The 72,089-nt window shown below is 33.6% G+C and overlaps 6 protein-coding genes across 7 annotated transcripts in view; 4 read left to right on the top strand and 2 right to left on the bottom strand.

Annotated features, from left to right (window-relative positions):
• The window catches only part of LOC115998006 (transcription factor-like protein DPB), a 3,305-nt gene extending 2,338 nt beyond the window's left edge, over nucleotides 1-967 (bottom strand). Inside the window, exons 1-3 of one of the 2 annotated variants that reach the window (XM_031237459.1) lie at nucleotides 771-967; nucleotides 161-286; nucleotides 1-51 (exon numbers count right to left, since the gene is read on the bottom strand). The exon at nucleotides 1-51 is cut by the window's left edge and continues 14 nt beyond it. In XM_031237459.1, coding sequence (XP_031093319.1) covers nucleotides 1-51; nucleotides 161-267 — 158 coding nt within the window. In that variant the 5' untranslated portion in view covers nucleotides 268-286; nucleotides 771-967. The remainder of the gene's footprint in view (nucleotides 52-160; nucleotides 287-770) is intronic. The other variant, XM_031237458.1, reaches the window with a different exon arrangement.
• A 4,924-nt stretch (nucleotides 968-5,891) lies between these two features.
• Nucleotides 5,892-6,679, top strand: LOC115998012 (RING-H2 finger protein ATL33-like). The gene has a single exon (XM_031237464.1). The coding sequence runs from the start codon at nucleotides 5,931-5,933 to the stop codon at nucleotides 6,450-6,452; it is 522 nt and encodes a 173-aa protein (XP_031093324.1). The 5' UTR covers nucleotides 5,892-5,930; the 3' UTR covers nucleotides 6,453-6,679.
• Nucleotides 6,680-23,180: 16,501 nt separating this feature from the next.
• Nucleotides 23,181-25,989, top strand: LOC115997990. The gene has a single exon (XM_031237434.1). The coding sequence runs from the start codon at nucleotides 24,208-24,210 to the stop codon at nucleotides 25,687-25,689; it is 1,482 nt and encodes a 493-aa protein (XP_031093294.1). The 5' UTR covers nucleotides 23,181-24,207; the 3' UTR covers nucleotides 25,690-25,989.
• A 1,829-nt stretch (nucleotides 25,990-27,818) lies between these two features.
• On the top strand, nucleotides 27,819-29,198 carry LOC115999296 (zinc finger BED domain-containing protein RICESLEEPER 2-like). The gene is made up of 4 exons (XM_031239152.1): nucleotides 27,819-27,979; nucleotides 28,083-28,638; nucleotides 28,725-28,866; nucleotides 29,137-29,198. Exons 1-4 carry the CDS (start codon nucleotides 27,819-27,821, stop codon nucleotides 29,196-29,198), a joined length of 921 nt encoding a protein of 306 aa, XP_031095012.1.
• Nucleotides 29,199-34,847: 5,649 nt separating this feature from the next.
• On the bottom strand, nucleotides 34,848-38,144 carry LOC115997983 (heat shock cognate 70 kDa protein 2). Its single transcript, XM_031237425.1, has 2 exons — nucleotides 37,843-38,144; nucleotides 34,848-36,808 (listed from the first exon to the last, which is right to left on the bottom strand). Exons 1-2 carry the CDS (start codon nucleotides 38,054-38,056, stop codon nucleotides 35,064-35,066), a joined length of 1,959 nt encoding a protein of 652 aa, XP_031093285.1. The 5' UTR covers nucleotides 38,057-38,144; the 3' UTR covers nucleotides 34,848-35,063.
• A 27,539-nt stretch (nucleotides 38,145-65,683) lies between these two features.
• On the top strand, nucleotides 65,684-69,185 carry LOC115997981. Its single transcript, XM_031237420.1, has 2 exons — nucleotides 65,684-66,299; nucleotides 67,295-69,185. Exons 1-2 carry the CDS (start codon nucleotides 65,724-65,726, stop codon nucleotides 69,071-69,073), a joined length of 2,355 nt encoding a protein of 784 aa, XP_031093280.1. The 5' UTR covers nucleotides 65,684-65,723; the 3' UTR covers nucleotides 69,074-69,185.
• The last annotated feature ends 2,904 nt before the right edge of the window (nucleotides 69,186-72,089 follow it).

Genomic DNA, 72,089 nt, shown 5'->3' with positions numbered 1-72,089 from the left:
TGCCGCAGGCCTCCACCAACAACTTTTGATCCCCTCTTCGTCTTTTCGACACTTTTAGCCAGAGAATACAAACTTTCAGAATGTAGGTAGAACAGAAGACTAAGACAATGATTTACACAAAGAAAAAATGAGAAAGAATTGAAGATGCATTTCAGAGAACCTGTTCGGACCAGACGGATCAATATCCTCATTGTTATCAGCATAACATACTGCATCCAGGAAAGGATACTGCCCTTTGGAATGTTGCATAAGAATCTTACCATCCATCACTTCGTACTAAATTTTTCTGAAGAAAAAAAAAAAAAAGGCAACAATTAATCTTTATTCATCAGTTGTACAATTAATTGCTCTGGATACTAGCACTTATAAGCAGCAAACAATTTGAATCAAAGCATAACACCAAATAAACGAAATATAAGGACCTAGAAAGGACTAGTCATTAATAATCACGCAAGCAGAAGTGATACATATGCAATAATTCAACTACAACAGATAAGAAAATTACAACCTAATAAACAGATTTAAATTCAAAGAACACAATTTTGAGAAACATAAAGCAATTATACTGCTACAACAAAAAATTAATGCAAAAAATCCTAAAAAATCAATTCGAATCTCATATAAACCCTAGAAATCAGTGATTCGGTTCAAAATAAGTTATCTCGTTCTGAAAAGTAAAGTCAGTAGTTTCTTTCGAAAAATAAAACATAAAAAAGATGAAATTTGCTGCGACTAATGGACGGTTATTGGATGTAAATGAAGAACGGAACCTGGAATTCACTGATCGGCGACGTAGAATTCTTCCAGGATCGATCGATACAGGACGGAAAGGCGTTCTTGACTGGGATGAGAATCAAGTCAAAGCAACAACATAAATACAAATTGTGTTCCCGCGATCTCTTTGGTGCGAAACTATGAAAAATTGCATCTTTTGGTATATATATTGCCAACGTAGTCCCCAAAGTTCAGATAGCGCACATAAATAGCCCCTGAACTTTTCTTCGTTCAAAAGATTATTTTCTTCCTTTCAAATTTAGGGTGTGTTTGGTTCAAACATTAGAACCGAAATGATAATGGAAATTAAATACTTGATTATAAGTTTAACTGAATGGAATTTAAGTTTAGGAATTGAAATAAAAATAAATAATTAATTAATTAAAATCAAAATAAATAAATAAATATAATATATATATATATATATATATATATATATATATATATAGACATAAATATATGTCTATGTATATTAAAATCTAAAAAAAACTTGTGTGAGACTATCTCACGGATCTCAATCGGTGAGACGGGTCGAATTTTTTTTATTATACAGGTCAACCACATCCACATGTCATCCACAATCTCACGCTCCTTTCTGTTTCTCTCTCTATTTTGCGATTTCTTCACCACAGAGCTATTTAACAGTAGTGGAAGACAAAGAAACATGGGCATCCAAACGCTACAAACAAAGTAATCGCACATAACCTCCATTTCTGTCGTTGCCTTCAACTCAAATCCCTATTTCTCTACCCAAATATTATTTCTGTCAATATAAAAACAGCATCCCTACCTAAAAAATTTTCCAATGATCATTTATAAGTTTCTGAATTTTGGAGAATAATACTTCAATCTAGTACAAAAGTATTATCAATTTTTAATAAAATCTAGGATTTCTAATTTTATATTTCATTATTATATTTTTTAGAAAATATTATTAATACGGAGTGTGAAAACCTGTGTTGTGAATTGTGATGGAAACGATAAAGCTGATGAAGCTACCATTGATGAGCATTTCACCTATCTTGTACAAAAATGGTTGGCTACTTCAAATCTTTGGCAACAATGGCAACTTAAGCTCCCTCCCATGCATTATGGAAATTCGACAGAGACAAAGCACAAGAATATATTTAATAACTTAATGCTCATATATAATACTTTATAACATAAATGTAATACTTCAAAGCACAAATATATAATCGATACTTTAAGCATTAAATATAAGGAAAAATTGCATCTTTGGTCCCTGAGCTTTAAGCAAGTTCCAACTCAGTCCCTGAGTTATGGCCGTATCCGAGTTTAGTCCCTCAGTTATGAACGAAGTGGCGCATTTGGTCCCTGAGTTATAAGCACGATTGTCGTTTTTTGAAGTTACAAAAGTTTTTAAAATTTTCATAATTGCTTCTTAGGTTCCTTTTTCATTACTCTGGTTTTAAGAAAACAGAATTTTGTATCTCAAAAGTTCTAGTTTGATTACCTTTGTTGCTTAGTAAAGAAAATCGAAAATTATTAGGATAGTGTTTTCAGATGCCTAAACACAATGATCAAGTGTTTCTTTGTTTGTACTAGGTTTTAAGTTTGTTATACGAGAGTCAGGCTCCTAACAAGTCATACTAAAATTATTGAAATGCTTTCAGAATTGAAAAATATTGAAAATAAGAGGCTAAGAAGTGAAAAATAATGTTATAAAAGTGATTTTGATATAAGAAGAAGAATAAAATGTGAATTTCATATTTTACCCCTCAAATTTTAATTATTTTTTAATTTTTCCGTTAGTTTTAACGGCCAGGGACCAAATGTGCCACTTTGTTCATAACTGAGGGACTAAACTCGGATACGGCCATAACTCAGGGACTGAGTCGGAACTTGGTTAAAGCTCAGGGACCAAAGATGCAATTTTCCCTAAATATAATACATTATAGCATAAATATAATACTTCAAAGCACATATCTATTGGCAGATAGATATATTTAATAATATTTTAAGCATTAAATATAATAATTTATAGCATAAATGTAATACTTCAAAGCACAAATATAATAATCAATATAATACTTCCATTGTTAAATGCTATTAAATCCTTCTTTTCCTATAAAAAAAAACCTTGGTGTTGCCGTGTTTGGCAGATGGTTTCCAGTTAGTTTTAACTTGAAAATTCATTTTTTTTCTCTCTTCCTCTCTCAACCTTTTTCTTACAAAAAATCTGCCAACACTTCTGAAAACAATCGAAGTACTTGCTTGTTGTTCTAGTTGTTGGGTGTCAGTCCGGTTGGCCGAGTTCAGTTCCTACTCAATTCGAGAACGTGGGCACGTGACATTGTGGCTTACCATGGAGGGATATGGTTAAATGGTTAATGTCCACCTACTTATCACCAATTCATTTTAAGTAGGAAATGGCAACCATATAGCCAAAGAACTATGTGGTTAAGTGTATGTGCTTGACTTACAACAATCACACCATGGGTGACCCCATGGGAAGTAAGCATAATACATACTACTTTTAAACACAAATGAATACTCAACACTTTGACATTAAATTTAATACTTTATAGCCTAAAACTAGTATTTTATAACACAAATGAATACTCAACACTTTAACTATTAAATTTAATACTTTATAGCCTAAAACTAGTACTTTTAAACACAAATGAATACTCATCAACACTTTAACCATTAAACCTAATACTTTATAGCCTAAAACTAGTACTTTATAACACAAACGAGTACTAAACACTTTAACCATCAAACACAATACTTTATAGCCTAAAACTAGTACTTTATAACACAAATGAATACTCAACACTTTAACCATTAAACCTAATACTTTATAGCCTAAAATTAGTACTTTATGACACAAATGAGTACTCAACACTTTAACTATCAAACACAATACTTAATAGCACAAATATACTACTTTTAAACACAAATGAATACTCAACACTTTAACCATTAAACCTAATACTTTAATAATCAAACACAATACTTAATAGTACAAATATAATACTTAATAGCACAATTGAATAACCAACACTTAAAGCATTAAATCTAATACTTAATAGCCCAAATATACTACTTCATATTACAAATGATTAATCAACATTTTAACTATCAAACACAATACTTAATAGCACAAATATACTACTTCTTAGCAAAAATGAATACTCAACACTTAAAGGAAGAAGCAAAGAGTAATAGGAAGTTACCTACGGCGAACTACAAGAAATTAAACCGAAGAAGCAGAGATTAATAGGCAGAGTTGCCAACGACAAAATATGTCTTGCTGACAAAATCCGGCTTACTGCATGCAAACACAAAACTCCTTAAATTATTATAATGGAGAACGTCATGAGAGAAATTAAATAGAAGAAGCGTATATTAATAGCAGTTACCTGAAGGAATAGCGACCGCCACTAGAAAAGCAAGAAATTAAACTAAATAAACGGAGAGTATAGTTGCCGCCGCAAACGTACAGTAATATCAGTTACCGACGGCGAAATTACCTTGCAAATGCAAAACTCTGAGAAATTAACGGAATGGCGACCGCGAGAAATAGAAGAATTGAGTGTGCCATGAGAAACGGAAGAATTAGAGTGTAATAGCAAAACCCTAGCAAATTTTACACATTAAAACTATCAAAAACAAAAATTCACCTGAGATTGTGAAGAAAATGCACATTTGTGAAGAGAAAATTTGAAATTTAGATGAAAAAGTGGAGGGGAACCGTCTCTGCTGCTCTGACAAGTTCTACGTGAAGAACATAGGAAACGCAAAAAATGGAGCAAAAAATTGATAAAATGAATTAATAAAATTGGGCTAAAAAAGCCCATATTTAATTGTTAAAAAATTTTAGCCCAAACAGAACTAACCCATAAATTAATATGATTCAAATTGTGTGACCCGACCCGTCTCACGGATTGAGACCCGTGAAACGGGCTCACACAAGTGTGATCCAACATTTATATATCTCCAATTAATCCTATGGTGACATGTAACAGATCAGATTTTGACAAGTGGTCCAAATAATTCGAACTTTAAGACTACATACATTGTCATCAATAATTTATTTCGAGAATTTTAAACACGAACCTTGACAGCCTTATCTCAATCTTTGTCGTGTACTTTAATTAATAATATCAATTATTCGTATATCCAAATAAATCCAAACAGGGCTTTATAGGTATATGTTCCTCATCCTAATTTTATAGGAGTAATTACTACTATCAATTATTCGTATATCCAAATAAATCCAAACAGGGCTTTATAGGTATGTATTCCTCATCCTAATTTTATTTAGTATACAAGCGCACACACACACTATATTACTATTCATTTAACAAAATATTTTTTTCTTTTTCTTTTTCGTTTTAACAAATTTCATTTTCTAATTTTCTATTTTATTTAATAGAATTTTAATGTAAATTTTAAATATATAAATTATAATTAATTTGTCACATTTTACCTATTATGTTTACTAGTCAAATCAACTACTGTATTTTTTATTTTTAAAAAATATTTTCATATGAATTTATATTTTTAATTTAATAACATTTTAATCAAAATCTTGTGGTCTAGTGGCACTTGCACTCGTATATAGAAGGGGTGAGTTCAAACCTCAGGGAGTTATGAACAGATATTGCATTGTAACAGAGTCAAATAATTTTATGTTCTAATAATAAACTAAATTTATATACAAAAAAAATTGAATTGTAAAAATCTTGACTTAGAGTGTCGTTAATTAACTAAACACATCAATCACAAGTGCGTTTTTCTTTTTTTTTTTGATAAATTTACAGGGTCTTTCTCTCGGTCCATTTAACGGTCCGGGGTCCACCCATGTTCGCTCCGGGAGGCACGGGAGCTGGCTCAGGGGGAATCGTCACTTGTGGGAATTGAACCCGGGTTCTCCCGAAATTCCTCCCACAAAGAGAACTCACTTGCCCCTTGAGCTACCTCATTGGGTTAATCACAAGTGCTTAATTTAAAAAAAAAAAAAAACATATGTATTATTGTTGAATGAGTTATTTTGGATAAAGAAATCCCTAGTTTAATAAAAGTTGAAAATAGAATTTAGGAGTAATAAGTAGTATTTTCCATATATATATATATATATATATAGCCGTCATCCATATAGGCCATAACAAAATAATTAATCCCTTATCATGACCAGGGCTTCCACCAATCAAGACCCACCACTGCTGGCTCCGGCGCCGATCACTTCCAAGACCTCCGACATGAACCCTCTCTCCGCCATCTTCTCTCTATTACTACTCTTATTACTACCCGTCCTAATTTACGCCGTCTGCCTTGTCATAAAGTGCCCTGGGAGCCCTTTCCGGCAGATCGGACGGAGCCCGGCCAGTGAACCGCCTGGAGAATTGAAAGTGAAGAAACAGCCGCTGGTGGAGTTCTTCTCAACCTTAAAGTACGCGAAAGAGGAGCCGGAAAACGAGAGTGGCGTGACCGAATGTCCGGTGTGCTTATCAGTGTTTGTTGCGGGAGAAGAAATTAGACAGCTAAATGCATGCAAACATATGTTTCATGTCAAATGTATCGATGTCTGGCTGGGTTCTCACTCCACCTGTCCGGTTTGCCGGACTTTCGTGCCGTTTAAGCGTTCCAAGCTGCCTGTAATTGACGGCGATGATTGTAATCTCCGACAAGATCCTTCTGGTTTAGTTTGATTGTTGTCTATCCAGTGATCTTGTAAATAAACACCAGATTTTGTTATCTATTTACCATATTTTAAACAAATTTTGGTTTGTAGTCTGGGCGTGTGCAGAAATTTAATAAAAAATTAGGAATTACAGTTTATTGGCTTTGAAGACTTGAGAGGATCTACGGAGTCAAATAAGTTCCATTTGGACTACTGTAGCCGCAGTGTAATGAAAGAATTGTTAATAATGGTGAAGTTTGGGAACAATGACCGGATAGTTATCGTTTTGCAGCAAAAATATAACAATAAAAAGATTTAATGGCAAACCATTCTCTTACTCTTCCTCCTTGTCTCCTCCTCTTTCTTTTCTTCTCTCCTTTAACCTTCTTCCTAGCTTCCTTCTTCCTTCAACCTTCTTATTCTCTCTCTCTCTTTTAATTTTTCTTTTTACCCGTAAACACACCAACATTAAAGTGATCTAACAAAAAATAATTCACATAAAAGAATAAACAATACAATAGATTAACAAAGTATGGCCAAAACTAAATGCTTGTGTAATTTTTGTGAGCATGAATTAAACTTGTGCCTTCAATATATAGAAAATTTCTATAAATTTTCAAACATTAAATTAACCACCAAAATGATAAAAATGGAGTTCAGCCCAAGGTATTTAAATCATTCAACCACCAAACAAAAGTGGTTGAGAATATTGATTATTTTTTAAATCGTCGGAAAAATGAATGGAAAATAACTTTTTTTTTAAATTATGTGTGAGAACGGACTTGTGGAGTGTGGACTAATCTTGAGCATTATTATTATTATTATTATTATTTATTTGGATGGCCTAAATTTGATTTCATGGATTTATCTTTATTTTTTAAATAGGGGTAGTAGTGTCTTTTGTTTTTTGTTGTTTTTTTCTAAATTTTCTTAATTTATCCCCTATTTTTGTGGAGCATCCCCGATTTGAGCCACAATTTCTTCATCAATGATAGAGTGTTCATCCATAAAAAGTGGTAAGTATTTTTATTTTTTCCCCTTATTTCTTTGAGTATAATATTGTCTATAGTTGGATGTTATTTTATATATAGTTATATATATATACGCATTCTAGATAATATGGTTGTGCAACCCAGTGGTATGAGTTGTGTAATCCGTTGTTGTGGATTAAAGTACAACCTGTGGGGGGGGAGGAGATTGTGCAACGTATTTCGATTTTATTTGTTTTCCGTCCAACTGGAGGCAAGATCATGGGATCGGTTATGTTAGTTGTGCAACCCAGTGGTTTAAGTTGTGCAATCCTTTTTTTTTGTGGATTGTGCAACCCGTGTGTGTGGGTTATGTAATGTATTTCGATTTTAATTGTTCTCTGCCCAGCTGGTGGCAAGATCACAGGGCTCCGTTGTGTTAGTTGTGCAACATAGCGGTGTGAGTTCTGCAATTTGTTGATGTTGATTGTGTATCCCATTTATGTGGGTTGTGCAATGTATTTTTTATTTTATTTGTTCTCCGTCCAGCTGGTGCTTGGTGGCAAGATCATGGCTCATTTCAACGGGTTCAATAAACCCATGGCTCCAACAAGACTAATCAACGGGTCTATTGAACTCACTAGGGAGCTGAGCCTGTGCTCGCTGGTGTCGGTAGTGCAACTCAGTGTATTGTATTGTGGCGTGTAACCACTTGTTCTGTGTTGTGCAACCCTTTGTTATCTATTGTGTAACGTAGTTTCGAGATTAATTATTAGGATCCTAATTTACTAATTTGGCCTTAGTTAGTTATTAAGTTGTCCATGTGTGCTTGAAATTTCGGAAATGAGCCACAAATTTGAGATCAAGATCTTACCATTGATCTTGCAAAATCTATGGCCCATATTAGTCCATAGTTCTCACATGGGGGCTAGTTCTCATGTGATCACGCTCATATATATATATATATATATATATATATAATGTGAGAATAGTGCTCGAAGTAAAACGTGTGGACGAACGATAATCGTCCACACGTAAGATGGTCAGTGATTCTAATGTTAGAGAAATATGTAATCTCGTTTTGATAAATATCTCAAACTTTTTCAAAGCTAAAAGTGCTATGAGCAAAACTAAGAGTGCAACTAGTGGTATGTGAAAGTGTAATTGTGTTGCGCGCGTGCGCGCGTGCGTGCGTGTGTTGCGTGTATAGTTTAGGTGAGAGCATGCTCCCACGTAAAGTAAGGATTGGTTTGATTCATTCATTTGGGTAGATCAATGGTTTATAATTGCTAAAAAATAAGGAGAAAAAAGGTAGCGTTCATTTTATAAATATTGTAAACTCGAAAGTTTTCAATAATTATAAAATTGACGATGTGTTTTTTTTTACTAGAATATTCAACCATTGATAAACCATGATGGACGACTAAGATCAATCCTTACTTTTTAGATCATGTTTTCATTTGATCATGTCCGTGTGTGTGTGTAAAAGGAGAGAACTAGGAACCAATCAAAGGCATCTCTTTGCAAATAAATAAATAAATAAAATCTAATAACATATCAGAAGAAATTATAGAGAAAAATGTAGACATTTTTTCTTTTAATACAACTTGAACATTGAAGTGCAATTAATAGCATTATAGATTACAACTTTCAACACTATAAAGTGCAAGTAAGTAAAATTACATATAGTGCATCGGTTGATAAATCAATAAAACTAAACTAGAAGATGTGGTATTTGCAAATATAGAGTTTTAAAATATTAAATAATGAATTTAAATCTAGATTAATGTTGTTGTAGTTCACTCTCCGTCTCTCCATAAGTACTTTACATTAATGGTGCATCAAATATTTTTGCTTTAAATATATCTACCTCAAGTAGTAGGGCAAAGGTGGAGACATTTTTACTTGGGTTGGATATAGGCAAATTATGCTATGGACCAGGGTCCACCTTGCAAGGTGGACTCAAGTCCAAAACAGGCGTCTGGAATAATGGTGCCATTAGTAGCACTATTTTCTCAATCTATATATATATATATATATATATATATATATATATATATATATATATATATATATATATTGTAAATATAGAGTTCTGTAATTTTGTATATTGAGATCTAAAATTGTGAAAATTTAGTTCTAAAATTGTGAATATAGAGGAACGAATTATGAAGACAAACGGCAAGTTAATGGTAAGCAAGGAAGTATTTTTTTATCAAATTCAGACAGCTTCAAAACGACGCCGTTGTGGATTCGGGCCATGGGCCTAACAGCCGTGGATATTGTTATTGGGTCATGATTTGTTGTTTTCTTGGGCTGTAATTCATTTGGGTCGAAATTGGGTTTAGGCCTGTTTTAGAGCTTGAACAGTACATGATAATTGCTCTCGGTTTAGGTTTAGAATTTAATCAATAATATTAAAACAAATATCTAATTATAAAAATATAAAATGAATAAAATATTAATTTAAAAATCAAATTTAATTATTTGATATTTTTTAGATTAATATGAAACTACAAAGAAAAAGTAATAAATAATATAATTAAGGATAATTAAACTAGACCTAATAGCAACAAATTATAAATCAAATTTGTGCCTAATATCTTAATATAGCTAGCTTGGTTGGCATGAGTGAGCGTGCGCTCTCGTCTATTAAGAGAGGTTGGGAGTTCATACCTCCTCTCGTATGGAAAAATCCATCTGATCAGCACTTTGCCCTTTAAATGGACTGGCCCGGTGTGAAAGGGAGTCCTCCTACACTTAGAGTCTACTCAGGACACTTTGTGGTCTGACAAAAAAAAAAAATTATGAAAACATGTATAATTTCTATTTCGTTAAGGTACATATATATCATTACTATTATGTAATTAGTCTATGACATATTTTCATTTATCTGTCTCTGTTGGAATGTTATTGAATAAAAAGCTAATGCGTCTATAATTAAAGAAAAATAGTTATGAACAGATACTACATTGTAACAGAGTCAGTAGTACTAAAAAAAATTAAAACAAGAATAGATATAATTAAGATGAAATGACATCAGAATATCTAATCCACTATATAAACATAATTAATTAATTAATTACTCATATTTTTAATTGGACCAACAACATGGCCAGAAGAGGGAGGTGGGGCCCTCATCTAGAACTCCTCGTATTGTCGTATCGCTCCAAAACGGGAACTTACAACCTACACTACAGGTAATCTTGACTCTTGGGAGAAAGAAACCTTGGACAAAAGAGTTTAAGTGGATGTAAACTGTGTTGGATAAAATGTAATATTATGAGATATAACAAAAAGTACATAAGAAAAGTAGGAACAAAAATTAAATTATTTGATATTTTTAGATGTGTATTTACTTTCCTATAATTTTTAATCTCCCTTTACAAATAACATGGATACTAATTAAGACCTATGAGATATAATAGATATACAGAAATCTCGAGTTGTTCTTCTTAGAATTTCTCTGTTAAGTTGTGTAACTGAGAACATTATCTAAAGACTAGTTTTATACGTGCATTGCGCGATTGGGTTAATGCCCAATGTTTATATTTAAATAAATATTTAAAAGTATATCAATGCAAGATTATATAGGAGAAGTTTATATATGGGTAATTGAATGTCGAATTTTTTTATTTAAATATCTAACTCAAAGTATATGAATCCAAGATAATATAGAAAATTCATTATAATTATTACTAAAATAAATGTTTGCAAACTTGTAAAATCGATAGTCTAAATATTTGGTCTAAAAATGATAGTCTAAATAAATACTACTTTTATTAATTTGAATTTTTCTAAGTGTTCTTAATTCTCTTTTGAGTAACATTGTCATTGTCTTCATCTTTACTATTTGTTCTCTTTCTTTTCGTTGGTAGTGTGTTATTTGCAATTCGAATATTGTTGGTAGCATAGATGACAACGTCATGCAATGAGATTATGATATAGGAGCTATGGACTTTCCTTTAGGTGTTCTGCTTGGGGTTCATTTGGTTCAACCATTATTGTTGAATGAGTTATATATTGTGGATAAAGAAATCCCTAGTTTAAGAAAAAAGATTAAATAAATTAATAAAAATTTGAAAATTTAAAATATTATGTATTCCAAAGATATTAAAAGGTAGTTTCTCGCTTCAATTTGCTGGGTAATGGATTATTGCACTACTTTCATTGTCAACAAATCCCTCAAGTAGTTAATATGATTGATTTCAAACTATTCTTTTTTATTTTTTTCATGGTATTAAAGAAATACATATGTATCATTTTTTGGTGTAACTACTAATTTATTTAATTCAATAAGAGTAAAATAGAGTGATTCCGCTTCAATTTGTTGGGTTATTATTTGAGTACTCTCTTTGTTAACCAATCCCCAAGTAGTTAATATAATTAGTTTCAAATTATTTAAAAAAAAAATTCATAGTATTAATAAAATACTTGGTAAATAAATATATAACATTATTTTGTACTATAACTTTGATATTTAATTACAAGATATTGTAAAAATAAGATAATGGACAATGTAATGAATATCAATTGATAAATTTGAATGTAAAGAATCTTTGCATGAGAAAAAATAAAGACAATATAACTAATGGAATTATTTCTCTTATTTAATTTAATTTTTTGATAATGAATAATTTTTTCAAATAAAGGTATTGTAGACACATAATTCTAAATTAAAGAAATACATATGTATCATTTTTTGTTGTAGCTACTAATTTATTTAATTTAATAAGAGTAAAATAGAGTGAGAAACTTAATTATGTCAAATTTGATTGAGATGATGTTCGAACCTAAGACCTTTCTTATAGAAATTAATGTGTAAGTTAAAAGTTAATGGAATATTAACGGAGAAGAGAATATTTAACGGAAAACTTAACCGAAAACTTAACTGATAATCATAAAAGTAAGGTTAAATTAGGTAATCTCTATTAATAATATTAATCTGAATTATCTTAACCATCTATTTGATTAAATAATTCATCTGAACCATCCATTTGATTAAATAATTTAACCGCCATTTTTTCTACCTATTTTAGGCCTAACTCTCTTTGGCTCTTATTAGTATAGTAGATATATTCTCAAATGTTTACTGCAGATAACACAGGAAAATATGACAGTAATGAAATTAACATTTCATCTCTCAGATTTTTATCCTTGTAAGAACTTTCATGTCATACCTCTCTCAATGTACATGCCTGATTTTTCTCAAATACCTTCTAGATTGTTGGAAAAAATAGCAAAAATAACACTATAAGTGGTTATTTTGTGGTGCAAATATATGTGAGGTCCACTTTTGATATGTGACACATTTCTTTGTAGTGAAACGAAAAAATTGATATATTATACGCTCAAAACGTATAAGCCTATGTCGCACATTAGAAAAACAAGTGATTTGCATTACTATCTATACAAAAACATTTTAGAAGGTGGTTGAATTGTATAACATAGAGACTCTCTCTTGAGCGCAAAAGATGCTTGACTTGTGTACGCGTGCTCTCCTTTATTTTTTTTTTATTAATAAGGGAGGGGGGAAACCCCGGATGTGTTACAATGTTCAGCCGGAGCCATTGATATGGCGCCAAGAGGGATATCCCTCTTTATCGTCTATGATTAAGCCTTTTACCACTTTCGGCTGGCTACCTAGGATATGCATGCCTCTGTCATAGACTCTAAACATCTTTGCGAGGTTGTCCGCAACCTGATTCTGTTCTCGGTATATTCCTATAATCTGCCAGGATTCTAGGCTACGTAGCTCTCTTCTGCATGCTTCCAATAGATTGTGGGCAACCGATGAGGGTTCGCCATTGTTGTTGAGGTAGGTAGCTACCTCGTTGGCATCAGTCTCAAAGACTGCTTTCTTGAAACCCATATGGACTGTGAGTTGGATCCCTTTCAGCAAAGCCCAAGCTTCTGATTCAAGTGGTGAACACTTGCCAATATTATACACAAATCCTTGTTGCCAGTCTCCATGATTGTCGCGTATGAGTCCACCACAGCCAGCCCGGTTAGACACAGGATCAAAGGATCCATCAACGCGTGCTCTCCTTTATTTAAACCCTTCCCCTTCCCCAATTCCCCCATTCTTACGCAAAATCCCTACCACATCACAAATTCCTCTCCTTTCTCTTCACTATTCTCCCTCGATATGATTTTTGTTAGTTTTCAAAGTTCTCTTTCCCCTATCCCAATCCAAGGTAAATCTTCCATCTTCTCTCTCCTTACTTTGCTCATCAATCAAGCATAATTAGTTACTCATATTTTATAAGGAACCAAGCAACATAAGCCATAACAGCGATGTCATTGGCCTCTCATTCGGTATTCCTCGTATCTTTCCAAAACAGGAACCGACAACCTACACTACAGGTAATCTTGACTCTTGGGAGAAAGCAACCTTGGCCAAATCGAAGAGGTTCGTTTGAGGTGGCTCTGATCTATTGCCTTTCTTATAAATTAGGGTTAATAAATCAATTAAACAAATCTATCTCTAAGTATGTACTTTATTGAATTGATTAAGTACGGACACTTCCCCTGATTGCACTGGTGGAACATCCAATAACAAGTTTTTATTTAGTTTAATTCCTTGAACATCATTGATTTAACTTAAATTAAACTTATTATAATTTAAGTCTTCATAAAGAGTGATACTCCAGTCTTAAGAATGGTGTTAATCCTAATAAGACAGCACTTTTCATTTCTTAATCAAAAGTGAATTGTTGGTGAACTAAAGTGCACAAAATTAGTGCGTCTTACGTCTCTATAATCCAACCTGATCCAACTAATAATTCATTAATTATCCTTATTCTTATAACTAATTATAAATACGCACTATGTGTGACTAAATAATGTCCAATGGACAACAAAAAAACAGTTAAATTAAATTATCAAAAAAAAAACATATAAATCTCATAAATATATGAAATCTAAAGTTTTGATGATGATAAAAAATATTATCTAACATAAATTTTTTAAAAATGCATTAAACATAGTATAGTAGGTATTGTGTTTCAAAAAAAAAAAAAGAAAAAAAAAAGAAAGTAAATTTAGCTTTTAGCAAATGTAATTATTTTTTCTTATAAATTCTTCTACTATAATTAGATACTAATATCGATACCATAATAAATGAAATGAAAATGTTTTGTTGACAATAAGCAAATGATATATGTCTTTGTATTTAACAACATTTCAACAATTTTGTTGACGGATGAAAAAAAAAAAAAAGTCATACCACAATAATACTAATACCAAATATGGATGTCATGATAAAAAAAAAAAAAGGCTAAAAGTGGACTGTCACCTATAAATCTAGAACAAAAAAATGGAATTAAAACTCTAATAATAACAAAAAAAAAAGTCATACTACAATAATACTAATACCAAATATGGATGCTATGATTTAAAAAAAAAAAGACTAAAAGTAGGCTGTCACCAATAAATCTAGAACAAGTAAGATCTGACTGTATTACATTGTACACAAAGAGTCAATATCCCCTCCACTAAGGGTCTATCTCATGACATTTCATTTGAGAGAGTCATTACATGCCACTTGACCATAAGGTCATTGGCAAACTATCTTCCTTTGAACAAAAATGTTGGAGAAATGATCCAATATATGATTGGGTCGGATTTTAGGGTGTGCAAAATGCCAAGAGCACAGAGTCTCAATTTTAAGAGGACCCAATATTTATTTTTGACATAGCTACTTAAAAAATAAAAAAAAAATGCAATTAATCCTGAAACTCACTAGTTTTTCTTCAAATCACCTCTCTCCTAATAATTAGAACCTAATTAATTGAGTATGCCACATGACAAAATCGTTCTATTTCTCCAACGGCACAGATGATGTCTCAAGCCCTGTAGAGATAACTTGAAACATGTACCATTCACTAGTTCACCACCAATACCGCCTGAGAAATTTATTAGTCGCTAACATATCGTTCTACTTGCATTCCAAATGATAGTGACAACCCAATAGGTAGCCACCGGCCAGGTAGTCTCAAGATTTATTTTTTTTTTTTTATTTTTTTTGTTTGTTTGGACTTTGTAGATAGTAGGTTAGTATGATTCCTATGATTTAGTTTTAAAGATTGCGCTTATACTTTTAATAGAGTTTCATTTATTTACAAGAGCGGGCCAACAAAAATCCAAAACGGCCCTAATATTATTTATGTCAACTAGTAAAGCAACTAAACTTTCTTAAACATGAGGTAATGCACTGCAGCAGCAAACTTTGGCTCTCATTAGACATCACCCACTAAAAACTATCTTTTATTATATTAGAATGTCCAATTAAATTCTCTAATTTAATAAATTTAGCAATATTTTTCTTTGCACTACACCAACCGTCTTTGGCTCACATAATCTCTTCATCCATTAAAAATTATCCTCTTTAATTACTATATTAGAATGTCCATAAAAATTATCTTATTCAATAAATTTAACAATATTTATACTTTTATTAATATATTAAATTTGTATATATGTTTAGTGAAAAAAAAATAGTTTCTAGAATATTGGAGTGCTTAAACTTCCACAGTGTGACATTCCCACATATGACCCTCAATTTAAAAATTAACTATTTTTAGTCCTCTAAATTTTAATTTTATTTTATACCACGTCTAGTGCTCTCATTGATTTTTCATTTGTTTCTTCCCAAAATGTTGAATTCTCAACCTCAACTCGACAGAGCATCTTGGAGGATGTAAATCATATATATGATAACTCAGTTGAATACAGAGACTAGATTTTTACTTACTGCGCACAAGGCGCCCCTTAACTTTGAGAGGTTGCTTCTGCACTACCACTAGTGAGACTTAATCTCTAATCTTTCTTTCAAATTTACCCAACCAACTGAGTTGAACAATGATAATCTCACCTTTTCTTTTGCTTCTTCCCTAATGTGGTCAATTTTAAGGTTGAGAAGCACGCATAGGCGGTAATGCCACATACTTAAAGGACTGAAAACGGCATTAACTCATCATATTTAATTTATACATGATAAATTGAAAAGTAAAACTTTAATTATATATTTTTAGATAATATTATACTGTATTATTTTTATCATATGACTTGCATTAATTACGTAAAAGTAAAAATAAATTTTAAAAAGAAAAAATAGTGAACAGTTGGAACTATTTTTTTTTTTTTTTGAGAACGGAACTATTTTTTTTTTTTTGAGAAAGGTTGGAACTATTTTTTAAAATCAATCATCAATTAATACTATGTACTTGTATTACAACTCAATTGAAAAACCAAGAAAGTGGACTTAAAAACAAAAACAAAAACAAAAACAAAAACAAAAACAAAAAAAATTCTTGATCAATTTAATAAGATCTATGAGTGGAAGAAAACTGTAGCAATTAATATTAATAGTAATTAAAGTAAAGCGATGGAATTTGTCAAACATTTATAGCCTTCAATTAAGTGGAGGAAATAGAAACCGCAGTGTACATGTAACACGTACGTACACTATCTACCACTAAAACACCAACCCCACCACATCCCCATCACGTCAATCAACAGAAAGTCGCCTAGGTGACAAAACATCCTTAATTAGCTTTGTACATGAAACCTTTCTAGGAAGCCACGAACGGTAGAAAAATAAATAAAGCCTTCCCTAGATGCATCATTCCTGCATTGCATCCTCCAATAGTTGTTTGTCACAATAATTCTCAATGGAGTCTGTAATGCTCCAATAGTTTTCCAATTTTCAACCATTGTGGGTGGGTTTAATTTGAAATTTGATGGGTTTTGTACTTGTGTAATTAAAAAGAGAAATAAGGTTCAAATTAGCCACTTAACGTAACCTAAAAGTGTAATTAGGCCACTGAACGAAAAAAGTGCAATTAGGCTATAGAACACTCCAAATGTATGTAATTTCACCTGATAGCAGGTTAGCATTCATTTTATTAGGTTACTTGCTTACGTGGACAGTGAGTTGACATTTTAGGCCTAATTGCACTTTCAGGTTACGTTCATTTATGGTCAAATTGAAAGTCAAAAATAAAAATTGGTAATGTCAATAGTCGAGGAATCATTCTTGAAATTAACTCTATATAAAAATCATAACTTGAGACCAAAAAAAAAAAAGACACTAATTGGCCTGGTCAAGCCCAACTTGAATTTTAACTAGGCTAGTCTAGTCTAATCCAAATAGTAACTCAGACAAATGACAGGTCAACTCACTCATTTGACATTATTTAGAGAGGAGAGAGTGAAAGGCAAGCGCGAGAGAGGAATTTAGAAAATATCTTCTACTCGGAGTAATATTTTTACTCAAATGATATTTCTTGTCAAAATGATTTGTTCCTTTGATTAAACTGAATATTTTCTGTTGATTTAATTTTATTGGTAGTCAAAATTTGAAATTTGACTTCCAAAAGTAATTTTTTGAATTCCTAAAAGGACTCTAGAACTAATAATATGAAATACACAAACCTATATATTTTACAATAAAACATTACCAAATGACATGCAAAGGGTAATCATTTTTGCTTGCATGAGACAAGGACATGCATGCCCTTGCTTAGATGATAAAATCAAGTCCCATACCCAAATTAAAGTGACAAAGTTTTACCATCTTTATGAACAATGATGTGCTAAATTAAAGTATAAACCTGCATATGATTATAAACACTGTCCTTCTAACCTTACCCAAAGTATAAACATGCATGCTTATTCTAGTCAAATGTTTCTTTCGGTAGCGTTTTGCTTTGCTTTATCTTTAATTTAATGCTTATTATATCTAGAACATTTCATTTGAAAGCTTAAGGAATGACTTTGGACTTTAGGAGAGCATTTCATTATATTTGAAAGAAAATAGAGAGTGTGTCGGCTAAGAGAAAGTGGAAAAAAAAAAAAAAAACTTGAAGCTTTGGTCTCCATCCTCTTTAAGCTTAGGTCTCAAAGTTATTGGAGTATTCTAGGTGTGTTTGACCTCTACATTTCACTCTTTTTGAGTTGGGTTTATCATTGGAGCCCTAAGATTGATGTTTGAAAATATTATAATTTTGACAATGAGTATTTGGGTGAGTTAAATAGTTAAGATTTGGATGTTTTAGATAAGTGGTTAACTCATCTCTCCTTATTTAATTTTGCAAAACTCGTTGGCCCTGTTTGGTAAATGGCTGTTGGCTGATTGGGTTGGCTGTTTGGGTTAGAATGAATGATTTGTTGATAATATTATCTAATTGTAGAAAGTTGTTTGATAAATTAGCTGTTAGCTGATAGCTGTTTGGTATAATTTCTTTTCTCAAAAAGCTAATTGAAAAGACTGCTTTGAGTAGCCTTTTGAATTTTAGCATTTTGGAATTACAAAAAACTTATTAACCAAACAACTAATAGTGATCAAATACGCCAAAATTGACTGATAGGCTGATTATTTACTAAACATGGCCATTATCTATTTTGGAATGACTACTACTTTGAATACCTAATTTATGGTTAATATGAGTTAAATATATTTTGGGCTTTTGATATAATATGATTTAAGCTATTTATAATTGTTAACGTTTGATTTTACTATTATTCAATTAATGGGTTATTATTATTATTATTATTATTATTATTATTATTATTATTTATTAAGTATATGTTTGAAGAATTGCTGCCAAGCACCTTGTACACAGATGAACTGATACTACAATGTAATAGAGTCAGTTGTATTAAAAATTGCTATGATATGTTTTTAGAGACTATTAAGCTTGACTAAAAATATATCCTTGGACATGCTTAAGTTTAGATATTACGAATAAGTGAAAAATGACTATTTTTTATTATAATTATTTGTGTATGATTTGTACTAAGGTGTTTTGCTCTAAAAGATGATCAAGTAATTTATTTTGACAATTATTAGTTTATGATTTAATATTTGTTTTGCCAAATTATGAGTTATACAGATTTCATATATGTACTTTGTTATGTGATTTTTAAGGAAATGATTTTTGCTACAAATGAGCTATTTGATTATAAGAACTATTTTGAATGTCTGGCCATACTCATGAGGCAACCTACATTTGGTTGTTTGTTCTGTTTTGTCTTGGAACGTTCATAAGAATTCCGAATCGTCAAGCTTGACTCATTCTGAATCATCGGGCTTAACTCATTCCAAATCATCAAGTTTGACTCATTCTGAATCGTCGAGTCTTTCTGAACCATATTATGCCGATAATGGCCTGTGCCACGGGATATAATAGTGGTTGTAGGTTACCAATGAGTCATATGTTAAGGAATGATTTGAACTTTTGAAAGTATTGTATTATGAAATAATGTTGATGTCCATTTAGGTAAAGTTTTCTATTTTGAGAACTTGTGTTTAGTATGATTGAATTTCGATATAGTTAAAAGAACGAGATTTGCATCTATTTATTACTCTAAAACTTATTGTATTCTATTAAGGTTACTTGATCTGGGTTGAGAAGGGTATCATTTATTGGGCATTAGTTCATTATTTGTATTTCCTCACGTTTCAGAGTAACTAAAGAGTTGTGAATAGCACGAGCACAAGTGGTGGGGTCTCGAAGATGACTTCTGAAACTAGGAGACTTAGTCCTAGTATTGGAGTTTATCACGGATTTTTGCTTGTTTGGATATTACCTTTGACCCTTTGTATTTTTGGTAACATATTGTGCTTGATTTTTGGTGCTTATGATGTATTTTGGATTTTGAAAATACTACTCTTGATTGTAAATATTTAATGGTGGTGATTTTATGAGTTTTTAGGAAGAATCAACTGTTTATATTGTGCCATTTTGGAATGTGAATTTATTATGTATTCAAGTGTTTTTATGAAGGTTCCTTGTGTATGTATGGTAATACTTTGTATTGTTGCAGGTCTTCACGTAACGATACGACTGGGTCATGTCCTAGAGGTTAGACTTCAATAAGATATAATGTTTCATGCAAATTCATATTTTATTTTATTATCACAAACAAAATAAAATAAAATATGAGTTGGCATGACACATCATATCATGTTGATGTGATAGTGATGACATTTATGAGGGAAACCTTTGAGTTAATTAGTCAGACGGTTGGTTTAATAATTATAAGGTTTCAAGTTCGACTACTCATGTGAGTTACATATTGGCATTTTTATTTTGAGCCGATCAAGTTTGTACAACCTAGGTTAGTTTACACCTTTACCGGCGATGCCACATCATCAAAGTTAATTTTAATGGTCCTATACTATACCCTTTTTAAAAATACATAGACTAAATTACACAAAACTATATAATAAAGGTACATCACTGGTACTTTGACCCATATTTTAGTATCACAAAGTGTTTTATGAAATCACCTTACACTTGCAATTCCATTGAAAAAAAAAAAAGTAGATTAATTATCCTCCTTTTGTTGCTTATTTACTATATATATATATAGTAAAAAAATTGCAATTCGTGACCATTGTTTGTTCACTAATTTCTCCTTTACGAAAAGAATAAAGAGTATATTAAAAAGTAGTGCGATACTGCAATATGAAAATTCACAGAACAAAGAAACCTAAAAAGAAAAGAAATAAAGAAAAAAAAAACCTTTATGGTCCATATGGTGTCTTCCACAAAAATAGTTTTCCCTTTCTCTCATTTTATATGCTATATATATTATGTATCAATCAGATCAATTCTTCATTTTTTTTCACTTTTTAAAAAGTTTCTTATTATTTTTAAATTCACTTTTTTTATTAAAATAACTTTTATGGTCAGTTTGAATAATTAATTGAAAAATATTTTTCAAAAAATAGTTTCTTGAGAATTACTAATTTTTTGAAAAATATTTGAGAATTTCTCGTGTTTTCTTGAAAATTGGAAAATTGAATTTTTTTTTTAAAAAAAAACATGTTTATTAGCATAGTTTTTCATTTTTAAAATTAAAAATATTTTTAAATTTTCTAGAAAACTAGAGAAATTTTAAAAAATATTTTCTAAATGAAAAACATAATCTGCATCTATCTATTTAGCTATATATCACTATAATCAAATTGTCGCAATTATCTACTTACATATTTATTTAGTATCATATATGATTAAATTAATTATTATTTTTTGATGGGGTTATGTGATATAGGCCCAATTTTTTCGGTTGGGGGCCAAGCCCAAAGAATGAGGGGTGTGAGGCAAGAGTCAAGGTGGCACATGACAAGCCCAATGGAGTTGGTGGGTAGGAGGAGTGACATGACGGTTATGGAGTGGGTAGGGGGAGTGACATGACAGTTATGGAGTGGGTAAGAGGAGTGACATGACGATTATGGAGTAGGTAGGGAGAGTGACATGACGGTTATGGAGTGGGCAGGAGAAGTGACATGGCAGTTATGGAGTAGGCAGGAGGAGTGACATGACGGTTATGGAGTGAGTAGGGGGAGTGACATGACAGTTATGGAGTAGGTATGGGAGTAGGTAGGAGGAGTGACATGACGGTTATGGAGTAGGTATGGGAGCGACATGGTGACCTCCTAGAGGTACCTAAGATCACGGTAACCCCACCGTTCACTCGGAGGATACTGAGGGAGCCCCTCCATCCTAACTACAAGCCCCCGAGCGTCAAACATTTCGGCGGTTCGGAGGGCCCTCAGGAGCATGTCATGGCTTATCAGACCACCATGATGCTAGTAGGATATTCCGAAGTGACGATGTGTACGGCATTTTTCTCCACCCTAGCGAGGCAGGCTCAACGCTGGTTCACCAATCTGAAGGGTAACGCTATTGATTCCTTTCACGACTTGGCGGTGAAATTTATTACCCGTTTCATGAGAGCAATGAAGGGTCGAAAGCATTTTATGCACCTCACTACCATAAAGCAAGGGGTCGACGAATCTCTAACAGAATTCCTTGTCCGTTGGCGAACAGAGGAGGCAGACGTGGAAAATCTAGACGATAAATCCACTGTTGTGATATTTGTAGATGCTCTAAAGGTAGGAGAAGTCTATAAAAATTTGAGGCGTAAGGCCCCATGTACATATGTTGCTCTCATGGCAAAGGCAGATAGATACGCAGAAGCTGAGGAGGCGAACTGACTCAAATGAGGCAAGGAAGCAAACTTCACAAGTAAACCCCGGGTGGAGGAACCCGTCAAGAAGAAAGGGACAAGCCCGCCGGTAGAAAAGAACCCCTTGAATAAAAGGAAGGGTGTGTCTAGCAGCGGCCCTTAGAACCCCGTAGGAGTCCAAAGGGTGCCACCCTCGTGGGCTCCTGTCTTCCCGCGAAAGCCCACTTTGCGGCCCTTCTCACCCCCCTCAGGGCCCGGCCTAGCGAGATACTAGCATATGCTGAAGAGTGCCAACTGGTGAAACCTACTGATCAAGGTTAGGTAGCAGTCCCCGACCAAGGAAAATATTATCGCTATCATGATCGGTATGGACATAGCACAGATGAATGTCAAGCTTGGAGAAAGGAGATAGAAGCACTCGTTCAATCAGGCCAATCAACAAGGAAACTACATTGATTAGAATAGGATGCACCATGGGAACGTATGGAAGAGGGGGCCAGTTGAGCGCCCTCGCTACCCTGCTTCGCCCGAAGATAAATTTGCCAATATAGTTCTGATTCAAATATACTTGAATATAGTCGAATCAAATATATTCTGATTCGTATTCGTATTCGGATTCGAAATCACGAATCAAATTAAAAATATGTAATTTGTTTACACCCCTATAGAGTAATGAACAAACTTGATTTAACCAGTAAACACGATAACAAATTTGGAAAATATAGAAAAGTTTGTAATGGAGAGAGAATAACAATTACGGAGTAAGATATTTCATATTTGATTACAACGTCATTCATTCACTTTACCTTTTTAAGAGCAAGTGAAGGCAATCAGGCATCTTGAATCTCATGTATATTCATCACAATTTATACATGCTCATTTTTCTGAAACCCGAAGCCATAAAAAACACACTAGGAAGTGTGTGTTCTTGTGTATTGAGTTTGGCTCTCCCCTTGTTTTCTTCATTTCCCTGACCATCCGTGCGTATGTGGCCTCCGTTGACAACAATCCTTACAAAAGAGAAGGATTGAAACACTGGGTAGTTTTCTGTTTGAGTCGCAGAGTAAAAGAATATAAAAAAAAAAAAAAAAAAAGAAAAAAAGAAGAGACTTTCAAGGGTCACAATATGAGGATGGTCAGTGCCATTGATTGTTCAGAGTGCCCAAGTATCTGTAGTTTCTTGGTTGTTGAAGCTTATCCTAAGAGGTACTCTTCCAAGATCCCATCTGATTTGATCCTATTCCTGGGCCTTGGGTTCATAGATTGGTAAAATTTACTATCTTTATGTTTCTGATTCCTAGAGGATTTGCCAGATAAGGGCTGTGTATTTGATGGGTTTGATTCAGTGTTGTCTTCCACCTGTCTTTTAAGAGTTTAAGGAGACTCCTGGGTTAACCTTGCATAAGTTCTTAATCTAGCTTTTTGCTCATTATGTTTAAGGGCTAACTTTATGTCTGTATTTTGTTGGCTTTTTTTTTTCTTGAGTCCTTTGTGTAGTAGTTTCATTTTATGAAAATCTTATTCCCCTTGCTTTGATAAAACTAGAGATTTATAAATCTAGCCATATGGGGTTTTCTCTAGTCTCCAGATAAAGTCATATGTTGTCTTCAGGATTTTAGGACTTTGTGGTTTTGATGATTTTCAATTTGGGTATTGTGGAAATAGTTTTGCAATGAATAAGTTCAGGGCTTTGATGGAGGTGGGATGTTGTAGCTGGGACTAGTTTGGGTATATAAAGATTAGCCTTTTATCAGAATAGTCTTCAATTCAGGCTAATATTTGAAGCCAGCATCTGAAATTATCCTGATATTGAGCTAAGGGAGAATTTATGAGATGGGAGATATCCTTCTAACAGCTCTTTCAATAGAGAATCATCACCCTTCAACCTTCTTATCCATGGATTCTAGTGCCCCCTCTTCACATGATGATTTGGATCTTGAGACGATGAATCGCCAAGATCCAATAATTGGTCCCCCTGACATCAATTTGCCCTTATCGACTGAGCTTAGCCCCCCTCCTCGGCCATGGAACTCTGAACACTTTGATGTTCTTGATGTTGGGCTCAGGACTCAGATATATGAAACCGAAAGTCCTCAAAATGCACCCAAGATTGGTAGGAAATGTGCAAAAAGAACAGATAGCATCTGGGCTGCCTGGTTCTTCTTTAGCTTTTATTTTAAGCCCGTGTTCAATGAGAAATCAAAGGCGAAAGTCGTTTGTGACAGCAATGGAGTTAGTGGATTTGATAAAGCAGATCTCCAGCTTGATACTTTCATGGTTCAGCATGATATGGAGAACATGTACATGTGGGTTTTCAAGGAAAGGCCCGAGAGTGCACTGGGTAAGATGCAGCTCAGGAGCTATATGAATGGGCATTCTCGACAAGGGGAACGCCCCTTCCCTTTCAGTGTTGACAGAGGTTTTGTTCGGTCTCATAGGATGCAAAGGAAACATTATAGAGGCCTTTCGAATCCTCAATGTGTTCATGGGATTGAGGTTGTTCCATCGCCCAATCTCTCGGTTTTAGATGAAGGCAATCGAAGGAGATGGGTGGAACTTACTGGACGGGAGGCGAATTTCACCATCCCACCCGAGGCAAGTGATTACAGTTCATGGAGAAACCTGCCAAACACAGAATTTGAGCTCGAGAGGCCGCCTCTCCACTCTAAGAAACTATTTAATGGATCTGTGCTTAAGTTGTCAACTAGGCCATCCAACCATACTAATGGGGATATAATGGATCTGTCACCGGTCTGCAACAAAAGGAAGGACTTTTTCTCACATGGAAATGAAGAAGAGGACAGTTACCTCCAAGCAAATCGCCCTCCTAATTTGGAAGTTAATCCAAATGAGCCACACTGGTTGAATGAATTTCGAGGAGTCATGAGGAACGTTTATGGGCCCGTGACAGCTGCCAAAACCATCTATGAAGACGAAGAAGGCTATTTGATCATAGTCAGCTTGCCATTCGTGAATCTGCAGAGGGTAAAAGTTTCGTGGCGGAACACACTCAAACATGGGATAATCAAGGTTTGTTGCTCGAGCACATCTCGCACGTCGTTCATTAAGAGGCACAAAAGGACTTTCAAACTCTTAGATTCATCATCTGAGCACTGCCCTCCGGGGGAGTTTGTCAGAGAAATCCCTCTTTCAACCCGGATTCCTGAAGACGCTAATATAGAAGCCTACGTCGATGGATCTGGGACAGTTCTCGAGATATTGGTGCCTAAACTTCAAGAGGGACCAGAAGAACACGAAGTGCACATCCGCCTTTGTCCTCAACTCAGTCCCAGTGATGATCTTATGTTGACCTAGAGGCATTAACTCTGTATGGTGTAATATTGTGCATGAACTTTAAATAAGGACATATTTGTTGTGTTATATGTCATTCCTATAGTTTCAAAATTGTATGGTTATGCCTGTGATGGAATTGAAGCAGGTTTTCCATCTCAACTGAAAGTCTAAGCTAATAGTTGGATTGCACATTTATGTTTACATATTATATGCTCAACAGATGGGGTATGAGCATGTATCATCTTAATCATATCACAGATTGAGAACAACTTATGTACTTGCTATATTATTGTTTCATAGTGAGATTTTTGAAATCTTTAACCCTGTCACAATGTTCATTAGTACTACTTTAGCCGCGGCCTATGACTCATCTATTTCAACTCATATATGAGAATCTTTCCCATTCCCCTCCACTTTGATTTGGATAGAAGATCACAATCAATGAACAGATGAAGCCAAAAAAGCAGTGAAATTGCACCCAGAAAAATACATTTTGTGTGTTGGAGATATTGAGCATACAGTGTTCTTGATGTGTTTTATGCATTTAGCTTTTATTAAAATGCATTATTGGAGACTGGAGTGCATCAATTTGTCTGGATTCTCAGGTGGGCAATTCAATTACCACTTCTCTTCTAAGCCACTTTCCACTTCACATGATTCTGAGGAAAAAAATAAAGAAAGATATTCCTAAAGGGTAGATTGTTCCTGTTGGTGGTTGTTCCATTGATGAAAAAGATAGATTCAGAAGATTGTGCCAAACGTGATAAATAATGGAAGGTATGGGTTAAATAATGAGTTTGCTGATAGATACAAATTTACTAATTTATCCATTTAAGACAGTGGCTTATTACTTCTTTGTGATCCTTTGTTGACTAAAGTCACAAGGCGCCAAGGCGGGGTTTATTCAGTGCATAACTTCGGATAGTGGTGGCAAGTCTTTCTTGTCACTCGAAAAAAATCCTTCAATATAAAGGGTGTACGTTTTTTTGCCACCATTCCTTTGGTATACTTTAACTAAAAGTTTTGGAAAAAAAAAAAATAAAAAATGGACCGCACCCTAACATTAATTTTCAGTCTTTACATTATGAACACACAAGTTGCGTTAAAGATTGACATATTACTTACCCTATAAAGCTTGGGGACCACCTAGAAATGACCGGAGGTCATTAAGTTCAATGTCTTAGTTTCCAGTGTGAACAACTACTAAAACGTCATTATGTTTTTATAACTAATATGTTTTTATAACCCTAGTTTCCAAATTTACTAAATTATATCCTGAACCCCATAAATTCGTCTAAGACAAGTTGTTCAATTAATTTCAAATTCCTTACCGCATGTATATTCTATTCACAAAAAGTCTTGACCCGCACTATTGATTGGTCAAAGCCATTCAATGACTCCTCAAATTCTTAGTTGGGTTCAAACCCCACGCCCTATCGCTTTAAGCAATACGAAACATTATTAGACAAAACATGCTTTGGCCACAAGTGACATACATATTTTGTATGTTGCAAGTGCAGCATGTTCTCTTCTGATATGCAAGCAAGGAGCACAGGCATTTTGCAGTGAGAGTAATGTAGAGAACCCTTTTTTCTTTGACAACTTATAAACAATTATGCAAAACTAGCTGGGAATGACTATATATATATATATATGTATGTATATAAATGAAATTTGGATATAAATGAATGGTAACTATCCATTTTTAGCTTGCTGATGAAGAATAATGAATAGCTTGTTTGGGCAGCTGTGACTGGTGTTTCCAACTTCCAAGGTTTCAGTTTAGTGCTTGGTTTGAGCTTATTTTTGTTTTGTTTTGTTTTTTTTTTTTTTTATACATTAGGTTTCCTGAGTTGTCTATTTTGCGCATAAATTAAGAGCCTTTGTCACTTCTGAGTAATTATTTGAACTACTCTGTTCACATGGAATCTTCATTATTTCTAAGCAATTTTTGAGTTTTGGGTCTCCCAATGACGACGCTATGTCTTTAGCATGGTTGCAATAAGTGCTAGGCGCTAGTGGACGGCGCTAGTGCTAGGCGCATACTGGCCGTGAGTTAGCTAAGAAGCTTCTTGGTTGTTTGAAAGATTGGGGAATTCAGAAAAAAAATATTTTCTATTACATTAGATAATGCTTCAGCTAATGATAGTATGCAAAACATCTTGAAGGAACAACTTTGTTTACAAAATGATTTGTTATGTAATAGTCAGTTTTTCCATGTTAGATGTTCTGCACATATCTTGAACCTTATTGTTCAAGATGAATTGAAAGTAATTGGTGATTCTTTTTACAAAATTCGAGAAAGTGTGAGGTATGTTAAAGCGTCAGAGGGAAGAATGAAAGTCTTTGAAGAATGTGTTGAAAAAAGTAGGTATTCAGCTTAAACTTGGTTTGTCTATTGATGTGCCTACTAGGTGGAATTCAGCATATAAAATGCTTGATACTGCTATCAAGTATAAGCGTTCTTTCAGTAGTCTGCAATTACTTGATACAAACTATAAGCATTGTCCTTCACATGAAGAGTGGGTTAGAGTTGAAAAGATATGTGATTTCTTAATGCCTTTTAATGAAATTACCAAATTGTTTTCTGGTTCAACTTATCCCACATCCAACTTATATTTTCGGCAAGTTTGGAAAATTGAGTTTTTGTTGAGAATGAATATGAAGAATGGAGATCCAGTGATTAAAGAGATGGCTTGTAGAATGAAAATCAAGTTTGATAAATACTGGGAGCAATATAGTTTTATTCTAGCAATGGAAGTTGTCTTGGATCCAAGAATGAAATTTAAGCTTTTGGAGTTTTGCTACAAAAAGTTGGATGAAAGCACTTACAAAGAAAAGTTATATGTTGTGAAGAACAAGTTGTATATGCTTTTTGAAGCATATAAAGCCACATCTTTGACCGCGACGACTAGTTCAACTGCAAGTACTAGTCGATGTGAAAATGTTATAGCAAGTGATGATTTCGATGTAAGTATTTTACTTAGTGTGAATTATTTTCTTAATTCTTATTCTAATATTTGTGAATTTGTTATTGATGTGTTGTACATGATGAGTTCATTGAATATTGTGTTCAAGATAATGTACAAAATGGTAAATCTGTTTTGGATGTGTATTTAGATGAGCCACATATGGATATGAAGTCATATGCTAGTTTGGATATTTTGAACTTTTGGAAGGATAAAAAACATCGCTTTGGTGAGTTATCTTTAATGGCATGTGATGTGTTAAGTATTCCTATTACTACAGTGGCTTCGGAATCAGCTTTTAGTATAGGAGGTCGTGTGTTGAACAAGTATAGGAATTATTTGCTTCCTTCCCATGTTCAAGCATTGATTTGTATTCGCAATTGATTAAGCGGTTTGAATTAGATGATAAAGGTAATTCACTAATTTCTTTATTCAACATTTTAATGATTTAATTATTATAAATAATAATATGTTTTCAATTCTTGAAATTTTTGCATAGGGGATGATGGTGAAGTTGAAGATGTTCCTATTCGTGTTCCAACCGAATCTTCTGGAGCGTAGTGTGTTTTAGAATTTGATATGTAATTATGAACTTCAAATGTTAATTTTGAAGTTTAGTGTGTTTGTGTTTTGGACTTATATGTGTAATGTTTAATGAATTGATTATTGATATGACATTATGGACTTTGATTATTAATTCTGATCTTTGAACTGTAATTTGTTTTAATTCTAATCATTTTTATAATTTCTTTTCTTAATTTGAAATGAAGTAAAATAAAAAAAATAAAAAAAATAAAAAAAAAAAAAAAGGAAGAAAGCCCGCAGTGGGGCGAGCCTAATGGGGCGGGCCGGCCCGCTATGACAGTACTAGGTTAATGTATGAGAAATAGGGAGAGAAAGAAATATACAATTAATAGAGCCAAGACAAATAAGAGTTAAGAATTTGGGCTACAAGAGAATTTATAATTGGAATATAACAAGTTTAGTACCAATGATACCAATACACAAGTCCAACTAACTGACTAACTAACTGACGGACTAACGGATGATAATTGACAAGCTAATTGGGAGCGAATCATTACCCCGCCGGACACGGGTTTTTAAAATGGATTCCAAAATGTTGTGAAAAAAAAAAATCGGTCAAAACAAGCAACCACGGGTGTTGAAGTGGTGTTGTAGGAAAAAGCTAACACTCCTCTCCATGAGGAGTGGTAGCTTTTAATATTTTTTTACTCCCGGTAATCATTACTTTAAATCATTAGTTAAAAAGATAATGATTAGCTTAAATGATTAGTTAAAAAGATAATGATTAGTGTAATGATTATGTAGCTTTAAATGATTAGTAAAAATGTAATGATTAGTTAGTTATTAGAATGATTAGTTATTAATGATTAATTAATGATTAGATGGTTAATTGATTAGTTGTATGATTTTTTTAATTATTTGGATTGATGGTAATAAAATTATTATTTTGTCATACTTGTGCAATAATTATTATTGTGAGTTAAAGATGAGATAGTAACGCTAAAACTTGTACGATAAATTTCGGTTTTAAATTACTACAATTCAACATATTTAATATACATTTGTAAAATAAAATAAAGCACCGGTGTCGTCCAAAAATTTAGTGGTGTTCCTGCAAGTTAAGTTAATGAAGTCTTGTTAAAAACAATAAATTGAATGGCAATATAAATTAGGGAAACTGCATATATGTTTGTACCTGGGGTGGTAATGTCGCGAACCAGTTCCACATAATGTCGGTCGGCTGCGCCTCGTTGATTGCCGTCGTCGTTGTTGTTGGACCGGTTGAGGGAGAAACTCATCCATTGTCGGTAATTGCAATTGCCTACCACCTTGATCGGATGACTCTCCCCTGTGAAAGTCCTGTATTGGGTGGCTTGAAGGCATATTGTTGTATGTAGGATGAGGTTCATAATTATGCATGTGAGGTTGGGGTTGTTGATAGGATGACCCAGGTTGGGTGGGGTCGTACACTGCACTCGCTGGGGTCATATAATTTTGATATTGAAATGAAGATGGAGCGAATGAAACAACCCCATATGATGAGTACTCCCCAAACTGGGTAGTAGGTGGGGCACCATATGAACTACTAGTAGTATGGGTACCATACGAACCAGTAGGAGGGCCCGACTCATCCTCGTCAAAAGAGGAATTCATCGTAACGGGCAACAGATTGTCCCTCCTACCACAGTCATCCATACCCTCATCCTCATCATCTTCCTCTTCATTAGCTTGACCGGCCCATGCATTTCCCTCAGCCTGGACGCCTTGATGCATAACACGGCCACGCCCACGCCTACCGCCTTGTCCCGCACGCCTCCACCGTTGCTCCCTATTGCGACGCAGACCCTGAATCGGTTCATCTGGGTCAGGTGCATTGTCAAGCATTTCATCAGTGACATAGTCTAAATATGCGTACGGGGTCGATTGCATCAAGTTGTGAGCCTGTCCGGTCATGTTCACAACGGTTGGATTAGTTTCACCTTCATCAATTGAGCGTCTCCCGGTAAGACCCAGGCTCCGCACCCCATATATCTACGCCACAAAAAATATATAACACATCAAAATCGTAACATAATAATCTTAAACGCATGAATATTTAAAAACAACACATACTAACCACTTCAGTATAAACGGCGGACAGTGACTGATAACCCTCACGTACAGAATGTGCAGGATTACCAATGATGTGGCGCCCACACTGGTGGTACCACCTCAGGTAGGCATAGCTTACACTATGTTGACTCTGGGGCACTTGCATTTGGACCACACGGTTCGGTGCATCAACGTAGGCTTGCACATAATCCATATGTTTGTCCAACCAATTTGAAATATATCTCCCTGACCGTCCGTCCAAATCGTGCAAGTCCTTACGGAATTGCACTGGATGAGGTACGTCTTGAAATCCATGAAATTGTAATTGCACTGGATGAGGTACGTCTTGAAATCCATGAAATTGTCTGCAGAAGCGGTCAGGGAAATGATATTCAACGACATAATAAAATATGAGTGGTACTTCTGTAGTCCATATTTCTTCACCCGCCTTGCAATAGTCGGGCAAAATTACCATAACTTCGTCTTACGGTGTGAACACAAACTGCAAAAAAACGTAATATATATATGTCACAATTTTATAATGATATTTGTTATGTAATCTAAAATCGTAATATAATATCATAGTATAAATTAAACGCTATAGAAACTTACGTTGCGTTCGTACGTACGATCTAATTGGTCTCAATATGCTCGGACAACGTGTGCGGTCACATTGGAACAACAATGTGAACAGACCCACCTACAGTTGCAAATACAAACTTAAGTTAAGGAAACACTAGATTATCAAATATAAATCGATTTAACGTATTTAATACTACTAACCTCGCGCCGAGCGGCAAATCACCCAACGTTTTTCTATAAAACGCGTATGAAATATGTTCAAATTTTTCTATAATTTTCGTTAACTAATCAAAATTTTCTATTTCGTATACAACTAATCAATTAACCATCTAATCATTAATTAATCATTAATAACTAATCATTCTAATAACTAACTAATCATTACATTTTTTACTAATCATTTAAAGCTACATAATCATTACACTAATCATTATCTTTTTAACTAATCATTTAAGCTAATCATTATCTTTTTAACTAATGATTTAAAGTAATGATTACTGGGAGTAAAAAAATATTAAAAGCTAACACTCCTCATGGAGAGGAGTGCTAGCTTTTTCCTACAACACCACTTCAACACCCGTGGTTGCTTGTTTTGACCGATTTTTTTTTTCACAACATTTTAGAATCCATTTTAAAAACCCGTGTCTGGCGAAGAAAGCACCCATTGGGAGCTACGGAGCTACCAACCAACAAGGCAAATTACGAGGTCCACACTACTGAACTAGGTGAAAGTTGAAGAAGGTTATTGACATAGTAAGTCCATAAAATGAATCTCTGGCAACGTAGAAAGGATTGGTCAAGTATTTTAGATAGTCATTGAACCACTATAAAACAATGTAATATTAGTGATTGTAATATATAAATATGGCAAAATCTCATATAAAACCTTATCATGAATCCTTATTTGTGAAATAGGTCAGGTTTCTTATAAGTATTTTTTTTTTTCATAAGTATTACAATTTTTTTCTATGCAGTCTTTAATATTATATTTTGATTTAAAATAATACTTTTTAAAAAAAAAAGTATGGCATTTTTAATCATAAGTATTGGACTTTTGCTCATAATAAGTAACAATAAATCGATTGACTAGTAGTATATACATAATACACAATTAATCTAATTTATCTGTGAGCATAGGCATCATTGAACTGTTTACTGCTATGATCCCTAGTTCAAGCCATTCACTTTAGCTATTGATTGATCTTAGTTGTTGATCTTCTCAAAACCAAAGGTTGTAAAGCAAGGGAATCTATAAGAAAAAATGTCAGTAGCATTTTGATAAATATTTCAAACGAGTTTTTTGCATTTGTAGTCCCACGACTATAGTGGCACTTGTAAGATTGGTCCATGACTTTCAAACTTTGCAATTTTTGTCCATGACTATTTTTTTTTTGCAAAAATGGTCCTTCTAGCGCCGGAAAACAAAAATCGGTGAATTTTCCGGCAATTTTTCGCTGGAAAAAAATTGACATATTTTCTGTCAATTTATCGCCGGAAAAAAATTATCCTTTCAAGTAAGATTAAAACTGACATTTCTAAAAAATTAATGTATTTTACTTTTTATTCAAAATTGACATTTCTAAAAAATTCCCCTTTATGTTGGAAGATGTTACTACTGGGAAAAATTATTCAAATATTATTTTTACTTTTTAGTTTAAATTTAATTTTAATAATATTATTTTTTGTTGATCTTGAGTTTGTATTAATAATTTTGAATTTGTACTTAATTGGCTAAAAAGTAAATATAATTTAAATTTAAACGAAAAAGTAAAAATAATTTTGAATTTATATTTAATTTACTAAGATTAACTTGGCTACGTATGCTTTTAGAAATGAATTAGTTTTAACTTTAATTAGTTTACCAAAATAAAAAATAATTAAATTGACTACGTATGTTTTTAGAAATGAATTTTGTTTTAACTTAAATTAATTGTTTAGAAATGTCAATTTTAATCTGACTTGAAAGGAGAATTTTTTTTTCCGGTGAGAAATTGACGGAAAATATGTCAATTTTTTTTCCGGCGAAAAACTGCCGGAAAATTCGCCGGTTTTTGTTTTCCGGCGCCGGAAGGACCATTTTTGAAAAAAAAAAAAACAATAGTCATGGACCAAAATTGTAAAGTTTGAAAGTCGTGGGCCAATCCTACAAGTGTCACTATAGTCGTGGGACTAAAAATGCAAAAAAACTCTATTTCAAACTTTAATAAAGTGTACCACCAACATTATAAAGCACATTAATCAACACTACAAAGTGCAATGATCAATATACAACAGTGCACCCAGTGATATGTGAATTGCATTCTTTAACTCTAAGTGCATTTCAAATTTTGAGGTGCATCGACCAACATAGAAAGCCCATTGATCAACATTAGAGTACAATGACCAATACACAAAGTGCACTTATTGATATGTGAAATGCATTTCTCTTGAATATACTTCTATCATTGAATCTACTTTGTAGTAAAATATAACCCTTATCCAAACTAGTTAAAATATAACCCTTATCCAAACTAGTTAATAGCATATGCTCATATAATCTTATATTTTTAAAGTTTCATATTACCCTTCAATAGGGTCAGAAGCTCGGAATTGCCTATAAGAATTGTTGGAGCTAGATTTCTGTAGTTTTTTTTTTCTCTTTCCATCGTATCTAAAAGTTTGGAAAAACTTGTAAATAGTCTTTGTCCGTAATGGCAGAAGAGATGAGTTTCCTTCTTCAAATCTCCTGGATTTTTGTCTCTTCTAGATTTCCAAATATGAAAGAGTACTTGATGATTTGCCTTTTTCACTCTTGTCCTGATGTTTTTCATCTTCTCTGATCCTTTGTTTCTCTTTTTTTTTTTTCGTGTCTATGCTTTCTTTTCCCCCAATCTTTTGCTATTCTTTGCTTCTTTTCTTTCGTTTCCATCATTATATTCTTCTCTTTTTCCTTCTCTTATTCGCATTTTATTTTTTGTTCTATCTAATAACATGTTTGTTGTTTGGAAAACAAGAACACACAAGGAAAATTAGTAAAGGGCAAATAGCAAAAACTAAAAATGTTCCAAGTTCTCATAATTAGAGCAGCAATATTCAGAAAACCAACTACTAACTACTACGAAGTAGTATAAGTCTCAATTGAAAAGGATATGGGGGCATTGTGACAAAACCCACGAAAACAATTAGTCCAAAAATAAAATACTAAGCAATTAAAAGAAACCAACAACCGGGAAGACACGGACGGAGAGTTTAGTCCACCTCCTCAATCTTGGGACCAGCACTGGCACCGGCACTGCTACCACCGGCATGGGGAGCATCCTCATCCATGGCACCGCCCATATCACCGCCAGCACCCTGGTACATCTTTGCAATAATTGGGTTGCAAATGCTCTCTAGCTCCTTCATTTTGTCTTCAAATTCATCTGCCTCCGCAAGTTGGTTGCCTTCTAACCACTGGATGGCCTGCTCAATGGCATCCTCTATTTTCTTCTTATCATCTGAGCTCAGCTTAGACCCAATCTTCTCATCCTTAACCGTGTTCCTCATGTTGTATGCATAGTTCTCCAAAGCATTCTTAGCCTCCACCTTCTTCTTGTGTTCTTCATCCTCAGACTTGTATTTTTCTGCTTCTTGAACCATCTTCTCGATCTCCTCCTTTGAGAGCCTGCCCTTGTCGTTGGTGATGGTGATCTTGTTCTTCTGCCCAGTAGTCTTATCCTCAGCAGACACGTTTAAGATACCATTGGCATCTATGTCAAAACACACTGTGATCTGGGGAACACCCCTGGGTGCAGGAGGGATGCCGGAGAGTTCAAATTTACCTAGCAAGTTGTTGTCCCTGGTCCTTGTTCTTTCTCCTTCATAAACTTGAATCAAAACACCAGGCTGGTTGTCTGAGTAAGTAGAGAAGACCTGCTCTTTCTTGGTGGGAATGGTGGTATTTCTGGGGATCAAAACAGTCATAACACCACCGGCAGTTTCAAGACCAAGGGAGAGAGGAGTGACATCCAAAAGCAGCAAGTCTTGCACCTTCTCATTTCCCTCACCGCTCAAAATAGCTGCTTGCACAGCAGCACCATAAGCAACAGCCTCATCAGGATTGATGCTCTTGCATAGCTCCTTCCCATTGAAGAAGTCCTGCAAAAGTTGCTGAACTTTTGGAATCCTGGTTGATCCACCAACAAGAACAACATCATGAACGGTGCTCTTGTCCATCTTAGCATCCCTCAAACACTTTTCAACTGGTTCCATACACTTCCTAAAGAGATCCATGTTGAGTTCCTCAAATCTGGCACGAGTAATGGTGGAGTAAAAGTCAATACCCTCAAAAAGGGAGTCAATTTCAATAGTTGTCTGCGCGGTTGATGAAAGAGTCCTCTTCGCCCTTTCACAAGCTGTCCTCAACCTCCTCAGAGACCTAGGGTTACCAGTGATATCTTTCTTGTTCTTTCTTTTGAATTCCTGAACAAAATGATTAACCATCCTGTTATCAAAATCTTCACCTCCAAGATGGGTGTCTCCAGCAGTAGCCTTCACTTCAAAGATACCTTCCTCAATGGTGAGGAGAGAGACATCAAAAGTACCACCACCAAGATCAAAGATCAACACATTCTTCTCACCAACACTAGTTGCCTTCTTATCCAAACCATAAGCAATGGCAGCAGCTGTGGGTTCATTGATGATACGCATAACATTCAGCCCCGCAATGACACCAGCATCCTTTGTGGCCTGACGCTGGGAGTCATTGAAATAGGCTGGAACAGTAACCACAGCATTCTTCACTGTAGAACCAAGATAAGCCTCAGCAATTTCTTTCATCTTGATCAATACCATAGAAGAGATCTCCTCGGCAGCAAACTCCTTCTCCTCACCCTTGTAGGTGACTACAATCATGGGCTTATCTCCAGGACCAGGAATGACCTTAAATGGCCACAACTTGATATCACTCTGTACAGATGCATCATTGAACCTCCTACCAATCAATCTTTTAGCATCTGAGACAACACAAAGTTTACCATTTAATTAACATACAAACTTGCAGTATCAATCAATCAGATCAATAAACAAATGCAACCTCAACTGAGCAGAGAACCCTCACAAGTTAGATACGAGATTTATTAAAGGTGAAATGGAAGTTAACTGAAAAGGAACATAACTTATAAACAGGAAACAGTTAAGATATGCGTATACCATGTTATAGGCAATTTTTGTTAGGGAAATCAAATATAGAGCACCAAATTCTTGCATCCATTCCCAAAACAGCATAAAAACTGTCTAAATTCACAAGGGCACTACTTGAGATAATTCTAACAGGCATAACACACCCATCATTTCTATTTGTTCTGTCTGGTTAAGAATTTTTGACAGAAATAAGAGGCTCTAATAACAGAATGTATTAAATTTCCTTTACAAAATTGTAAACTAACAAAATGAAGACACAAATGATACTACACCTAATTATTTAGGCAGCATTAAGTTTGTGCACATTTCATAACAAAACAATTGTAACACACTTAGAAAAGTTGACACTTCTTACAATGTGTAGTTTATGGTGATTAAAACAGGCCTGTGAATTTTCTCACATCAAACTCAGTCGATAATTCTAACCTTACAGTCCTTTCTATTGCAAATTTTCTCACACCAAACTCAGGCGGTATTTTTAATTTTGAAATAACCATAAAAACATATATTTAAAAAAGGTGCAATCACTACATCAAGGGATCTGCTAAAATAATCAGCATACTACATGAATAGAAATCCGAATAAAGACCTAAAATGCTCTACATGGAAAACAAGATGCAGTAAAGTGTTTGATTTGCTATATCAGCATAGCTTAATGCAAAACTGAGCAATTAATCCTAAGTCCCAGTTAATTAACATTAAAAATCTACAGCGCAAAACTTGAGAGAACATACAACAAAATTCAGAGGTTCAGTCAGACGGATCTTAAAATATTTCACTGAAAACACTAACAGATCCATAATAACGTTCAAAACGAGAAAAACATAAACAAGTAGACGGATCTTACCAAAAACGGTGTTAATAGGGTTCATGGCCACCTGATTCTTAGCGGCGTCGCCGATGAGACGCTCACTGTCAGTGAAACCGACGTAAGACGGCGTCGTCCTGTTACCTTGGTCATTGGCAATGATTTCGACACGATCGTGCTGCCACACACCGACGCAGGAGTATGTGGTGCCGAGATCGATTCCGATCGCTGGCCCTTCACCTTTTCCGGCCATTGCTCTCTTCGTATGATGTGTCGGCGGAATATGTGAGGGAAGAAGAGAGCTCTGAAGAAGTGTTGTTTGCGAGAGAGGAAGAGGGCGACGCCAAGTTAGAAAATATATAGATGCAGCTTTGACTGGAATTGCTTTGAGTTTCGAGTTCCAGAATGTTCTGTAACCCTAATAGGTGTGAAGTACTGAACCGTTGATCTAGGGGGGAATGGATTTACGGTTTGGATTTTGTTAATAAAAAGACAAAAAGTTCTCAGCCGACTCCAACATGGATCCCCGCCGTCCACGGTCTAATATCCGAGCCAGATTTTTCTTAGTCGGGCGCCAATTGCAGCACTCGACTAGATTATCGGCCGTGTCTTGCTAGGGCTTTACAATTTTTTTTTTTAATACTATTTCAACTTTCAACATGTTTTTTTTGATATAATGATTGGTTTTTGTTTAAAAAATATTTCTACATTAATAATTATTGTAAATTTTTTGGATTAGTTTTTAATTTAAAAATGAATTTTGAAAATTACGGATAAATTTTAAAAATATATATTAGACTAAGGGTTAGTTTAGAAATCCGAAAATTAAAAATACCTTTTTTTTGAAAAATAATTTAATTTTCTAATATTTGGCTAAAGGTTATAAAACTATTCTTTATGTTTGTTAAAAGTTAAGAAATTGTATTTTTTCTCTTTTTTTTTTCATTTTTTTGAAAATTAACATATTAGGTGTTATAATAATAATAATAATAAAATGGTGGTGGTGGTGGCGGCGGTTGTGTGGTGGTGGTGGTAATAATAATCCAAAAACTATATTGAAAAGATATGAGAGATACGATAAAGATTGGAAAATAAAGAATTCAAAAATTGTCTTGCGACTAAAAATCTAGAAAGACATTTTCTGCTAAATTATGTCTTTTTTTCATTGACCGGAATAAATATTTTCCTTTGATTTTATTTTCCTTGAATATCTAAATACGGGAAAAAAATGACTTCCATAAGTCATTTTTTCCGAGTTCCCAAACGGACCCTATGAAATGTATTTTTTTTATTACATTTAGGGTCCATTTGGAAAACTGAAAAATGAATTTCGGAAGTCATTTTTCAGATTTTCTAGTGTTTGGATACTCAAAGAAAATTAAGTCAAAGAAAAATATTTATTCTAGTCAACGAAAAAAGGTCAATTTAGCGGAAAATGTATTCCTAATTTTTTAGTCGGAATACATTTTCCGGATTCTATATTTTCCATCTCTCTTTCTTTTTTAAGATAGTTTCTAGATTATTATTATCACCACCAATACCACCGCATCAACACCATCACGACCAACACCACCACAACCACTATCACCACTACTACCAATATAGCCACCACCACCACTACATGAAAATACAACCACCACCAGCAACACCAACACTGCACCATCGCTATCACCAACCCTACCACTAACACCCCCATCACCACACCACCACCCCCATCACTACATATTGTTGTTGTTGTTATAACAAATGATGTGTTCAATTTCAAGAAAATGAACCACACAAAAAAAAAAATACAACTTCATAACTTTCAGCAAAACAGATAAAGATAGTTTTCTGATATTTAGCTAAACACCACAAAAATTAAAATATTTTCTATAAAATAAGTCATTTTTTAAAAATGATTTTCTGAAAAACATTTTTTTCAGTTTTTTAATAGACCCTTAAAATTAAATCCAAATTTCTTTACAACCACCCTACACATTTGTTTTAATTTTGTGATGCATGGCTTCATTCTTCAATTGATATATATATAGTCAACTAGAGTCACAAGATAGAGTTTACTAGTAAATACTCTGGTTGGGTTTTCCCTCGTCATAAAAAAAAAAGAAAAAGAAAAAGAAAAAAGACAGTGTTCAAGAAAATTCAACAAACATTTAATGGCGTTATTCAATTTATAATTGGAGTTCGAAAGTTAATGCTTAAGATCCAAGCATAGTGTCCACTCAATTGGGCCAAATATTATTTAATTTTGTTCAAATAGCCCAAGAAGTAGTGATCCACTCAATTGGGCCGAAGATTATTTAATTGTGTTCAAATAGCCCAAGAAAGTAGTGATCCACTCAATCGGGCCAAAGATAATTTATTTGTGTTCAAATAGCCCAAGAAAGTAGTGATTTAAGCCCAATTAAGGCTGATTCGGGAAAGGAAACAATAGTTATACCATGGGCCCGAATTTACCTTGCAAGGTGAACCCGTGTCAATTTACATATTAAATGTTCATAATTTAAATTGTGATCATTCAGTATATAAATTGTGTATTTTGAATTCTGGTCTACCTTGCAAGATGGACACGAGTCCACAGAATAATTTGTTGGGAAAGAAGAGCATCAATCATTATTTCATGGACCATGATCCACACATTTGTGTGAACTATAAATAAAAAGTACATTTACAATATATTAAAAGTACATTATTTGTATGCATAAAGTACATTATTTGAAAATACTTGATTTTTAAAATATTCCCCCAGCTAGGCTACGAATTTGTCTTACTTAAGATTAAATTAAGTCTCAAAAACTCATGCATTTTCTTAATCCTCTCAAATTTTGTATTTTGTCGAACGTCATCTCCAAAGAAGATACTAAAACACAAAAATAACATCAAAAAAAAAAACTTTAGCACAATCTTATTCAAGGAAAGTGTCAAAGTCACCCAAATAATGGCTAAATTTTTTAAAATATTATTCCGTATTATTTACATCAAAAAAAATATTTTAGATTAAAATAAGTAAAGTAAAAAAAATAAAGTTTTAAATTATGAGAATACTTATTTTTGTATATGAATAAAATTTGGTATAATGGATTGAAGATAGAAAAAAAAATTAATGGATTTGTAATACATGTATTAAGATTGTGTACTTTAATTTTTCTAATAGAATCTTAAACTTAATCGAAAGTGAAATTAAAGTTGAATCCAAGTAATTTCTCGAACTTAAGTGTTCTTATTGTCTTTGTTCAAAAAAAAAAGTGTTCTTATTGTCTTTTGACTTTAAAGAGAGAAAAAAAATTGCATTAAAACTATCAAAAGGAGCCTTTATAACCCTTGGAAACTAAGGGTACAGAAGGGGGATTGCCATTCATGGTTCCTCCCACAGTAAAATTGGTATACCATAGACTAGAGTTCATATTACATTGTGAACCTTGATACAAAAATTATATATATATTTTCAGTAAACATATTTTGTACCTACAATTAATAGTTTCTGTACATGTAAACAAAATGTGTCAACTACAAATACAGAATCTGAAAGTTATTTTTCGACCAGGATCTACAATGCAAATCCTGGTTAATGGTATAATTTGCCCAGCGAGCATGAAAAATGATTCCAAAAATATAATGCAAGTACACAAAATGAAAAGTTAAGGGTTTCAAATTCAAGTCTTGTGATGCCTACATTTTTTGTAAAAATCTTATTTACTACCCTTTCTCGAGCATAGAAAAAAAAAAATATTCTGGAGCATTGAAAAAAACAAGACACTCTATTGTTGTTGTTTTTGTTGTTGATCGCTTGGGTGCAATATAGTTGATTGCGGAACAAACAAAATAAATTTCTTTTAGATCGTCCACAAAGATTGGGGGTTGGGTTAGCCAAAGAAAACTCTAGGCACAAGCATAAAGCATTTAATGGAAGCTAAGCAAACAGATAACTATATAGTAGCGAGATAAGCATAGAAATGGAAACAAAGGAATAAAAGCGATAAATTAAAAGGTAGGGACTGAAATGAGTATTTATCGGTATGATGCCATCAAACAGACAATTAAGAGTTATGATACTTCACTTGTAGGTTCAAGACTACCAACACCAATTCGGTATACCAACACGCTAGTCTCGTGATATAATGTTATGCCGAATCGAAACACGGGGTTGTCCCACTCTCATGACGTTACCAATCCCTCTCAATAAGCACAAGTAGTCTTGACCTTCAACGTTCCCTGCTCTCGTACGTGAACTTGAAGATCATGAGATATGGTCTAAGGGAAGTTGACAGTTGAGAGACGAGTCTAGGGGTGTGATAATCCATGGACTCCTTGCTTTCTAAAATCTCATACTAGACAAGTATTGACAAGGTTGTGCAGAAACCCATCAACACAAACATAAAAAACATCTCACTAGAACATGAACCCTAGGTTGAGTTTCAAACCCTTTTATGCAATATGCATCAAATAGGCATCAAGCACAAAACACCACAATCCAACCCCTAAACCACACTACTCACTCATAATAAATGAATGAAACACAAAATATTCATAGATAACATCATCTAACAATATATTAAAGAAATAAAACTATAAATAATCCTTCTTCAAACAAGTAGAGATTCACAAGATAAAGTCAATAAACACAAGAACAAGATAATCTAAACTAAGAAATACAAAATATTCAAAGATAACAATGAAATGACAAAGAAAGAAAGAAAGAAATAACAGAAACTGGAATTTCTCTACTGCTACAGTTCTCCTTTTGAGACTCTCTCTATGCAAAAGAGGAAAACGATCTATTTATAGTGGATATTCAGGGTTTGGCGCACATACACCCACACGAGCATACCACTGCCCGTGCGGATGCACTAGCAGGGCACGAGCATAGTATGGCCATGTAGAATTGAAGGCAGGTCGCACTAGTGCTTAATGCATGGGCGACGCACGGGCGTGCCATCGCCTGTGCATAACATCCCTTCATACTACAAACTCTGATTCCGCTCCTTTTGCGCATCTTTTTTTCGGGTTTGCTTCTGTGTGTTCCTTTTTTCATGCGCTTTTGCTCCAAATTAATCAATTTTTGCTTCCTTTTCCATATTCCGCTCCATTTATAGGGCTTCTCCTTAACGTTCAAAGAGGTTCTACTAATATTCAGAGTAAATACAGTGGAAAGCTACGCAGTGTCTCCACAAAGCACTACTAGCAAAGTGATTCTCCTTCGCAGGATATCTCCTCCAATGATTTTCAACACCTGGTTCTCAACTCCAAGGGTCGACCATGTAGTCGCCTTGAGTAGAAAAACCTCCAACACCAACACAAGGATTGGATTGGTTTGTTTGTTTTCACAAACGGTTGGACGTGAAACTAAATGCTCATTGAAAGTTATGAGATGCCTTTGGATATGTCTATCAAGCTCATTCTCTATCTCGCACTTGAAATTTTTTTTTTCCTGCCTTTTAACTGTAACCTGAAATTATCTTGTCAAGCAAGTCAAACAACTTTTCAGAGCTTGGAGTCCTTTATTTATAGCATAGAAGAAAGGGCAGACTTGAAATACTTCTGAATATTCGAATATGTTACCTCCCATTTTGACAGGTGTCTATTTTTGCCATAACACTCCAACGTGTTGCAGTGTACTTTATGTCTTCTTCCTTAATCACTTTTGTCATTTTTTCTCAAATTTAGCGTGAATTTGAAAAAGAACGTGCAACACTTATCCTATCTTCATTAGAGGCTGAAAAAACGTAAGTGTATGTCTTCTTCTCATCATTCTTCAAACTTCTTGAATACTTGATTTTCCTTTGATGAAGTGCCTTAGGAAAATTTTCAAAACACAACTTTAGGATCCAACTGATAAGAATATCACTCTGTAGGTAGACTCTGCTGGTCCGCTGTTACCTTTTTCAATCTTCACTTTTGCTGATCTTTAGTCTTCTTGAGTCCACTGATGTACTATAGTAGCTCATTTGACAAGAGCTCAACTGATACCTAACACCTGATCAACTCGAACAGGCTCAAACTGATTCAACATAAATACTATGTTTTGACCTTACCTAAGAAAGACAAAATTGGGATGTCTACAGTTCAAATACATTCGTAACATCATCAAATTAAATCTAAGATACAATGATTCTTAACATACTAGACTAGGGAAGCCACAAAAACTAAGGAATAAGAAAGTTGGTGAGCTCACGAAGGATGGAGAAAGATTAGCTTGGTCTCAAATAAAGTCACAGTACTCCAAATGTGGGAAACTTGACCACAATAGTAGGAGATATCCTAATGATCCAAAGTTGAGAGAAAACTAGTAAAGTTTTTATTTTAATTATCTTTATATTCATGTGTTGCCTTTCATATATATGTTTATGTGTTTAGGTTATTCTATTTGTAGATGAATCCAAAGAAAAGGGTGAGATCCAAGAAACATCAATAAACTAATGAAAACTCTAGTAGAAATTAATAAAGATGGAACCCAATGCAAACTTCTAAGAATGTTGAACCCCACATTGAGAATATTGATATGACCCTTTTTGAGAACATTGGTGACACAAGTGCTTACATTCCACATCCACCTAAAGGGAGTAACCTTGGAAGCTAACAACATGATGTTTAAACAAAGAAGATTAAGACTCTGACCTGGAATTGAGTTTTATTATTATTATTATTATTAGTATTATTATTATTAAGTTTTGATGATCTTTTACTCCAGTTGAAACCCTAGTGAAAGCCCCAGTTGTAACCCAATTGGAAGCCCTAGCTAGTTGCAACCCCAATTGAAGCCTTAGTGGAAGCTTCATTAGTGACAAAATACTCATGGGACACAAGTACAAAAATTTATATATCTACATATGTTTTATTTTGACAACTTTGGGTATTTTAAATATTTAAATAATATTCATTATTCCATTCCCTAACCCAACCAAACACTACAATATAATTCCTTATAACTCTATGTTATTCGATTTGTGAATTAAACTAGTATAATATTCCTATTTTATTCATTTCTATTCCATTCCTTTTGCGGCGTGTTTGGTTCGTGGAATAGGTCGGGAATGGAATACCATTACCGTGAATAGACATATTCCATTGTTTGTTTCGTCATTCTATTCCTGGGAATAGCATTCCCGGGAATGAGCTATTCCCTTTGCAAGGGGAATAGCCATTCCTAGGGGACCCCCTAGTATTAGCCATTCCCAAGTATTTGGGAATAGCTTTTATACTATATTACCAAAAATACCCTTTTTATTATATTATAATTCTTATATATAATATTTGTTTATTTAAATATATATTTATTTATATAATAAAAATGTAATTAATAATTAATAATTAATAATATTAATAATAATAATACATTTTTTTTATTTTTTTTTAAAAAAACTTGTAACTAAGAGCAATTAAATCTCCTTAAATGAATGAGATTTTGCTCTTTAAAGCTTCCTCATCTTGTTGTTAATTTCAAAAGAGAAACAATGCTTCTCTTATATAGAGGAGCTCAAATGAGCTCCTCTTCATGAGTTATCAATGTGGGATCAAAAACTCTAATTTGTGTTTTAAAAAATTATTTTATATATAATTTTGTTTTGTATTATTATTATTATTATTATTATTATTATTATTTTATTCCTTTTTTCTTATTATTGTTATTAATATTATTATAAGTTTTATTTTATTATTACATAATAATAATAATAATAATAATAATAATAACATGAATGCCCTTATTATTATTACTATTATTACTATTATTATTATTATTATTATTATTATTACATATTTTATAAGGGTATTTTTGTCTTTTAAAATATATTTCATTTCTATTCCTTAAACCAACCAAACACTGTAATATAATTCCTAAATTCCATTCCTTCCGCGAACCAAACAATAGAATACAATTCATATTCTATTCCTTGCCTATTCTATTCCTTATGGAATAGCATTCCTATTACCTCAAAATTCATTCCGTGAACCAAACGTGCTGTTGGAGTCTTATTCTTATTCCCTTTGTTTCCATTCTCATACCTAATTCTAAGTAAGTGTTTAACCAAATTAAACAATTAAAACTTAAATTAAAAAAAATTGTTTATTAAACATGGCGGGTACCCTTATAAGTTACAGGCGTATCCAACTAATTAAAGTACAAAATATTTAGTGGAGCCTAACTACAGTCACGGACTTGCTGTCACATAACTTGAAAGGTTGTCCTTTTGAGTCGTCTAAAAGATAGCACATTCTAAGAAAAAGCAAAGTAAGATCGAGTACGATAAACTTTATAATGGAATAATTATTGCTTTTAGGCATAATTTTCCTAGTTCACACGTCCACATTTGAACGGGGTTCAAGATATCATGCAGGGCAGGCTATCAAAATTCTAAATGTATATATTCTATATTCTATTTAACCTGTAAATATTAGTGTGTTCCAACGTCCAATGGCTATACAGTATAATATTTCAACATACAAATGGTGATTTTGTTTTATTAAAATATTTATTATTCCACAATAAATGCACAAGAATATATTCAAATAGGTTTCTAAAAGATTAAAGATGCCTGTATAAGTCTGGGGTCCCCCTCCATTACACGAAAAAAAAAATTCAAAAAAAACAATAAAAACTTATGTTTTGTTTAATAACAAAAAATGTGTATTTTTAACTAGACACCAAATTTGAGTATACGTGTTTTAATTTTATACTATTTTCTACACTCGCCAATGACTTGTAATCTAGTGACTCTCCCATATGAGAGGCCATGGGTTTGAGCTTCAATCAGGGCAGTATTGACTCTTTGTGCTTCAGTAGGTTGAAAAAATAGTTGCATTATAACAGAGTCAGTAATACTAAAAAAAAAAGTCAAAAGTACAAATAATGATTGTAAATTAATTAAATCAATAGAAAGAATGACTTTAAGGCAAATTTAATGAAGAGAAGATCTAAAATTGTTATGTGTTTATTTGTTGGGAATTTTTTTTTTCTAGAAAATTTAACTTTTATTAAAGATTGGAACATAATCCAAACTTTCAAAATAAACTAGAACATACTCGTCAAGACAACTCAATCTAACTAATATAAAAATGAGACCCTACAATCGAACCTTCAACACCAAGACCTCCAAGTACCTTGAATCCGTCCACGACTTTGTCACATATAACACCAATCTCTTCATCCAACCAGTTGCCATTATTTGGAAGTTCATACAACTCGAAGTTTCACTTTCACTCTAACTAGCTAGGATATCACCCTCGAGCTAAGAAGGCCATCAATCTGCCTTGAATCCACATACCTACTTGTAGTCCTATGCATGAGGACCCTCTTGGCAAACTTTATTACTTTAAAATAAAAAATTTCAACTTTTTACAAAAAATAAAAATGACAATATATATTGTTATAAATATTTATTATTTAGGCCATTATCCTATTTTCCTGTATCCACTATTATATACAGTTTTCTAATGTTGTATATATATACACATACATGCATGACAGTTATCAATGAAGTGGGTTGAGCATTTTTCTTTTCCCTTTCCTTCTTCTCTATTTGATTCTGAGTATAAGATAGTTACAAGATACATTTAATTTGATAAAATTTTGCATGAAAAGTTATGAACATAGAAATCACTATTGGACTATATATATAAGTTGAACATGTTAGAATGCATGCACCTGAATATGGCCTTATTTTATTCGTATGCATGCATTTCCATGGGTGTATATTTGTTAAAACATATCATTATAGCTAAGGCAGTTTTTCCTATTGGACCTAGAGATCAGGTGAATATCTCTTTAAAATGCAAGATAAGCTTATGAATATCTGTTAATTCAATTTTGACAACTATAATATGTTGTTTCTTCTTATTGGTAAGCCGAATTGAATATGTTGCTTCTTCTTATTGGACTAAATTGAGCATAAATATTTTCTTAACTCAGGCAATTAATATCTTGATTAGGCCCATGAAAGAGAGCTTGTTGGACGGTATGCTCTTGTTGATAATAATTATTTGCTATAAATCATAATTTTTTTTTTTTTGGAGAAATGCTATAAATCATAATTATTCTTTTGTTTTGTATAGAAATTAAAAAATAAAACCGCATCAACCACAGTTCAAATAATGAATGTCACAGGTACAATTCTTGTCAACAGTCTCCTGATAAAATTCATCGCACATGATTTTTTTAGAGCACGCAATTTATCTTTTATATGTAGTTTGCAAACTGTCATAAAAGAAGGGTTTATTTAGTGCACACCTCAAGTAGTGACTCTTGGGTTTCTCTCGTCACCCAAAAAATTAATGAATGCCAAAAATTAAAAAAAAAATCTACCAAAGTGAGCATTACAAAACAACATACACGTTACATCCTTATAACAACATACATATTTATGTCAAATAGACCACACATATATGCCACAAATGTGTTGGAAAAGATGAGAGACAAAAATAAAGTAATCTATGATATCAACGTCCATTCATTAGATTGGAACTAAACAACAATCCAACATAATTCTCCCCACATATATCCCCTCCCCAAGAAAAAGACAATTTTTGAGCAACACTTAGCATGAAACTAAACAAGTTTATGTAATGAAAAAAAAAAGTTATTTTAGCTCTATAAAATTATTCTTTTCTTTCACTAGCTCTTTAATATGGCAGATGACATGATGACAATAAGTAAAATAAAGAATAATTTTAAGGTGCCAATGTAGTACGGCTCCTGTAGCAATGGTGGCATAATGACTTGGCAGGGATAAAAGAATGGAAGAAAAAGAGGAGATTGAGTACAACTAACGAACGAAGCATCCCACGACCTGGGTTGGTTTTTGTTAGGAAAAACAACAGCAGAATAAAATGATTGGCCACTCCATGTTTCGTCACAAGAGATTGGTGATTGAATAGGTATCTAGACCAAATCCAACGTTCGGATTGGCCTCGTGCTTATATCTTGACTTGCTTTCAATTCCTCCGATCCCTTGCCCAACCACGCACTAGTAGTGGTTGGAAAAGGTAAATCATGAAATTTATCTCAAAGTATTTATATATTAATGGTTGCAACAAGGCCAATTACATATATATTTCTCTATTTGTAAGAAGGGAATTGTTGGGTGGAGGCTAGTGAAGGGACAAGTCCAGCAATTAGTGGATATAGAAATTGTTGAGCCGGGGCTGGTGAAGGATTAAGTCCAACACTCTGTCTCTAAAAAAATGTATGTTGTGGCGGTATATAAGAAAATAAAGTTGTGATTTCTTTGTGAGCTATACCTTTTGGCATAGTGTTAAGCACTTGATCCTAAAAAGTAGTATCAAAGCCAGGTTAGAGGGGGAATTTTCTCGACCAATGAAGGGCCGAGTCGAGCACTCTGCCCCTCTATCATTGTAAGCTAAACTATAACTTTTTTGGATTGGTTAATCAATTGAATTGTGCCTTTGTGCGGGAGAGTATAGATTCTGTATGCGGTACGTTGCATGTATAAGGGCATATGTTCTCTTGTTAGATCTAAATAGTCTAGCGATACTGAATAGAATTTACTAGAAACCTAACTTCGTAGTAGCAGAAGCGGAAGCCGTATTGATCTCCAGCCATAGTTGATGGATCTTGTTGTACGTGTTGCCTATATTAATTGTCGGTGATAACCGCCGCCTGGATTGGGTCTAATACCAAATGTTAGATCTAAATATAGTCTAATGATACTGAATATAATCTACTAGAAACCTAACCTCATTGTAGCAGAAATGGAAGTAGTGCTGATCTCCCACCATAGTTGATGGATCTTGTTATGTTGCTTCGATATATGTCCAGTCTAACCAAACTATTTAATGGGCTTAATCCACCTACACCGCATAAATAAGACCGTAATAATAATATATTATACGGAAAAATCTTACATCCTCATCTTCCAACACATACAATCTGACGGATCAAGTAAGAATAATTCTATCATGTATCTCGTGGAGATAGTTGCACCATACAATCACAAAATGCCAAGTACGTCCAACTTGTCCAACCCGATCGATCGTCGGCCTAGTAATCAAATTCTGAGAACCGAGTGCCATGCCATGCCAGATCTCTGTCAGATGTCCGCAATTTGTACCGCATACAATGTCCAAGTGGCAGTAGTGTGAGGCTCAGAATGCTCAAATTAAACCAGGAATTGGAGAACCGCCCAGATCGTCCGTCTTTGCCCCGTTTCGTATGCAATAAGTCACTGCTCAATCAATAACTCAGTCGCTAGCTAATTAATAACTATTATAATCTGATACGACTCATCGCCCTTTTCCATCATCATTACCAAATAATGAGTGCTATTTGCGATTGGGACTAGGTGTGGACTGTGGACCAAGTTTATGACGTGCCCAATATTATTTGCAACTCAACTCTACTTCAATTCTTTGATAGATTTTTGCAAAAACTACATAGTACATACATCTTTTATCTCTTGAGTTGTGCTTCACTAATCATTTTGATTACTGATTATCCATTTTTGTATGGCAAAATATATCTCCTATGAGATCGTCCACCCTTATCCGTGAGCATGAAAAGGGTTGGATCTCATAAGTAATTCTTCACTTCCTAAATATTACTTTTTGATTTAAAAGTATTATTATTTTTTTTCAAAAGTATCACATTTTTCTTAATAAGTATTACACTTTCCGTTGAAACTTGAAAGTAATAATCAATTTATCCATCTTTAGCATTACATTTTCAATTATAATTAATAAACAATTAATTTATCCTAATTAGTATTACACTTTTTTTTTTATCATATCAATAACTTTTTTGACCCCTAAATATTATATTTTGATTTAAAAGTATTACATTTTTCGACAAACGTATCGCATTTTCCCTCATAACTAACACTCATTATATTTTTGATTAGTATTACATTTTTCATCATAACTATTATATTTCTATATAAACCCGACCTATCTCACAGAAAAGGATCCGTGAGACGGTCTCACATGAGACTCACCGGTGACACCAACCCCTCTGACGATTGCTTTGATTTCCTCCTCCACTATCTCCGCCTTCGCGAAAAACTCGACGACAAAATATGGGGAATATGAGTCTATATGACTATATCCATCATTAGAAATCGCCTTAGACCTGTTTTCCGGATACCCTTGAGGATATTCTCTACAAGAGCCTTATCCTCACATTGAGCCTCTAACATCTACAAATCTACAAGAACGTCAGCGATAACATTTTTAATCATATTAGGAGTAATGACCACCTCTTGGGGAACATTCTTTATCATTTCTGAGACTGAAAATATTACTGGGAAAACTTGGAGGATTAAAGAAAATGGCTTCGACTGCTTTAGAAAACTTTTGAAAGAGAGAAAGAGAGTTAGAATTCTTGAGAACAGAAAAAGTAGGAGCTTGAAGATGATAAAAACCCTTATATATGGTAACCTAGTACACAAAAGGTAAAATGTTTTAGGTTTTCAAGGTTTTTTCATCATTAGGGCTAAATATCAACAGGTGTTTACTGTGAGAGAGAGAGAGAGAGAGAGGGAGAGAGAGATGAGAGAGAGCCAAAAGCTTCCTCTAGAAAGTAGAAACATGACACGCGATTCACTATTTTAATGCAGATGGACGTGCATTAAATGAGCCTGTACGAACTATCTGCCCAATTTGAATCCCACCAATTTGAATTTTTATCATCTTTCGATAAGTGTATAGTCTAGATAACTTCATTCAAATTTGGATGAGTTGACCTTTTACTTGAAATCTCGCACATACACCAACAACAAAGGCTATATTTGGTCTACTGGCTATTAGATATAACAAGGATCCAATGATTCCTTGATAAGTTGTTTGATCTACACTCTTTCTATCCATATCAATATCCATCTTGATAGATGTATTCATAAGAATCTTGATTGAAGCATTTTCTTCTACTCTGAACTTCTTGATGAGATCCCTTGTATACTTGATTTATGAAAATTCCATCTTCCATATTCTTGACTTGGAGTCCTAGAAAATAATTAAGTTCACCCATCATGCTCATCTCAAATTTGTCTTGCATGAGGGTTGAAAACTTCTCACATAGGTTTGGATTAGTTGATCCAAAGATAATGTCGTCCATATATATTTGGACCAAAAAGATGTCACCTTCATCTTCAAGTCGGAACAAAGTCTTATCAATTGCTCCTTTGGAAAATCGCTTTTCCACTAAAAAACTAGACAACGTATCATACCATGCTTTGGAGCTTACTTTAATCCATATAGAGCTTTCTTCAGCCTATATACCTTGTCTCCTGTTGTTTTGACTTCAAAACCTGGTGGCTTCTCTACGTAAATTTCTTCTTAAATAGATCATTCAGGAATGAACTCTTGACATTCATCTGATAGACTTTACAATCCATGTGCGCATCATAGGATAGGAAAACCCTTATTGCTCAAAGTCTAGATATTGTCGTGAAGGTTTCATCAAAATCTATGCATTTTTCTTGACAATAACACCATCCTCATTCATCTTGTTGTGAAATACCCATTTTGTTTCTATCACATTCTTATGAGTTGGTCTAGGAACAAGTTCCCACACTTGATTCTTCCCAACCTGATTTAATTCTTCCAGCATCACTTCAATATAGTTTGAATCACTTAATGCATCATCCACTGATTTTGGTTTGAGCTGAGAAATAAAGCATGGAAACATAGCTTCATTCTACCTAGTTGGTCTTGTTCTAACTCCTTCGTGAACATTTACAATAACTTGCTCAGGTGGATGATCTCTATGCCACCTTAGATCAGGACCTAGACTAATGGGAATACTCAAACGTCTTTAGATATCTTCCATATTCTCAACTGATTATGGTACTATTTCTTCCTGCTGGTTGTTCCTAGTTGGTACATTATTAGCTGCTGGCATCTCAACCTCAACTGATACTGCTTATCTAGTTGTTTCATCAAATCCAGCTGCTACACATTTCGGCTGTATCACTTCAACTTTGTCTTCATCATCATCTATTGGAATAGTAGGTCTTGGCAATTGAACAATTGATTTATCCATGATACTAAGCTATTGGAAATCAATTGCTATACTATCCATGATATCAACTAACTTGATGTTAGGCTCATTAAACACAACATGAATTGATTCTTCAACGACTATTGTCTACTTATTCAGTACTCTGAAAGCTTTACTTATTGATGAATAACCCAGAAATATAGCTTTATCTGCTTTCTCATCAAAGGTCTTGTGATATGTTTGATCATTATGATAAAAATAACATCTACTTCAGAAAGAATGCAAATATCCAATCTTTGGCTTTCTTCCATTCCACAATTCATATGGGGCCTTTTGGTGAGATCTTTGAATCATGCATCGGTTTTGTATATAGATTGTTGTATTGCCCAAAAACACTTAAGAAGCTTAGCTTTTAATAGCATAATATGAATTGATTCCTTGACAGTACGATTCCTTCTTCCTACTACTATGTTATGCTCTTGGAGGATTGAAGACGATAAAAACCCTTATATATGATAACCTAGTACACAAAAGGTAAAGAGTTTTAGGTTTTTTAGGTTTTTCCATCATTAGAGCTAAATATCAACAGACGGTTACTTGGAGAGAGAGTGTGTGTGTGTTTGTCAAAAGCTTTCTCTAGAAACGTGACACGTGGCTCACTACTGTAATGCGGATGGACATGTATTCGATGAGCTTGTATGGACTGTTAGCTCAATTTGAATCCCGCCAATTTGAATTCTGATAATCCTTCGTCACATGTACAGTCTTGATAACTTCATTCAAATTTGGATAAGTTGGCCTTCTTATCAGCGTTGATCATTAGAATGACTGATATTTTGCGATGCATTAAATACATTCCTTTTGACTTTCCTCCGACCGTTCTTTCTCCATTCAGTTGATATGATTACCCTTATGCCTTCTCAAACCTAGCAAAGAGCCAGAGATTAATCATTCATAGCTCGATCTTCAAATCCAAATGCCTTGACTCACATAAGAACTTCGTTAGAATGTCTACTAGTTGCTTCTCAATACTTATATACTCCAAATAAATATTCTTCTTCTCCACATGATCTCGGATGAAATGATATCGAACGGTGATGTGCTTTGTCCTGGAATATAGAATTGGATTCTGAGTAATAGCAATTGCACTTGTGTTATTGCAATGAATTTTCACTTCTGTTACTTTTTGAGTGACAGGTGTCCAAAACTGCCACTAACTCCAACGTGCTGCAGTTGTTCGTTCGTTCGTTTTTTTTTCTTTTTTTTTTTTGCAACGAATTTTGTCATTTTCCTCAAGAAATTACGCGCATTTGAAAAAGAATGTTCACCATTTGTCAATTTCTTCATCCAATGGCTAGGAAAATTTCAGCTGTCTTCATCTCAAACTATTTCTGAAATTTCTGTTTATTTGCATTGCCTCTCCTACATACCGATGAAGTAACTTAAGACATTTTCTGAAAACAACTTCAGGGATCTAGATGCTCTGCTCTGCTGGTTTACTCTGCTCATCTAATTTAATTTGCTATTTCGCTATCTTTAGTTCCACTGAACTACTGTAGTTGATGCTTTCCCAACATCCAACTAATACAATGAGTTGGTCAACTTCAAGCTGAAATACAAAAGAATCCTAAGTTTTTGGGCTAAACTGAAGATACATAGTTGAATACAAACTATAAAATAATTGGGGTATCTAAATTCATAATGCAATATTAACATCATCAAAATCTAAGTAGAATCATTCCTAACAATAACTACTAAATATTTTAATAGAAATAAAGTTCGTGAATCAAGCTATCCAAACCATGAATCCATATAATCTTATGAATCCATTGATGAGCACAAATGATGAGTGTAAAAAGGGTGTAATGTCGTTCCGCTGAGGATTGGGGCTATGGCACGGGATTATGTGAATTACCAGGCACTAGAGTATATGAATTTATAGAATCCAAGTAACAGAGAGTGAATGATATGGAATAAAAGAAAGCAATTAATCAAGGTGAAAACTATATGATAAAAGGTATAGGCCAGATTAGGGGATTGTAATCTTGATGTTCCAACCAACTCAGGGTTAGGGAAAGAATAATTAACCAAGGGATATATGGGCAATGCACAAAAGAATTCTACTCAGCTACTTTCGTAATCAATAAGAGAATTAGGCTAAGATTGCCCCACTGTCGTGATGCATCAATCATAACCTTAAGCACCTAAGCATTGTAAGCCCCCAAAATTACCTCTATTTTCATAGCAGGAAAATTAGGTTGGAATTGGTAAGGCTTGAGGTCTTCATCCAACTGTCGTTGTAATGAATCCCTCTCCTAGACTAGCAATTAATTGTGGCCACAAACCAATAACTAGTGCAAAGAAATCCCCAAATCAACATAAACCCTAGGTAAAAGATTCAATCCCTTTATGCAATTAATCATAAATCGAACATCAAGATTAACAATGGATCCCTAATCCAAATCCATAAGCGAATTACTCACGCATGATGGAATTAAACAAAGCAAAATAATAAATAACCATAAACATTGCAAGAAATATAAAGGGAAGAGAAACTTAACTGATAAAGAATAAATCCAACTTCAATCCAAGATTCCAAGCTTGAAAGTAAATAATTTAATGTAAAACTAATCTATCTAAACTATGCTGGGGAAAATATAAACTAAAAACTAGGGTTTAGAACTCTGTAAGTGAACCTCCTTTAATTGTAGAGAATAGGTCAAATATATAGGAGGTAGATGGGCCTTGGCCCATTAGGCAACTTCCAATTCTTTTCCAACTTGTATTCTTCCTTGTAATTCCCTTTTCTTCCAGAACTTGTCCAAAATGTTCCAATATTCTTTCTTTGTTGTTCTTTGTAGATAATTCAACACTTGGACAATATAACACACAAACAATTCCCAATTTCACTAGGATACAGAAAATAACCTTCAAAACAACTAGAATAAGGGGTGAATAATTGTACAAAATAGCATATATCATCCATTACCAAAATTAATCTTATGCAATTTATCAACTCAAATTACAAGTTTGTTCTTACTATTACCAAACCACTCCATATAACATTAAGAGGTAATAATTTATTTTTAGTCATTCGTATGCCTAAAGCATTTATTCAAACATCTAAAATCCAATAAAGTACAAAAGGACTATGAAAACCCGATTTAGAACCAATCAAAAAATTTGAAAAACAACATAAATTACTCACGCTTTTACCCTACCGAGCATAGAATTAAATGGCATGGCATGTAGTTAGATAATTGCCTCAGAAAACTTGACTAATTAAGTTACAATAAAAGAGGGTTAGACTTTAATATAAATAATGAAGAGAATAAATGCATAGAATAAAGGGTCACACTTTTGTGAGATCAGACCGTCTCACGGATCTTTATTCGTGAGACGGGTTGGGTCGGGTCAAAGCACCATGCAAATGTCGTACTTATATGTGCAAATGTCATACTTATATGCTCAAATATAACACTAATCAAGAATACAATTTTTGTTACTTATAAGAGAAAAAGTAATACATTTTTCATAACAAGTAATGTTGACAAGTGCCCCTTACTTATTAGGGCAAATATAATACTTTTGAGGAAAAAAGTAATACTTTTAAATTGAAATGTAAAAGTATTTTATTTTCTCTTAAAAGTATTACATTTACCCATATAAGTAACAAAAATTTTATTCCTAATTAGTATTACATTTGAGCATATAAGTATGACATTTGTGCATATAAGTGTAACAATTACATATTGACCCGACCCGACCCGACACGTCTCATGGTGAGACGGTCTCACACAAGTTTTTGCCTAGAATAAAACATAATTTAGCCGATAAAATCAGTGCATAACATTATCCCAATAATTGCATCATATGCATACACCAGAGAATTCACATCATAAATTCGTAAAGTATGGAAATTTTTTGTCTACGAACTTGTAATAAAAATGTACATTTTAATTAAAGTAATATAGATTTGGAATAGAAAATTAAAATTAGTGTTATAACAAATAAGGTTTGATTTAAACAAAAAGAATAGAATATCTTCTTAGAATAATTATAGTAAGACATTTATATTCTTTTAGGATGACGATTAAAAAAATAATAGCTTTAACTTCACTTTTTTTAATAGTTAAAAGAAAAAGAAATCAAAATAAATAAATACAATTATATTTTAATAAGAAAAATAGTTGCAAAAAGAATTAAAAAATAAAAAAATTAAAAATAAAATGAGTTTCCTTTAGTGTACACTAATTTAATTGTTATTGTTATAATAATAATAATAATAATAATAATAATAATAATAATATAAAAACAAAATGATATCTTGGTTGTTATTGTTGGTGTTTTAATAATAATAATAATAATAATAATAATAATAATAATAAGTTAATGGATATTCCGTTAATAAAGTTTGTAGTTATATTAAATGAAAAAGTAAAAATAAAAATGAAAGACAGTAACTTTGGAAATGTATTGTCATTGTACAATAAATAAATCAAAATGTAGAAGTTATCAAATATCAATGCACATTATTACACCAACACAATTTTTATTTTCATTATAACATTACAACATTGACTTTTAATTATTATATATTTAGTAGATTGCACGTAAATTAAATCTAAATGATATATATATATATATATATATATATATATATATATATATATATATATATATAGTGACGGAGCTGCCCTGGCGCAGTGGGGGCACCTGCCCCCATTCACCCCACCCCCACCCCATATATAGCTTTGTATGTATATATGTATATATATATATATATACCTGTTTTAGATATCAATATATAAAAACAGATGCATTAAACAAAGTGTAGGCTAGACAAGATGGTAGAATTGTGTTTTGCTGTAGCAAAGATCGTGTGTTTGAATCCTATGGGAAGCACAATTGTTTATGCGAATCCTGTAGCTTTAGTGATTTTTTATGGTATATATATATTTTGGTTCAAATGCGGCCGTGCTCTCCCGTGCGGTCACACACCACTCAATGTTACGAAATACACCACTCAATGTTAAGAAACACGCCACAATGAAATACAGTGAAACACACCACAATGTTAAGAAACACACCACAATGCATATTTGTGTGGTATGTTTCTTAACATTGAGTGGTGTATTTCGTAACATTGAGTGGTGTGAACCGCACGGCCGCACGGGAAGGCGCGGCCACACCTGAACATGACCCTATATATATATATATATATAATAGATTAATATACACAAGATGTTAAGTTGACTAGTTGGTATATGTATTATTGTGCTAAGAAAGGTTATGGCCTTATGGGGTTCAATTCCCTTTTGTTATAAATATTTTTATAAAGTTTTGATATGTTTTATTTATCGCATATATCCAACAATATTTATGATTATATTTTTTAAGTATTTCTTTTTTCTTTTTTTAATATTTCGCCCTCGCTGGAACAAATTTTTGGATACGTCCCTATATATATATATATATATATATAATTAGGAAAAAAATGCAATCACATTTAGTAATTATTTCAAACTTTGGTCATGCACTTTGAAAAGGTTGATAATATGTGTGATGATAACTACTTGTGATAAAAAAAAATGGTATCAACGTTATAATTATTACAAATTTTGTCTATATACTTAAAAATATTTGATAGTGCATCCATGAATAATAATGATGCACTTAAGTTAAGTTTACCTTGACCGTGGACGTACTATCAAGTAATAATTATATAAATATCATCATATATATTTTTTTAAATATTATTCTTTTCTTATTTTCTAACCATTAAATATATTAGATGGATGAAATTGTTCTCATGAAGTTAGGCTCTATATGGATAAAATGTAGAAAGCTAGGTAGATTTGACTCTTTCAACTTTATCAAAAAGTAAACTTGACTATATAATATATGTTGGCATCATCAAGTTTGCACGGTTAAATTAGAATAAACAATTAAAAAATAAAAGTAATAAAGCATATAATAAAGAATAATTGTACCGGCGCAATGAATAGGCCAGGTCACAAATTCGTAGTATGGGATGATAAAGATGTAAATACTTTGCAGAATAACATGTGGTGAATTATTGTGTCACATTATCGTATTCCAACTTGTTGCATGTATCTGAGGCTCAAACAATTGACAGTAGACCAAATTTCGAAAAAAAAAACACACACACACATACATTGTTGGTTTAAATGATCCAATACCGTTATTCAAATATTTATATCCAATTCATAATTAATGAATTGTGAAATCACAAGGCACAAGTTCAACTCCTCGTGAAAACTGCTTATTGGCTTTCTTGATTTGATCTAGTCAAGTATGAATAATTTAAGTTGATTTATTTCCTTTTGATTCTTTACTGGCTAGGATTACAAGGCGTGCTTCACCCAGAACGCCCCTTCAGGTAACAGTTACAAGCTTTTCTGTAAATCAAAAGAATTATGAAATCCGATTGATTGAGTATGAACTAAATTAAAGGAAAATTAATTAATAGAATAAAACATTTGAGGAAAAAAAAAAAGAGAAGAAGAAGAATAAAGCATTAATCTATGAATGGGTAGTTTTAGATTTTTCAAGCCTTGTCAAGAGGAGATTAAATTAGCCATCTCAGGGACACTATTCGTTTAGTTCGCGAAATGTTAGATTACTGATATGAATATTAGATTCTTGTGTTTATTTAAAATTGATTTATGTAATATATATATAAACCTATTTGGTTTAGAGGTTATTTTTTACACATACACTTACTTTAATACATTTAACATATTTTCACGTATTTCAATAAAATTTAAACCTTTTTAAAATTTAAACTGCCAACTTTTAAGACAGAGCTTATCACCAACTTAGTGCAAGTGATAGGCAGCAGAAGTCTTGGAAATTTGTAGCATGAATTTGAGGTTTAAAACAGCTTAAAGGCATGTTAGCGTATGTGTTTGCTTCGATCTAGTTGAAAAGTAAAGCGCAAAATGTAGAGATATATATATATATATATATTTATACTGGTTTGCCAACAATCTACTCCACTCTTCTCCTTAAACTCCAAGGAAGTTTTCACTTGTACGTATTGTTAACAAATACAAGTGAACCGATCACACAGTGTATCCACAAAGCACTGATGATCGTTGGGTAGTGTTCCTTTGACTCGGATATGCCCTCCGATCTTCAACACTTGATCTCTAGTCCAAGGGTCAGCCACAAAGTCGCCTTGAGCAGTAGATTTCAACCACAAACCAAAGATTGTTATTTTGCTTGCCTTGATAGACATGATGGACTATAAAAATATGGTTGATTCACGTTGAAACTCAAAGTTGCTCTAGAGTATGAACGTTAAAAGCTTTTGAGTATTTCTCTCTTGAGTTCAAAATGCACAGTAATCACGAAAATGATACGAAAATAATTAGCAACAACACAATAACTTTTTCTAAGTTTGGGTATAGACTTGTAATCCATTGTGTACCGCGGTCCATAGTAAAATTTGCGTACAAAATGGGGGATTAGCAAGAAGGGATGGAGTTTCCAAAAAAAAAAAAAAAGCACGAAGGGATGGATATCCCATAATAATTGGGCAAAAACTTGTGTGAGACCGTCTCATCATGAGACGGGTCGGGTCGGGTCGGGTCAAGATGCAAATGTAACACTTATATGCACAAATGTCATACTTATATGCTCAAATGTAATACTAATCAGGAATAAAATTTTTGTTACTTATTAGGGTAAATTTAATACTTTTAAGGGAAAATACAATACTTTTACATTTCGATTTAAAAGTATTACATTTTTACTCAAAAGTATTATATTTGCCCTTATAAGTGAGAGGCACTTGTCAACATTACTTATTATGAAAAATGTATTACTTTTTCTCTTATAAGTAACAAAAATTGCATTTTTGATTAGTGTTATATTTGAACCTATAAGTGTGAGATTTGCACATATAAGTATGACATTTGCATGGTGCTTTGACCCGACTCGACCCGTCTCACGAATAAGGATCCGTGAGACGGTCTCACACAAGTGTGACCCTAATAATTGATGTTTTTTCTCTAATTTTTTGTGGGCTCAAGCATCCACCTCATTATCCACTATCTCACTAAATCCCAAAAACCTTTCCTCCCATTAATTTTAGATTTTTTCTCAGTTTCCACCCATATTACTCCACTATATTTTAATTATTTCTTTAGTTATTATCATTATAAAAATTATAATTACAATTAGTATTTTTATTATATTTAAATTTAACATATCAAAATTAAAATAATTTTATAATTAAGAAATTGTTAAAAATTTAACAATGTTTAAACAATTTTATTTAAAATAATAAAAAAAGAAAAAGAAGCAAAAAAAATTAGAACTACCAAAATTTAAGAATAAAAAAAAAAAAAAAGAAGGAATTTGGTCGTTGCATTGCAACGACCAAAATTTAACCAAAAAAAATAATAAATAAGTAAAATAAAAAGGAATTTGGCCGTTGTATTGCAATGGCCAAAAGAAAAAAAAACATAGTGTATTGTTTCAGAGTGGCCACCAACTGGCGGCAACTCTGAAACGCCCTAGTGGGCGCGTGTACCAAGGTGCAATGTGATATGCACTGGCGCATCTCACCTTTTTTTTTTTTTTTTTTTAAATCTGACAAAATGCGGGAATATTGCAAGAAAAAGATTTCTCCAAAAATCAACACTTCCATTTGTTAAAAATAGAATTTTTAATTTTTTTTCTCAAAAACTGTGCCTAAATCCCCTATTGAGGATGGTAAGTATCATGTTACAAATACTGAATTGAAGTCCTCCAAATACATATCAACAAGTCAACCAAGGCTATCATATAATTGGCTGATGGTTTGAAAATTTAACAGCTCGCCAAAAATCTTGGTGGTTTAGTGACAAAATGTGACTCCACCTAAATTAAATGAGGGCAGTATTAATTCTTTGAGAAAATAGTTACGAAGAGATAATATATTGTAGAAAATTTAACAGTCCATTTTGGAATCGTGATTTGGCAGTGAAGAAAAGAGTACTTTATATTTTCCTTTTATACGTATGAATATCACTATACTTGGGCTATTATTAGTGGTAAATTAATGTCATTTCTTTCTGCCCAGCTGCCAAAATTTCAGCAGATAGTACTTTAACGTTAATGGAATTTGTTTTTTTAAATTGGAGAAGAATGACGTTGTCTCTCTTTTTTCTCCGATAAACATATTAGGAAAATCGTTGAACAATATTTCGTAGGCTGTTAGAAGTAGTCACTTTCTTATTATTTGGTTACATAATTGGAAGATCGCCTGTTCTATAGTGATGATTCCTTGCTTGGAATGTAGTAAGATTGAAGTATCATGTCGTAATGAAGCTCATTTAATCACATAACAATATGCCATTTATATTTACAATGGGGATATCTTGTGATGTTGATGCTATAATGACAGGATATTAGGACCAACTAACTTTTCATTGCATTTTCATCGATATTTTTTTTGGTACTATTGACTCTATTAGAAGACAGTGTCTGTTCTATACCTTCTCTATCTGTCGTAACCCAAATAGTTAATACCCCACCACTGGGATTTAATTCCCAGTGACCTTCCCTCAAGGAGAGGAACAGACGTGCCATTTGAGCAAAAGGTGCTTGGCCATTTGCATTGATATTTGTGTAAAATGGCTTTTCCCACCAATTAGGACCTCGTTTTTTTAATTTCAATTTGAGGGTTCAATTTCAATGTTTATTGGTTAAAGGAAAGAACAAAAAAGTGAGATTGTCTATGCGTATTCATATCGCTAAGACAATTTAAGTTGGGAGAGGTATTAGTTCTTTGTTTTCAAAACTTATTGAAGAGATTATAGTTTTTGATTACTTTACATGCATGTTTTGTAAATAGCTCTTTAAATTAATTGCTTTACTCAAGAAGCTAGTAAGAAACTATTGCCTATACTAAAAGTATAAATTTTTGTCACGTCCATTGATAAGACAAAATGAATTAAAAAATGATAAAAACAAATTAGACTATAATACCAATAATCAGTCAAACACTTTAAAGAGTAAAAGTAAAATAAATGAGATGGTGTAGGTTTGATTCGAGACCTAATATCGTAGCTACCTTAACTGATCACCATTTAATAACTAACCATTCATTTTAGGAAAATGCTTCATCCTACCCCTACAATTATCATCCCCTATTGGCCACTCCCATATTAAAAAGAAAAATATATATATTTATTTCACGGATTACTACTGAATTGGGCAATCCCACCTCGAATACTTAATAAGCAATCTACATACCCTTCACCCCAAAAATGTCACATCTCGACCCAACAAGATGGTAGAGAGGTAAATCATAGTGACTTAGCGGTCTTTTAGGTACAACTATATCTTGATTCTTCATTTTTATTAATCATTACTTGTTTTATACGCGTATTGCGCGAATGAGTTAATGCTCAATGTTTATATTTAAATAAATATTTGAAAGTATATCAATGCAAGATTATATAGAAGTTTATACATGGGTAATTGAATGTCAAATTTTTTTATTTAAAAATCTAACTCAAAGTATATGAATCCAAAATAATATAGAAAATTCATTATAATTATTAATAAAATAAATGTTTGCAACCTTGTAAAATCGATAGTCTAAATATTTGGTCTAAAAATGATAGTCTAAATAAATACTACTTTTAATTTGAATTTTTCTAAGTGTTCTTAATTCTATTTTGAGTAACATACATTGTCATTGTCTTCATTTTTACTATTTGTTCTCTTCTTTTTTGTTGGTAGTGTGTTATTTGCAATTCGGTTACTGTTGGTAGCATAGATGACAACGTCATGCAATGAGATTATGATATAGGAGCTATGGACTTTCCTTTAGGTGTTATGTTTGGGGTTCATTTGGTTCAACCATTATTGTTGAATGAGTTATTGTGGATAAAGAAATCCCTAGTTTATGAAAATAGATCATAATCATGTGGTCTAGTAGTACCAAGGTTGCACTCCTATAAGGGAGATGTTGTGGGTTTGAGTCTTAGTGGATGCGACTCTTAACAGAAATTTTTGATTGTATGAAGATATAAAAGAAACTTTATGAACCTACTATAGAGTTATATATTTAGTTTAGTATTCATATACATAAATGTTTAAGTTTATGCACATACATATAAAATGAATATTATGAACATATTACAAAATAGTATTTTTACACATGATGCACAAGTTGACACTTAATTTATTGCACATACATATAAAATGAATATTATGAACATATTACAAAATAGTGTTATTACACATGATGCACTAGTTGACACTTAATATAAAACGACTTTGTTTTGGACATGGTAGACTCTGATCAACGATATAATTGCTGCAAAGCTTAAATAAAGAAAAAGTATATAAATATTACATTTGTCATTTATTTTGTATGATATATTATGGTGTTGCATAATACAGACTACAGAGTATAAATTTGTTATTCTATTATTAGTAAATATAATTTTCAAATGTTTTAATCAAAGAATATTCTCGAACGTATATACTTAAAACTTTCTTTTTAGCGCATAGTTATGGATTACTTGTTATTCAGATGAATTAACAATATGTTTAGTTCACAGAATAAATTTTAAAGAAATATGAATGTTATTTAATGGAAATATACATAGAATAGAATATGATTTTTATTTCAATTCATTGTTTGATTCACTAAAGGAATAGACTTACCAAGAACATTACTCTTTGTTGTGGAAATAGTTATTCCCCTTGTTGGGGGAATAGCTGATTTCCAAGAACATTATTCCTGAGAGTAAAAGTTCTTACCAAACAAAAGAATATGTCTATTACAGGGTATGTTATTCCATTACAGGCTTATTCCGTGAACCAAGTTCAATAATAATAATGCACCTATCCGTCTCATGTAAACCATATTTTTTTTATTCATACGCAAATCTTTTATATGTTAGCATTCAATTCTGTTTTTTGTTGTCTCAGCAAATCGGGTTGCTCATGCAAACCATATATTTTTTATTCATACGCAAATCTTTTATATGTTAGCATTCAATTCTTTTTTTTGTTGTCTCAGCAAATCAGGTTGCTCATGGAAACCATATTTTTTATTCATACGCAAACCATATTCTTAGCATTCAATCCTTGTAGTATTCTTACATTAATATACTCAATATTATTGCTACAATTCTCTCTTTTACTATTTTACCCCTTTAATTTATGCAAGCTTATTGATCCACATATACCACAAGCCAACTAGTAGATAGATTGATTGCGCGACTCGCGATTTACTTCCGTAGAGGCTCTAGGAACGAGGTCTTGTGGGCTTAGGATTAGTCCGGCGAAGCTGATATTTACCTAAGTTTATAATTATAATAATAATAATAATAATAATAATAATAATAATAATAAAATAATTTTATATGGACGGATTCATGGCGTCTGTAATATCGGATGCAGTTAATGGTCTTAGTCATATAGTCATATAGATAGGGACTAGGGGACTGTGTTTCCATTAACTTTAAATGTTCTAGCTTGTTGTTTTTAACATCATCGATCATAATCATGTTTAGCTATTAGATTATAATAATAACTAATTTAGAGTTAAGTTTATTTGATATCGGAGAATTGAAGCTCTTCCAACCTTAGATACTTCACCCCACCCCTAATATACTAGTTTTAAGATTTCAACTACTCAAAACTTTAATTAATGAAAATAAAGTCGTATTAAAATAATAAGTTGTCATTCATTACACATGTATTCCTTTTATTACGGGAAGAAAATTAAAAAGAAAGAAAGAATATATATAATATTTGACTACTTATGATATGATGTTGTCCGCAATAAATAGCCCCCATGCACTATATATGTCAGTATGACTTGGTAGCTTAGCTTGTGGTATAACTTGCATTGCTCTGACAAATTCCCTTCAAAAGCAAACGCCTATATTTTCCTTCATCTTGTGTACGTGAACTGCCCACAACTATAATTGTAGTCTTCATGGTGACTCACGCGGCGGCGACGACCACCACCACGGTGGCGGGGCGGACGCGAGCGATGTGGCGGATGCGGTTGCAGTCAGCAGCCCGGACGGCGCTGACGTGCACCATAGTGGGCTGCGCCACCCTCTACATATCAGCCTCGTTGAGGAGCCACTTATTTTCGTTCCCGGCGTTTTCTTACCTCACGGCCATTCTCATAGTCTCCGACGCCACGCTGGGCGACGGCCTGAGGGGCTGCTGCTACGCATTGTACGCCACGCTGCAAGTCATGCCTCTTTCCATGCTGGGCCTTTGGGTCAGCGGCGCCGGCGGTGGCAGCTCGCTCTCGCCGGGGATTGCCGCCGCCATGGTGGTGATGGGGTCCTATGTGGTGGCGCTGCCGGCGAGCACGCACATAATGTCCAAACGGATCGCGTTCGGACAGCTGGTGATTGTGTTTGTGGATGCTGTTGTTCATGGAGTCCACACCAGTATTATCGTCCACCCTCTTCGAGTCGCGCCCAGCACGGCCCTCGGTGCACTGGCTTCTCTCCTGGCTTTGCTCTTTCCGCTTCCTCGACTCGCATATTTTGAGGTATACATCACTCTCCATTATATTGTTTCTTTCATGCACCCATCCAAATCTAACTTCACTAACCCTCCAGCTCTCTCATAATAGAAAATTGCTACATCTACTCCCGAATTACTCTCGTACCACTTCTATTTAAGAGATTATACTCCAACATCTATCTATCTTTTAATCAAATCTAATAAATATTAAAAGTAACACATTATTTTACTGTAAGACCTAAGTGCCCACATTTTCAATAACCCATGATCAAATTATGATAACTTTTTAATTTGATTACCAAAAGTAAAAAAAAAAAAAAAAATACTAGTGAAAAGACCAAAATCAGAATCAGCCCAATTTTATTTTATTTTAAAAAAAAACATTACCTATAGTTATATGAGTTATTCCAAACAGGGCGTCAAGGTAAGGATAAAGTAGGAATTTAAATTTTATTGTTTGGTAGACAAGAATAAGATTATTAAGAATTGAAATAGAAGTAGTATAAAAAGTAAAATAATAATAATAATAATATAAAAAAGGACAAATTTGTCAATACACACTTTTTTTCTTTTCCAAGAGCTGTGGAATTGCAAGGAGTTCCAATTCTAGAGGAGCTGAGGGCATGAGAACTTCAATTCCATGGTGGGAGGGAAGTGGAATTCTCTCTAACCAAACAATAAAATTTTGGTTGGTACAGAATTGCAATTCATGTGGACCAAATTCTCCATAAAATCACATGCCCTTTTAAGTACAATTAGCACAAGCAAGCAGGTCAGTCAATAGCTAAAATCAGAATCTATTTGATAGTGTCTCTGCATCGATATCTCTCTGCTCAAATATAATCCTATAAGAATAAATTCAATGGCAAACAAAACTAAATCAGCATATATATACAACCCAAAATTGGCTGGGTTGGGATGACACCACACAAACTCTCGAATATATTACGTACTATATCATTATCATATAATATCATATCATACAAGGCATAAAATTTCCTTTTGTACGTCGCCATACAGGTGAAAAAGCTATACAAATTGTACACAGAAAATGCTTCAGAAAGGATTGCTCTATACTCCCAAGCAGTTGCAGCCCGAGACACTTCAATGGTTTCAGCCCTAAGCTCCCAAGCCAAACCCCTAGCGGAAACAGGGGCAAAACTCCTTGAAAGCATAGGACTTTTGCAGGAGGGGTTGAAGTGGGAGAAGCCATGGCTAATGCTCTTAAACCCCTCTCTTACAGACCCAATCTATGGATTAGAAGAGATAGAAACATCTATGAGAGGAATGGAAATTGCCTTGTCAACTTACCCTTCTTTTCACTCTAAAACCATTGATGAAGAGCTCCTCAATATCCTGCAAAGTGCACTGGAGAAACTTGGGGTAAAAATTGAGCAAGCCCGAGGCTCTTTCCCTTGCCACAAAAGGACAGCCCCAGAGAATAGAGGAGAGGGGGTAATAGATATGTCCTTGCCCTATGCTTCTTATTTCCTTACACACGAAGACCTGCCCGCTTCGTTCTTCTTTTCCTGTGTAAAAATGTTCATAAATGGATCAGCTAGGACGGTGGATACTAGCGAAGGACTTATGGAAAAGCAGGCCGAGCCCGGATCAAAGAAAGCCTGCAGTAATAAGTGGAGTATGTCAGTAGTGAGGAATGAAAGGATGGTATTTGCTTGCAAGTGCTCGCTCTCGCTTGGACTAGCGGTACTATTTGGTTTGCTATTCGACAGAGCGAAAGGATACTGGTCAGGTCTCACAATTGCCATAAGTTTCGAGACAGGAAAACAGGCGATTTTCACACTTGCAAACGCCCGAGCACAAGGAACAGCATTGGGGTCAATCTATGGAGTCCTAGGCTGCACTGTTTTCCAAAGGATTGGCAATGTCAGGCTTGTATCTCTCCTCCCATGGATCATCTTCACCAGTTTTCTGAGGCATAGTCGAATGTACGGGCAAGCCGGGGGAATCTCAGCAGTTATAGGAGCATTACTTATCCTCGGCAGAAAAGATTACGGTCCACCAAAGGAATTCGCCATCGAGAGACTAACCGAGGCCTTCATAGGGCTCTCGTGTTTCATTCTAATGGAGCTCCTCTTCCAACCAACCCGAGCCGCCTTCTTAGCCAAATATCATCTCCATACAAGCTTGGAGGCACTCAAGAAATGCACCGAACATATCGTGCTCGATTCGGGGAAAGTCTGGCTACTAAGGGAAAAACAATGGCACCTTAAATCCCAAGTCCTCCTATTAGGAAAATTCATCTCAGATGCAGAATTGGAACCAGATTTTTGGTCTTTACCTTTCCCTGTTTCTTGCTATCAAAAGCTCCACAGGGCACTCACAAAGATTGCAGATCTTTTATACTTCATGGCCTGCAACATAGAACTCCTTTCACAAGCCCTGCAGAGCAGCAATGTTGCTTGGAAAGAGATCCAACAACACATAAACAAGGACTTGGAACTCTATATGCAAATCATTACCTCTCTAACCTCTTCCCTAAGCCATTCTGCAGATTCTCAACATCCCGACCTCGAGGAGGGAAACTCAAATCCGACTACATACAACAACACGGTATTTTGTGCAGAAGGCAAATACGCGGAGAAGATACTAAATTCTTTCCTCGAGCACTGCAAGGAGGTTACTGAGAAGTTCTGTGAACTCGGAGTTAAGGATGATCAGAGAGCAAAGGAGGCTCTACATATGTTTGCTGTGGGGTTCTGCAGCAGGTGCTTGATGGAAGAGCTAGCACAGGTTGATAAAGGGATTAAAGAATTGGTGCAGTACAAAGATCCTTAGGGAGAAATAAAAATGCTAACGAATTTTGTAACAATTCCTCTAACGCGGATGCTATAGTATGATGAACATAGTACTTGATTTGATTCCTTAAACTGAATCAGAACTACAGAGTTCTTTGGTTATCTGATTGTTATATCATTCTTAAAACTAATTGGTGATAAATAGGTGGACATTAATTATCTAACCACATCCCTCTATCCCAGTAGATGTCCAGTGAAATTGATTGAAGACAATAGAATACATGAAACTGATGAAAGTAATATAGTAATAAAACTTATCCATGTTATGTAGGAAACATAATCAGTTGGATATTCATTGGACACTCAGACACCTAAAGACAACATAATCAATAGAACATTTCCTGCAAATTAAAATTGTTTTATATACACCGTATCAAAATAGACAAAATTGTGATTCAAATTGGAATTTATTGAACACCTCAGATATCTAAAGGAACTCTCAGTTGGCAAAGAAACCCAGGTCTCAATCATCAATCGTCTGTAACAATAACACCCAAAAATAAAACCCTCAGTTTGTCCTCAAAAATCAAAATAATGTTTTCAGTTTAGAAACCACACAAATAATAGCAGAGTAATCAAACAAAAGAGATAAATGAAGAACTCAAGAAAGAAATTCATGGGATCCATGAATTTGAAGCAAGTAGCTGCATTGCCACCATAGAGTCATAGAAGATGGCCAAAAGAAAAAAAAAATTAAAAAAAATTTCCACCAGTCACAAAAATATTCTAGCAATAATTGAACATTCAACCAAATATTTCCTTTCTAGAAAATAGATTTATTAGGGAATATAAACATGGTGAATCAGAAGGACTTTATGAAAACACGAGAGAGTAAATAGGCAAAGAACAAAGTTGTCAGAAAAATTAGTCCAACCTAAAAGGAATGGGCAGTTAGATCCAGGGCCATGCTAAGTTGATAGAGCAATAGGCCAATAGCCAAGAAGCCCATAATGTATCCCATGAAACTACTGCCAGCAAAAGATAACCCAGATGCCCAACCCACATTCAGATGGAAACGCCATGATCATTCCAGTATCTAGGGCCGTCAAAATGGGCTTTATCCGTCGTCCAAGTCCGTCCTACCCCTTACAATTATTATTGCATATATATAACATTTATGATTTAGCATATCACAATAAAGTAGTAATGTTTGGATTTAATTTTTGTGTATTTTAAATTATGGTATGAATTGAAATAGATTAAAGATGAAATGTTTCAATATATTGTTTCATATTATCTATTTGTTTATTTGTTTTAATCTTATCCATTCATTAAATATTTAAATAGAGAAATACAATCCCTTTATATTAAATAACCATTATTGCTAAAATCGGCCTACGCGGCCGCCTAGGTCGAGGCGAATTAGCCCTTAGGCGACAGTCTAGGCGGCCGCCAAGGTGCCTAACTCGGTCGTATTGGTCGAGTTAACTCGGTAAATTCGGCCGTAGATAGCCGAGTTAATTCAGCTGAGTCAGTGTTGTAAATTTTTTTATTTTATATTTTTATAAATAAGTAAGTATGTATATATATATAGGGATGAGTTCTGGTGCGGACATAGCTTCCCCGTGAGGTTGTGTGGTTAACACAAAATCACGCACCTTAAGCATTAAAATGGTGCACCTTAAATACATAAATCATGCACCTTAAGCACACAAAAAAAGCATCTTAAGAACACAAACCATGCACCTTAAGCATTGAAATGACGCACCTTAAGTACACAAACCACGCATTTTAAGCATTAAAACGGCGCACCTTAAGTACACAAACCACGCACCTAAGGTTTTAAAATTGTGCACCTTAAGTTTCAACAACTCACGCACCTTAAGCATACAAATCATGCACCTTAAGAAGGAAAACCACGCACCTTAAGCACAAAAACCACACACCTTAAGCAAAAAAATCTCGCACCTTAACAAGGAAAACCACTCATCTTAAATTTGACCTAGATGCAAAAATTACCAAATTGCCACCGCTTTTTTTTTTTTATATAAATTTTGTTAATCCTGAACGTTGATTTAAGTAAGATCAATTGCTCAAATTTAATTGCACAAGAACTGAATTCTATATATATATATATATATAGTGCACCGCCTTAGCGCTAGTCTACCTCCCAACTAGTGCTTAGTGCCTACTACAACCATGTAAATAACAATGGGTTTTTGGTGGTTCTCACCTTGATGAACAAGTACGGGTAAAGAATTGGGATCTATGTTAAGTAAGGATATCTCTATCGCAAAGTTCGTGCACCAATCAAGAATCCAATAAGCCAGCAAATATTGATTCACGAACAATAAAGAAACACAATTAAATCAAATGACAAACAATTATAAATAAGCAAGAATCAATTAAGTACATGGTTTCAATCTAGGGTTCACCATAAATTCAAGTACTACAATGTTTAAGACTTTAATCATGGAGGCAAACACCAAAGAAATTAAAGAAACGGGAAAATAAAAGAAGAGCATAGGAAAACCCATTTAATTCCTAAATAAACCTTGATTTCAAGCTTTCCCAAGATGTAAAAATGTCCTTCAAAGATGGGTTGAAGCCCCCAAGACTGTCTCGAAATGGTTCTTGAAGTCTAGGGTCAAAAAGTCCTTCAAAATATCTCAAAATGGGCTTAAATACACTTGTTCACGTCTAACACAGTCACGACACGACTGTGTCTATTTCGGCTTAATAAAGTCACTAGGTGACAAAGGTGCATCAAACACGGCAGTATTTTGAACATAAAAGTTTTAGGCCATTCTCTTAACTTTCCATAGCCACTTGAAACATCTTGATTGAACTTCATATTAGGGAGATATGATCAAAACACTACTGATGTATCGCAATACAAATTCCTCGGGGCATATCAGGTTCTTCTAATTTTTTTGCACCAATGCATCCAGAATCTTCTAAAGTGTTCAACATGAAAATTGTAGATGACTTCTTTAGATTTCCATTGAGACTTGAATCATCTCAATTGGACTTCTTATGATACAATTATGGCCAAA

This window comes from Ipomoea triloba, chromosome 12, assembly GCF_003576645.1.
Source record: "Ipomoea triloba cultivar NCNSP0323 chromosome 12, ASM357664v1".
Taxonomy (NCBI): domain Eukaryota; kingdom Viridiplantae; phylum Streptophyta; class Magnoliopsida; order Solanales; family Convolvulaceae; genus Ipomoea; species Ipomoea triloba.
Note: the sequence above shows the minus strand (reverse complement) of the source record. Positions and strands in the feature narration are given on the sequence as shown.

Bases quoted from the DNA above. Each gene is read 5' to 3' on its own strand.
- LOC115997981 (XM_031237420.1), top strand. From the start codon at position 65,724: ATGGTGACTCACGCGGCGGCGACGACCACCACCACGGTGGCGGGGCGG. The intron at 66,300-67,294 runs GTATACATCACT...GTCGCCATACAG, and splicing joins CTCGACTCGCATATTTTGAG to GTGAAAAAGCTATACAAATT.
- LOC115997990 (XM_031237434.1), top strand. From the start codon at position 24,208: ATGGGAGATATCCTTCTAACAGCTCTTTCAATAGAGAATCATCACCCT.
- LOC115999296 (XM_031239152.1), top strand. From the start codon at position 27,819: ATGCAAAACATCTTGAAGGAACAACTTTGTTTACAAAATGATTTGTTA. The intron at 27,980-28,082 runs GTATGTTAAAGC...TGTGCCTACTAG, and splicing joins AAAATTCGAGAAAGTGTGAG to GTGGAATTCAGCATATAAAA. The intron at 28,867-29,136 runs GTGAGTTATCTT...ATTTTTGCATAG, and splicing joins GGATAAAAAACATCGCTTTG to GGGATGATGGTGAAGTTGAA.
- LOC115998012 (XM_031237464.1), top strand. From the start codon at position 5,931: ATGACCAGGGCTTCCACCAATCAAGACCCACCACTGCTGGCTCCGGCG.
- LOC115997983 (XM_031237425.1), bottom strand. From the start codon at position 38,056: ATGGCCGGAAAAGGTGAAGGGCCAGCGATCGGAATCGATCTCGGCACC. The intron at 36,809-37,842 runs GTAAGATCCGTC...GTGTTGTCTCAG, and splicing joins CCCTATTAACACCGTTTTTG to ATGCTAAAAGATTGATTGGT.